Below are 72,089 nucleotides of genomic sequence, written 5' to 3' on the forward strand. Positions count from 1 at the left end.
ACTTTATAGGAATGTTGTTCAGACTCTGCGCTACAGGATTTGCGTTGTTATTAATGTTAGTGTCATGACTTCCTGTTATGCGCCGGTACTGGTGTGGCGATGTAGGTTTGAAACTCAAGCGTCAATATGCATTACACTTGCAAACAGTCAACATGGGCCTGAACAAGATGGCAGGGCTTTACTCGTAAATCCGTTTTATCAAAACAACTCACTGGTGCTGCTGCTCATCGCGAGTATCAACGCAATGCTCCTGAGGACTCTCGGTTTCTCCATAACACCTTTGAAGAAAACCGAATCATTGGCAGATCATTCCAAACTACTTGCCCATAAAGACCATCAGTTTTGAAACCGTGTGATTTCTGGCTGTTCGGTTACCTAAAGGACGGGGTTTATGAACACATGTTGGAGGTTAAAGTTGAGCACAGCGAGGAAGGTAGATAACAGCCCACCTGAGAAGTCTGAGGCAGCAGTAGAACAGCCTCTAGTGCTGTTCCAGGCTGTCGTGAATGTAGATGGTCTTCAAATTCAGCAACGTTTGCAATCTGGAACGCAAACATGGTACGTAATTAACAAACGATACCCTCCCATGTGAACATTAAAATTTCTTTCTTTGAATGGTTTATTCGTTATTAATCTTCCGCATGTTCACACAAATGTTTCCATAAAATTTCGCCGGCTGTGGTGGCCGAGCGGTTCTAGGCGCTTCAGTCTGAAACAACGTGGCTGCTGCAGCCGCAGGTTCGAATCCTGCCTCGGGCATGGTTGTGTGTGATGTCCTTAGGTTAGTTAGGTTTAAGCGGTTCTAAGTCTAGGGGACTGATGACCTCAGATGTTAAGTCGCATAGTGCTTAGAGCCGTCTGAACCATCCACAAAATTTCAGTGTCCTATGATCACTCGTTTCTCATAGGGACCCTCTCAAGTAGCTAAAGCTTAATTGTAAGATACACTACACATGGTGTAGCGTTTTGACAGTCCTTGTTGTTTGGTGTTTATTGTCCATTATACAGGTCGATCGATTTTCCCTGGTACAGTCTGACGGCGCCAAGTGGCAAAGAAAAAAATGAATGTAACTTGAAATTTCATTTTATACGGTTAGGGGCTTTTTTCGACTTTGCTTTATAGGTAACCGTACATTTAATACGACAATAAACTCAGTAGCACTGTGTCTACTTTCATGAAGCGATTTAAAGAAACAGATTAAGATGTTGTGTTCTCTGTTGAGCATATGCGACTTTAAGGCAATCAATTTCATCTCGGTAATTGAGGAACTGCAGAAAACGATCCTTGAGAGGAAAAGGAGCGAAAAATGTCATATGGACTTAAGGCCGGAAATATAGGGTGGCGCACGAAATATGTCGCCATTTGTTTCGTACGTAACTTGAGTCGTACTAGATATCCCGTACAGCATCTCAACGGAAGTATGAGTAGAGCTTGAAGAAGCGAATGATTAATGAAATGACGCGTTATTCACAATACCACCGCTAGGAAACATTGTCGACAATGTGTAGTGATCGGCAGCTGTTTTACTTCTTCCTGAGACAGAAAATCCTTTTGCAACTAGAGAACCATTCGCAGGCTTTAAAATCAGTTTGACGGGAAGGATCAATACTGGAAGCGAAGAGACCTCGGCCGAAGCCTCTTCGTTCGCCGGAGATTATTTAAGTGGTACAGGAAGCCCTGGAAAATCGTACAGAGGGGCGACAATGCAAAAGAGCATATCCAGAACGACCTTTTAACGGCTTCTTAAAAGTGATACAGCCGTAAAAGATGACCTATGCTCAGAAGCTCACCGCAGACCACAAGAAGCAGAAACTACTGTTTGCCCGCTGGGAGGAAAATAGGTAACCATCTCTCAACAACGTTTGCTTTTTAGACGAGGTGCATTTTCATTTGGATGGTGTGGCTAAGAAACAAAATGTAGGCTTTCAGGCTACTGAAAATCCGCACATACTTCATGCTTCATACTCCGGGGATTATTGTGTGGGTTGCAGTTTCCAGTCACGGACTTACTGGACCTGTGGTTCATGCAAGCTAGAGCAAGGTCTCGAACTGCATACACTGCGTTGTATTTCTGACATGAACGTTTCGACATGTTATTTCACTCAGATTTCCAGGTAGTTTCAGTGACGGACGGTTTTGACCTTATAAAAAGAAAACAACTTTCTGAAACGTCCGCATAATTTGATTGAGCTCAGACGCTTTATTCTTCAAGCTTGCACTGAAATCACGGAAGAAGGGTTACCGCTAGCATCAGTGTTCGTTTGAAGGATGTTAGTAATTAAAATGGTGGACCTATCGAGAATACGCTGAGTTAGAACAATTCTCTACCTAGTGTTTTCCGTTGTAGTGACACATTTCGTGCGCCGCCCTCTACGTTCCGAGGGAGGCATATTCTCCTGTAGCGTTGGTTGAGCCTCAGTGTAGATGCCGGGTTTATTGGGGAACGCCTCATGGGGCAGGTCATCCTTCCGCAACGCTTCACAGGCTGCACTTCCTGTGGAAGTCCTGGCCTCGCCTGATAGAACATGTTCCTTGGTGGTTTGATGGATAATGTAGCTGCTACATGATTGTCCTCCAGCTCACTTCCTCTTTTTCGTGCGGAGGTTCAAATGGCTCTGAGCACTATGCGACTTCTGAGGACATCAGTCCCCTAGAACTTAGAACTACTTAAACCTAACTAACCTAAGGACATCACACACATCCATGCCCGAGGCAGAATTCGAACCTGCGACCGTAGCGGTCACGCGGTTCCAAACTGAAGCGCTTAGAACCGCACGGCCACACCGGCCGGCCCGTGCAGAGGCATCTCGATATTACCCCGACCACAATTGAGGGTTGAGGCTGAACCGCTCCTGATGGTTCGCTGTAACTATATGACTAAAACACTACTACAGAGTGTTCCCACTTGCATGGTGTCTATATGTGCTTCCAATCACTGAAACCTACACTGTCAAAAGATCTTCCAGTGGGTGCGATCTCAAATGGAACGCATTTCCGGCCGTACTTCTTACGACGTATTTTGCTCCTTATTCTCTCAGGGATTGTTTCCTGCAGTTTAGAAAAATCTCCTTTTATATTACTAATGATGGCAGTTGAGCCATGCAGGCTGTTGTCGATTTTGATTCCCTACAGGAGTCATATCTTTCACCGAGGGCCACGCCAGGAGGACTAGAAAGTGTGTGTGGGAAGTGGGACTGGGGATAAACAGACACTTTTGGACCGTTCAGGGACAGTCCTGGACTGATCGTTTGCTCAGGCACCAAGAAGTGAACAGCAATACAGAGAGCAAGCGCGGCAAGCCAGGGCCAGTACTCGAAGCGTGGGTGTGCAAGAGGATTTTAGGTGGCTGGTTGCCCGAGATGGTATACCGAATCACCTGCATGGTTACTGGAATGTACGGGGCGGTCCTCGGGATTTCATGTACAGTATGTACATAAAGTCAGGGAACACTTTAAATTGTTTAATGCACAAGAACTAAACATTGTACAGATGTCATACATACGAGGTGCGACAATAAAGTAATGAGACTGATTTTCTTTGCAAGATGTGGCAACCCTGCACGCTTGTGTAGGCACAATATCTTCGACCTTGGTCTATAAGCTGCTTCTAGTCCAAGCAGCACATCGATGCAACAGCTCAGTCGTGAGTTGTGCTGTAATAAGTTGTCACACGTTTGTGTCTCTCGTCACGGAAATGGAACCGCATAATATTGCGCAACGATAACCATTTCTTTTTGCGTTAAATTGGTTGAAAACGTGACGACAACTTACGGTAAGCTTCAGAAGGCTTTTGGAAAGGAGGTTATGTCAAGAGCTCAAGTTTTTCATTGGCATAAAATGTTTAGCGAAGGCAGAACGAATGTTGACGATGAAGACCGCAGTGGACGACCATCAACCTCACGGACGGATGTCAACTCGGCCAGGGTGCGTGAATTCGTGCGATCTGATCGAAGATTATCTGTGAAAATGATTGCGGAAGATCTGAACATCAATCGAGAAACGTTTCGTCTAATAATAACTGAAGATCTAGGTATGAGAAAGATTTGTGCAAAAATGGTCCCCAAAAATCTCACACCACAACAGCGAGAAACACGGAAAAACGTGGCAGCTGATCTGTTAGAACAAACGGAAATACACTCCTGGAAATTGAAATAAGAACACCGTGAATTCATTGTCCCAGGAAGGGGAAACTTTATTGTCACATTCCTGGGGTTAGATACATCACATGATCACACTGACAGAACCACAGGCACATAGACACAGGCAACAGAGCATGCACAATGTCGGCACTAGTACAGTGTATATCCACGTTTCGCAGCAATGCAGGCTGCTATTCTCCCATGGAGACGATCGTAGAGATGCTGGATGTAGTCCTGTGGGTCGGCTTGCCATGCCATTTCCACCTGGCGCCTCAGTTGGACCAGCGTTCGTGCTGGACGTGCAGACCGCGTGAGACGACGCTTCATCCAGTCCCAAACATGCTCAATGGGGGACAGATCCGGAGATCTTGCTGGCCAGGGTAGTTGACTTACACCTTCTAGAGCACGTTGGGTGGCACGGGATACATGCGGACGTGCATTGTCCTGTTGGAACAGCAAGTTCCCTTGCCGGTCTAGGAATGGTAGAACGATGGGTTCGATGACGGTTTGGATGTACCGTGCACTATTCAGTGTCCCCTCGACGATCACCAGTGGTGTACGACCAGTGTAGGAGATCGCTCCCCACACCATGATGCCGGGTGTTGGCCCTGTGTGCCTCGGTCGTATGCAGTCCTGATTGTGGCGCTCACCTGCACGGCGCCAAACACGCATACGACCATCATTGGCACCAAGGCAGAAGCGACTCTCATCGCTGAAGACGACACGTCTCCATTCGTCCCTCCATTCACGCCTGTCGCGACACCACTGGAGGCGGGCTGCACGATGTTGGGGCGTGAGCGGAAGACGGCCTAACGGTGTGCGGGACCGTAGCCCAGCTTCATGGAGATGGTTGCGAATGGTCCTCGCCGATACCCCAGGAGCAAAAGTGTCCCTAATTTGCTGGGAAGTGGCGGTGCGGTCCCCTACGGCACTGCGTAGGATCCTACGGTCTTGGCGTGCATCCGTGCGTCGCTGCGGTCCGGTCCCAGGTCGACGGGCACGTGCACTTTCCGCCGACCACTGGCGACAACATCAATGTACTGTGGAGACCTCACGCCCCACGTGTTGAGCAATTCGGCGGTACGTCCACCCGGCCTCCCGCATGCCCACTATACGCCCTCGCTCAAAGTCCGTCAACTGCACATACGGTTCACATCCACGCTGTCGCGGCATGCTACCAGTGTTAAAGACTGCGATGGAGCTCCGTATGCCACGGCAAACTGGCTGACACTGACGGCGGCGGTGCACAAATGCTGCGCAGCTAGCGCCATTCGACGGTCAACACCGCGGTTCCTGGTGTGTCCGCTGTGCCGTGCGTGTGATCATTGCTTGTACAGCCCTCTCGCAGTGTCCGGAGCAAGTATGGTGGGTCTGACACACCGGTGTCAATGTGTTCTTTTTTCCATTTCCAGGAGTGTAAATACATAATTGTTGAGCCGTGTTATCACTAGTGATGAAAGTTGTTTTTTTCAGTACGAACCAGAGACAAAACGCCAAAGTTCGCAATGGCGCTCAAAGGTATCTCCCAGACCAAAGAAAGCTCTCATGTCAAAGTCAAAAGTGAAATGCATGCTTGTGTGCTTCTTTGATCCCAAGGGTATTTTCATAAAGAGTGGGTGCCTCCTGCACAAATAATTAATCAATATTACTACAAAGAAATTTTAGAAAGACTTTGCCAAAGAGTTCCTCGTGCCCGTGCCAACATTGCTGATAATTGGATTCTGCATCACGATAATGCGCCATCCCATACTGCACTGTCAGTACAGCAATTTTTAACCTCAAAACGAATTTCAGTACTACCAAAACTACCTTATTCACCAGATATCGCTCCATGCGACTTTTTTCTATTTCCAAGAGCCAAAACGGCAGTCAGGGGACACCATTTTCAAGCAGCACAAGATGTTCAAAAAGCTGTGACGAGGATCTTGGAGGATATTACAGAAAATTAGTTCCAGAAATGTTACCATCAATGGCAGAAGCGCTGGAAAAAGTGTGTGCAGTCAGAAGGGAACTACTATGAAGGAGCCAATACTAAACTTGACTAAGACGGTAAGCAACATTTTTTTTCACATTAGTCTTATTCCTTTATTGTCGCACCTCATATTGCATTTTGAAGAGAAACATTCGAATCCACAGGATGCAGGACTCACCGATTTCTTTGGACTCTTTATGAATGTCTCTCGTACATGCTCCACGTTCCCTTCACTCACACTGGAACGTCCGCTTCTCTTTTCCGGCCACAAGCAACTCGTCGTAACGAAATTTTTGTGCCAGTGGTAAATGACCTTCCTTGTTGATCGCTTCTTACCGTACTTGGTTCTAAACATCCGTTGAACAGCTGTAGTAAACTTCTTTTTGTCGAACTCCAACACGCAGAAAGCTCGCTCCGCACCTGATACCGCCATGTTTGTGACTAGCGCTGACTATCGGTAAATTACCAAACTACGCTGTGGCTGTATAAATGAAAAAAAACTTTCAGGGTTTCTCTTCAAAATGACACAAGTATGATATCTGTACAATGTTTGGTTCTTGTGCAATAAATAATTTATAGTGTTCCTGGACTTTATGTACAGCCTGTACTTTGATATCAACTGACTATACTGTGAATGTGCGTTTGTTAATCCCCTTGGCTGTTTGTCAAGACTGGTGAGCAATTATGATTTTTTTTTTTTTTTTTTTTTTTTTTTGTACAGTTGCGCTGAAGTTTTTATGTGGGTTGTCGGCCTGTGACTCTAAAACCTGCAATAACAGCTTGTTCGATTGCATTGTAGCAAGCACTATAAATCTTAATGATAACCGATTCGATTTATTTTTGCATTCTGGTGGAAGTTGTCTGGGTGAACGCAATGCTAGGGATGTCCATGGTAGCTTGCATGTGTTTGGTATTTTATAACTAACGTTGAAACGTGAACTGAGACCAAGCTGTTGAGTGAAATTTTTTTAGTGTTTGTGTTTTATTTCATTGTGATTAATAAGAGCAGTTAAAATATATTCTCTTATACCATTTTGAAGAGCAGAGCTGTTTCAAACTTTGGTAAACGTTAATCTTAAGAATATATGCTGGATTCTCCACATTGGTCAAATTTATTAGCCTAGAAAAGTATATGTATTCCTTAAGCTGTAAAGCTGTGTGCAGTCTGAATCAGATTTTGAGTCGTTATGGCGCATTTTGCTAATTGTTTAATGATTGTTCCATTAAGTAGTTTAATTCACAAACGCTACTTTGCATCTGAGGGGCTGTTGTAACCCCTTGTCATTTAATTGTGATTAACCAAATCAGTATAAATTATATTGCACAGTTGGCCGTTGCCATCCTAAATTTCTTGTAACCTTCAAGGAGTTAGGTTTTTAATTTGTAATAAATTAATTATGATCACTTCCCCCCATGAACCATGGACCTTGCCGTTGGTGGGGAGGCTTGCGTGCCTCAGCGATACAGATAGCCGTACCGTAGGTGCAACCACAACGGAAGGGTATCTGTTGAGAGGCCAGACAAACGTGTGGTTCCTGAAGAGGGGCAGCAGCCTTTTCAGTAGTTGCAAGGGCAACAGTCTGGATGATTGACTGATCTGGCCTTGTAACAATAACCAAAACGGCCTTGCTGTGCTGGTACTGCGAACGGCTGAAAGCAAGGGGAAACTACAGCCGTAATTTTTCCCGAGGGCATGCAGTTTTACTGTATGATTACATGATGATGGCGTCCTCTTGGGTAAAATATTCCGGAGGTAAAATAGTCCCCCATTCGGATCTCCGGGCGGGGACTACTCAAGAGGATGTCGTTATCAGGAGAAAGAAAACTGGCGTTCTACGGATCGGAGCGTGGAATGTCAGATCCCTTAATCGGGCAGGTAGGTTAGAAAATTTAAAAAGGGAAATGGATAGGTTGAAGTTAGATATAGTGGGAATTAGTGAAGTTCGGTGGCAGGAGGAACAAGACTTCTGGTCAGGTGACTACAGGGTTATAAACACAAAATCAAATAGGGGTAATGCAGGAGTAGGTTTAATAATGAATAGGAAAATAGGAATGCGGGTAAGCTACTACAAACAGCATAGTGAACGCATTATTGTGGCCAAGATAGATACGAAGCCCACACCTACTACAGCAGTACAAGTTTATATGCCAACTAGCTCTGCAGATGACGAAGAAATTGAAGAAATGTATGATGAAATAAAAGAAATTATACAGATTGTGAAGGGAGACGAAAATTTAATAGTCATGGGTGACTGGAATTCGAGTGTAGGAAAAGGGAGAAAAGGAAACATAGTAGGTGAATATGGATTGGGGGACAGAAATGAAAGAGGAAGCCGCCTTGTAGAATTTTGCACAGAGCACAACATAATCATAACTAACACTTGGTTTAAGAATCATGAAAGAAGGTTGTATACATGGAAGAACCCTGGAGATACTAAAAGGTATCAGATAGATTATATAATGGTAAGACAGAGATTTAGGAACCAGGTTTTAAATTGTAAGACATTTCCAGGGGCAGATGTGGACTCTGACCACAATCTATTGGTTATGACCTGTAGATTAAAACTGAAGAAACTGCAAAAAGGTGGGAATTTAAGGAGATGGGACCTGGATAAACTAAAAGAACCAGAGGTTGTACAGAGATTCAGGGAGAGAATAAGGGAGCAATTGACAGGAATGGGGGAAATAAATACAGTGGAAGAAGAATGGGTAGCTTTGAGGGATGAAGTAGTGAAGGCAGCAGAGGATCAAGTAGGTAAAAAGACGAGGGCTAGTAGAAATCCTTGGGTAACAGAAGAAATACTGAATTTAATTGATGAAAGGAGAAAATATAAAAATGCAGTAAGTGAAACAGGCAAAAAGGAATACAAACGTCTCAAAAATGAGATCGACAGGAAGTGCAAAATGGCTAAGCAGGGATGGCTAGAGGACAAATGTAAGGATGTAGAGGCCTATCTCACTAGGGGTGAGATAGATACCGCCTACAGGAAAATTAAAGAGACCTTTGGAGATAAGAGAACGACTTGTATGAATATCAAGAGCTCAGATGGAAACCCAGCTCTAAGCAAAGAAGGGAAAGCAGAAAGGTGGAAGGAGTATATAGAGGGTCTATACAAGGGCGATGTACTTGAGGACAATATTATGGAAATGGAAGAGGATGTAGATGAAGATGAAATGGGAGATATGATACTGCGTGAAGAGTTTGACAGAGCACTGAAAGACCTGAGTCGAAACAAGGCTCCCGAAGTAGACAATATTCCATTGGAACTACTGACGGCCGTGGGAGAGCCAGTCCTGACAAAACTCTACCATCTGGTGAGCAAGATGTATGAAACAGGCGAAATACCCTCAGACTTCAAGAAGAATATAATAATTCCAATCCCAAAGAAAGCAGGTGTTGACAGATGTGAAAATTACCGAACTATCAGCTTAATAAGTCACAGCTGCAAAATACTAACACGAATTCTTTACAGGCGAATGGAAAAACTAGTAGAAGCCAACCTCGGGGAAGATCAGTTTGGATTCCGTAGAAACACTGGAACACGTGAGGCAATACTGACCTTACGACTTATCTTAGAAGAAAGATTAAGGAAAGGCAAACCTACGTTTCTAGCATTTGTAGACTTAGAGAAAGCTTTTGACAATGTTGACTGGAATACTCTCTTTCAAATTCTAAAGGTGGCAGTGGTAAAATACAGGGAGCGAAAGGCTATTTACAATTTGTACAGAAACCAGATGGCAGTTATAAGAGTCGAGGGACATGAAAGCGAAGCAGTGGTTGGGAAGGGAGTAAGACAGGGTTGTAGCCTCTCCCCGATGTTGTTCAATCTGTATATTGAGCAAGCAGTAAAGGAAACAAAAGAAAAATTAGGAGTAGGTATTAAAATTCATGGAGAAGAAATAAAAACTTTGAGGTTCGCCGATGACATTGTAATTCTGTCAGAGACAGCAAAGGACTTGGAAGAGCAGTTGAATGGAATGGACAGTGTCTTGAAAGGAGGATATAAGATGAACATCAACAAAAGCAAAACGAGGATAATGGAATGTAGTCTAATTAAGTCGGGTGATGCTGAGGGAATTAGATTAGGAAATGAGGCACTTAAAGTAGTAAAGGAGTTTTGCTATTTGGGGAGCAAAATAACTGATGATGGTCGAAGTAGAGAGGATATAAAATGTAGGCTGGCAATGGCAAGGAAAGCGTTTCTGAAGAAGAGAAATTTGTTAACATCCAGTATTGATTTAAGTGTCAGGAAGTCATTTCTGAAAGTGTTCGTATGGAGTGTAGCCATGTATGGAAGTGAAACATGGACGATAAATAGTTTGGACAAGAAGAGAATAGAAGCTTTCGAAATGTGGTGCTACAGAAGAATGCTGAAGATTAGATGGGTAGATCACATAACTAATGAGGAAGTATTGAATAGGATTGGGGAGAAGAGAAGTTTGTGGCACAACTTGACCAGAAGAAGGGATCTGTTGGTAGGACATGTTCTGAGGCATCAAGGGATCACCAATTTAGTATTGGAGGGAAGCGTGGAGGGTAAAAATCGTAGAGAGAGACCAAGAGATGAATACACTAAGCAGATTCAGAAGGATGTAGGTTGCAGTAGGTACTGGGAGATGAAAAAGCTTGCACAGGATAGAGTAGCATGGAGAGCTGCATCAAACCAGTCTCAGGACTGAAGACCACAACAACAACTCAATTATGATCAATGCCGTTTAAACTAGAGGCCTTCTGGAAGCATACTGGAGTTTTATTAAAGAGGCTGATTTTTTTTAAATTCAAGGTTTAAATTATTTCTGTCTCTTTATATATAGCAATGCTCAGTATCCAATTTTTTTCATGTTTACCGAAATATTACGACTGTGCCATGGCTTAAGATTTTAAAGCGGTTTAGCCTTCTGGTATAAAAAAAGGGGAAAATTTGTTGAGGCTTTGTTTCTATCTGAAACGTAATCTTAATTTTTAGTCTCTTGTAACCCGTCTACCCGTGCCTGTGGGTCCTGTTGCGTGACCCTGTTACTGCGGCTGGGGTAACACCTGTTTAAATATTCTTGTTGCGAATTTCATTATGTATTATTTTGGAAAAGGTTTTCAATCAAGATCCAGATAATTTCATTATAAGTAATGTGTAAAGCAACTTTTTAAAATAAATGTTTATTGAACTTTGTTATTTAATTGTGAGTGGTGTCTGAAATATTGTTTCCGTTTACTTGTAGCCTGACCCCCCACAAAACAGCTAACTACGTTGGCGTCAAGATGGCGTACCATTCCAGCAACGATGAGGAAGTACGACTTTATTTGGAGTGTGAGATCGTATCCTGCGGCAGAACTAACGTCACCTACAACGTACCTGGTTGTACAACTGCACGCCCCGCAGAAAAGCGGTCTCGCAGCGTAGGTGGGACACGATAACACTATCGCCGTTTCCAGAAGCGGCGAGGGTTCCCACGAAGAAGGCATATTAGAAGCGCAGTGCTGTTGAAGCGGTCACACCACCATGGCCAACGTCTTCTACTTGCTGAGCCTACTGGGTAAGATTTCAGTTGCACGTTAAATAAATTATCGTCATACACCTAGTAGTTACATGTAAATCTTAAAGGATTCATGTTAGATAAGTAGAATAAAATGTATTATGTGTGTAACCCGTACAGGGACGTGATGGCTCGAGACTTATCAAGCCACACATTAACCCGAGAGCTACTCATATAACAGAATACAACTATACGTAGGGACAACATTTTCGGGAAATGAACGGATGGCTAAAGTGCGTTTTTTTTTTTCTATTCGGGGCAGGCCAAAGTCGCAGACATGTCGAGGTAGCCGCAAACCGTTGGCATCGAGAGAAATCCACAAGATAAGCAACTTAATGCGTTCTCATTTGTTTTTCGTTTAATTACATATTGTCATTTCATATTCCTTCTAATTACAATGAATGAAAGTAGAATGAACAGTAAAGCAACTATAACTGAGAAGTTCCGTGATTTCCATGGTGATCCCATGTAATACATATGATAATACTATAAGAATCTTTTAAAAATTAAATAAAGTTAATTTTCCCTAGAATTTTTAAGAAAAACTTTCTTTTTTAGACTTTCGTAAAGTATTTAAACAAGCAGAAAAACTCAAAATTTAAAATGTACTTACAACAGTGTCACATCAGACAACCAACACGCCCCCCGTATTCTAGTCAAAAATCAAATCCCTGAAGAGGAACTTTCGTCAAAATAAATAAAACGGGACACCGAGGGGAATAGCGTGGTGGCGCACTACGAGAAAAAACCACATATAAGCACAATGAATGAAAAGAAAAGTCTGATTTGGCAACAGCCGATAAGCGCGTCTTTGTGGAAACTGTGAAATGAAATACAGTAAATTGAATTTGCAACGTACTGACACAGTTATTGTCACGTTAAAATTTTTTTTGGCAGGCTGACTATATCAAGTGAACGACGTCTAACAATGTCAAACATTTAAGATAGTAAGATATCAGTTTTAATGATTCTTCTGGTATTTTAATCCTATATATTACACTGTATCGTTTGCTTCTTGCGTAGTTCATCTGAGAATGCTGTTTTAATGCACCAAAACCGATTGTGAGACTAAAGAAATCACCAATGACATCTATTATGCTATCATTTTTCTTCTATTCACTTTGAAGTTCAATGGCTGTGGCTGCCCGTATTAAAGAGTTCTGTGTCTTTCTAAGTAATTGTGACCCTTAAACGTATACACATTGTTAAGCGATACTGTACAAATAAATATCTCCATTATTGGCATTATTAGATATAACAATAAGGAAACTGTTATACATACAATTCACAATGAACTGAAAGATTTGTACCACAGTTAGGAGGGTAGGTTTTCAAAAAGCAAAAAATAATCTCAGAAATCCAGACACTCTAGGTTAGATTCATGGCAGGCGACGGTAGTTTTTGTAGCAAGTAAGGAGGATCTCAACTCTGCCAACACGACCATGACGTGGGAAATATTGTGACGCAAAGTTACTCGGATTCCACATGACGCTCGAAACGCTTCCTCTCTTCCCCCCTCCCCCCCCCCCCCTCCATCCCTCCCTTCTACCCGTGCCAGCTAGTTTAATTTTTCAAGTCATACGGACAGCGACATTCAAACCATCATTTGCGTTCTTAGTAAACTTATCCCGGCCACATCGGAATCTGTGTTTTGCCTTCAATAAACGTTCACCGAAAATACGATTATCGGGTTATGTGATTGTGTTGCCGATGGAAAGATTCCCCTTCTTGGACCCCTTAACACGAAACAGATTCTGGTACCGGGACAATTGGAGGAGGTAGGTACACGAACAAAAGCAACTGTCTCATGAAAAATTCCGTGTCATAGGAGCCATTTGACATTGTCAAATCGGAGCGCTTTTATAAATGAACAAAAATATGAAGACATTTGTACAAGCAATCCCTACGAGAGATCTTCAAGTGTCACAATGCTCGTAGTTAAGGACTATTTTATCTTTCTGTAAGCAAGTGTCATGTTTGCGATGCGACTGTACCTAAAGGTTCCTTCTAGTGTAATTGCACTTCAAACCAGCGACCGATACGGCCAAACCAGCGAAATCTTTACTTGTGGTTTCCCTTACTTTAGCTGCTGGAGCTATGCACGGCTCTGTTTAAAAAGAACAGCTCGGTGTAGTCATAGGGTCGAGCTGGGCACGTTTGCTTTCATGCCCCGCAACTAATTCGCTGCAGATAATGACCTGTAGCTGTGAACCTGCAGTCAAATAGTCTATGCATTGGTTAGAATAGTGAGTTAATAAAATACACAGTAATATAAAATAAAAGATAAAAGAATTATTTAATAATAAGGGTTCAAATGGCTATGAGCACTATGGGACTTAACATCTGATGTCATCAGTCCCCTAGAACTTAGAACTTCTTGAATCTAACTAACCTAAGGACATCACACACGTCCATGCCCGAGGCAGGATTCGAACCTGAGACCGAAGAGGTCGCGCGGTTCCAGGCTGTAGCGTCTAGAACCGCTCGGCCACTCCGGCCGGCTTCGGAAACAACTTCACCCTACCTTACACTAATTTCAGGCTAACGAACAGCGCACCTACATACGCGTAAAATTACAGCGAAAAACTGGAAACACTTAATAAAGTACCACATTTAGTAGATTTTTCTTATCCAAGAGTGAATCCAAAGCAGCCACCCAGTTGCAACAAAAGGTGGTTTTATTCAACCTTTGACCACGGTTTCGACGGATGTAAACTCTAATTCTTCAGAAATACATGTAATAGCAACGTAATAGCAATAGCTCCAAACCCGGAGACATGCACAATGTGATCAAAAGCATCCGAACACCTGGCTGAAAGTGACTTACAAGTTCGTGGTGGCCCCCCGTCGGTAATGCTGGTATTCAATATGGTGCTGCCACACCCTAAGCCTTGATGACAGCTTTCACTCTGGCAGGCAATCGTTCAATCAAGTGCTGAAGGTTTCTTGGGGAATGGTAGCCCATTCTTCACGAAGTGCTGCACTGAGGAGAGGTATCGATGTCGGTCGGTGAGTCCTGGCATTAAGTAGGCGTTCCAAAACATCCCAAAGGTTTTCTACACGATTCAGGTCAGGACTCTGTGCAGGCAAGTCCATTAAAGGGATGTTATTGTCGTGTAACAACTCCGCTAGGCGCTTCAGTTCGGAATCGCGCTGCTGCTACGATGGCAGATTCGAATCCTGCCTCGGGCATGGATGTGCGTGATGTCCTTAGGTTAGTTAGGTTTAAGTACTTCTAAGTCTAGGGGACTGCTGACCTCAGATGTTAAGTCCCACAGTGCTTAGAGCCATTTGAACCAACTCCGCTACAGTGGAAAGCGAGAAGGTGCTTAAAACATCAATGTAGGGTTGTGCTGTCACAGTACCAAGCAAAACAACAAGAGGTGCACGCCCCCTCGATGAAAAACACGGCCACACCATAACACCAGCACCTCCGAATTTTACTGTTGGCACTACACGTCCTGGCAGATGACGTTCACCGGGCAATCGTCATACCCACACTCTGCCACCGGATTGTCACATTGTGCACCGTGATTCGTCACTCCACACAACGCTTTTCCACTGTTCAATAGTCCAATGCTTACACTCCTTACACCAAGGGAGGCGTCATTTGGCATTTACCGGCGTGATGTGTAACTTATGAGCAGCCGCTCGACCATGAAATTCAAGTTTTCTCACCTCCCGTCTAACTGTCATAGTACTTGCAGTGGATGCTGATGAAGTTTGGAATTCCTGTGTGATGGTCTGGATAGATGTCTGCCTATTCAACATTACGACCACCTTCAACTATCGGCGGTCTCTGTCAGTCTATAGACAAGGTCGGTCTGTACGCTTTTGTGTTGTACGTGTCTCTTCACGTTTGCAGTTGACTATCACATCGGAAACAGTGGAGCTAGGTATCTGTAGTACAGCGTAAATCTGGCGTACAGACATATGACACAAGTGACACCCAATCATCTGACCGCTTCCGAAGTCCGTGAGTTCCCCGGAGCGCCCCATTCTGCTCTATCACTATTTCTAATGATTTCTGAGATCGCTGATATGGAGTACCTGGCAGTAGGTGGCAGCACAATGCACCTAATATGAAAAACTTATATTTTTGGGGCTGGCCGGGTACTTTTTATCACATAGTGTATGTGTCAAAACTACCCGTTATACAGAGACTAGATCCACACAAGGGGGATGTCACATATACCATGAAACATAATCAAAGGAATAAAACTAGTACCTAGTAAAATTTCTCATTAGAAAAACAACAAATAATGAAGCGATCTGATATATGTGAAATGGAAATATCCTGTCAGCGCACAAGATTTAACACCCTATTAAATAAGCTGGCCCCTATGATCGGGGCTTGTCAAGTAAGAATAGTTAAAATCGAGAATTAAAACCCGTCAAATTAAATGTCAGATCATGTAACGAGCTGCACGCCGACAGACAGACAACGGAGAGCGTGAAGACCAGGAAAACCAGGCAGGTGGCGCATGCTCCGAGATTGAAGTACGCTTACAGCATAAATGGGCAATAAGACGAAATGCATCGGGAGAGGAGGAGGGTGGGGGCTGAGGAGGGAATTGAGAGAACAGTGAGAAATTTAGAATGCCAAAGGACACTACTGTAAAGTAAAACATGCTAACTGAAATTAAAATCCTTATTATATGACAAATACACAATCGTACGAGCAGGAATAAAGTTAAGGCGTAAACACTCTGTGATAAACGTACGTGACTATAAAAGAGATTAGTGCATGTGTCATCGTGCAGCGCAAAATATATAGTAACGAGAGTGGGTAAAATCAATGTTTTCACAAAACATAAAACGGGGAGAAACGATCACGTATGCACAAATAATGTACACCGATGACCCAAAACGTTATGATCACCTGCTTAATAGTTTGTTTGTGCTTCTTCACAACGATACACGTCACTGATTCTGCGTATCACGGATGCAACAGTTTGTTGGTAGGTTTGTGCAGGCTCAAAATGGCTCTGAGCACTATGGGACTCAACTGCTGAGGTCATCAGTCCCCTAGAACTTAGAACTAATTAAACCTAGCGGTCGCTCGGTTCCAGACTGTAGTGCCCAGAACCGCACGGCCACTCCGGCCAGCGTTTGTGCAGGTTTGTGGCATTAAATGTCTACGCACAGGTCATATAATTTGCATAAATAACAGCCCAGTGACATCACTGTCGGAGAAGACATCAGGCATGAAGGGATGTAGGCGGATCGCAGCTGTCAGCGTTTCTTCGATTACTACCACACATCCCATGCAGATGCAGGAGAAAATCTCCCACAGCATAATACTGCCCCCACTGATCTGCGGCAGTCAAGCGCTGCGCGTTTCGACTTTCGAGCCGCCGTTTACCTCGATGGCGGCCTCTGTGGGGACGACCACTGAGCTAGTGTAGCCAAAGTGTGATTCACCCGAAGAGCTGACACGTTTCCACTGATCGACGGCCGAATCCCGATGGTCCCGTGCCCGCTGCAATCGTAACTGACGATGTCGTTGGGTCAACATGCGGACTCGAAGAGGTGGTCTGCTGCGGAGCTTCACGTTCAACAACGTAAGATGAACGGTGTGCTCCTAAACGTGCGTGCACCGGCATTGCGCTTTTCAGCACAGAGGCCACAGATCACCATCTATCCCACTTTACAGAGCAGAAAAGCCTTCGAACCCACGTTCTACGAAAGTGGTGGACGTCCTACCATTTAGCGCCTAATGTTAGTTTCACTGTCCTTCTACCAGTTTGCGTAGATGCTCATGATAGTAGCGAGTGGACATTCGATCAGCTTCTCCATTTTCGAGATATTCTTTCATAGGCTCTGCGTAAAAATAACCAGCCCTTTGTCAGAATCGCTTATCTCAGCGGGTTGCTCCATTTGCAGACCATCTCTTTGCGGGATGATCCCTCGTCCGTGTCTGCTCCACTTACCTCATCACGTGTCTGCAACGCCACCAGGTGGCGTCCAACGTCGCGTTGGGCAGTGGTCGTAATGTTTTGGCTGTTCGGTGTGTATTAGAACTTTGAGGAACGGACGACTGGCAAAGGCTACCAACAACCGTACGAAGATTTTAAGCACGGTATAGGTTTGAAGCCGATAAAATATTGCCTGCAAACAAGATGCAGCTCGTCACTCAGTACATTTCCGTCCCTGAGCTGTAGATGATTAAAGATCTCTACTTCTTCCCGGAGATACTACTTGCGCTTTTTGACTTCTCTGTACAAAATAACTGTTTTCCAAATTTTTCTGGGTATGGTTAGCAATCAGTAAGTGTTCAGAAAACGTAGATTTTTGTACATTCATGCCTTTCTTTCCTAACAGATACTCTTTATATCTTGTCCACATAGATTTGCCTGTTTGACCGATATAATATCATGGGAAGTCATTAGAGACCAATTCAGAGACACCTGAGTTTGAAAACCAATCGCCAGTATTTTCTCCTGTATCTAGTTTTTCTTTAAACTGTTGTCTGTAGAAAAGGAAACATTACAGTTGTAATTTTTCAATAGAAGATGGTAAATAATGTAAGAAGACACAGTCATTTTGTCCAGAGAAGTCAAAGAGCGCAAGTTGGATGTTCGGGAAGAACTGGATCTATGTACATCTACAGCTGAGGGACCGAAATTTACTGAATAACCAGCTGCATCTTGCTTGCAGACAATTTTCAGAAGGCTTCAAACCTATGCTGTACATAAAATCTTCATACAGCTGCCGGTAGCCTTTGCGATTGTTCATTCCTCAGAATTCTAATGTACGTTATTTGTCATACGTGTACGTTTCCCCCTTTTACATTTTGTGAAGACTTTTATTTTACCAACTCTCGTTACTGTATGTTTTTCACTATGCGATGACCCCTACACTAACCGCTTCCGTCGTCAAGTACGTTTCTCACAGCGTTTTCACGCATCAAATTCATTACTGTTCGTACGATAATGTACTTGTGATCTTATAAGGGTTTTAATGTGGAGTCTGTGTCTGACCATGATGTAATCCAATTGGAATCTTTCAGTATTCCCGGGTCTTCTCCAAGTGTACGTCCTCATCTTGTGATTCCTGAAAAGAGTATTCACTATTACTAACTGAAATTTATTGCAGAACACAATTAGCCTTTCTCTTCTCTCACTCCTACTATCAAGCCCATATTTCCCAGTAAACCTTTCTTCTGTCCCTTCCCTTACACCCGCGTTCGATCCTCTACGACTATTAAATTTTCATCTTCCTTTTACATCACGAATTACAATATCTTAGTATACTGTCTCCATCTCCTCATCTTATGTTTCCAACGTCGGTATTTGTATCTGAATTATAGCTGTCGGCTTTGGTTTGCTGTAGAATCCGATGAGAACAACCGTATAACTGAACTTTTGACAGTAACTCACTTTCTGCGCTACTTCCCTATTTATAACGAATCCTGCTCCCATTACAGTGTTTTCTGCTACTGTTAATATTACACCGTATTCTTATAATCAGAAACCGTTATCATCTTGCCAGTTCACTTTACTCTCCCCCCCACTATATCTTGTTTCAGCCTTAGCATTTCCCTCTTCAGATTTTCTAGCTTCCCTACAATTCTCAAACTTCTGACATCCCACGTTCCGAAATAGAATGTTACCGTTTCGTTCTTTATTCAATGTTTCAGAGCAGCTCTAGCGATAAGGACATTCCTGGCAAATTCAAGTCTACTAGTGTCAAACATAGGCCTTACGAGGGGGAAGAAATTTCTGAGAATGTGCGTTTAGAGTACAGAACCGTATGGTAGTGAGACATGAACTGTGGGAAAAACGGAGCAGAAGAGAATCGAAGCATTTGAAATGTGGTGCTACAAAATAATCTTGAACATTAAGTCTGCTGATAAGGTAAGGATCGAGATGGTTCTACGCAGAATCGACGAGGAAACAAACATACATGGAAAACACTGACAAGAAAATGGACAGGATGATAGGACATCAGGGAATAACTTCCATGGTGCTAAAGGCTGCTGTAGATGGTAAAAACTGTAGAGGAGTACAGAGCCTGGAATGACTAGAATACATGCAGCAAATAATTGAGGACTTCAGTTGCAAGTGTTGCTCTAAGATGGAAGGTTGGCACTGTAGAGGAATTCTTGTGGGGCGGCACCAAAGTGAGAAGACTGCTCTATCGATAGACACTGTGTGTTCTTAATGCAGTGGTTTCCATTGCCTTCCGCAGCCTAATTCCGTTGATCATTGCTTGTTCTTCCACCTTTTAGGATCAGTTTCCCATCACAAGGGCAAGAATTGCCGCAATCCTCTGTCCGCTCCTCCTCCCTCTTTGTCAAGGCCGTTGGCAGAGCGATGAAGAGTTTGTATGGCGGAAGTCTTCGGCCGCCAGTGCTGATGATTTGTATTCAGATTCAATCAGTAGCTGGACTCAAACTCAGGACTCATTTTGTTCTGAATACTAGTCAATGACCCTACCCCTAGACTACAGGTTCTGCTAATTTTTAAAAAAGTATCATACCAATGCAACTATTAATGTGCGGAACAGCTAAGCCTTGACACTTCATGTACATAGCTAGCAGCAGCTGTTCGTCAAATATTTCAGTTTTTCTTAAAATGAAAAGTCAATTTTTCTTACTTACTCTCATTACTTTCAAGCAATTAAATCTTTTTTTGAAAACTATGTCTCATGCTGATAAATGCGATGCTCCATTTGTCGCTGTACAACTCTTTGTTTGGCTATGAAAATTCGGGCAAAAATTTTTCTATGAATCGCTAATTACGTCTTATTACCCCGACTACTTTCAGCCAACTAAAACTGTCTTTGCAAATCTAGATCTCACGCTGGTCAATTTGATACCCCTTTGCCCATTGTGCACTCTTCGTTTAGCTACAAAAATTCGGACAGAACTCTGCTGTATAATTTCTAGGGAATGTTGTTTCCGCTCCTCTCAAACGTTTGACAAAATATGGGGAGCGCATATTCAAGAGCTTTATAATGACTTTGTTGCCAATTACCGGGCAGTAAATAAAAAACCGCATCTCGTGGTCTTGCTGTAGCGTTCTCGCTTCCCGCGCACGGGGTCCCGGGTACGATTCCCGGCGGGGTCAGAGATTTTCCCTGCCTCCCTCGAGATGACTGAGTGGTGTCGTCGTGTCGTATTCATCATCATCATTCATCCTCATTACGGTCGGAGGAAGGCAATGGCAAACGACCTCCGCTAGGACCTTGCCTAGTACGGCGCTGCGGCTTTCCCGCATCGTCCACTACGCTCCTCGGAGTGTGGGACCTAATCATCATCATCATCAAATAAAAAGCGAAGAAGGAAGATTGGAATTTATGGTTCTGCCAACGACTGGGTAATTGTACGTGGAGAACAGGCTTGGGAGTGGGGAATTATGGGGAAATATCAGATTTGTGCTCTTCACCTTTGCCTTCTTTGCACTGATCGATTTAGCAAAAACATGGGATACGTAAATCTCGATGATCGCCCTTACTAACGAAACTGTAATAACTGCTGCGCTATTTATCTCGATGAGATAAGGAAATTTTAAATTAATGATCCAATAGATGCGCGTGTAGAACATTATAATCTTTAGGATTACACTTCCAGAACAACTTTATTCTTAAGAACATTTTTTTAATGGAGAGATTTTTCTTGACGTGCCTTTTACACGCACCGTAAGGTGGCGTGCGTAGCGTATCTGAAGAACTACGGTTCTATATTAACTGGGGGGGTGAATAAAAATATCGTAACACGAAGAAGGCAACACATTAGCATGCCTAAAACAGGGTAGCAAAAGAAAACCGTTGACATGCAAGACTACTTCCCCTCATCTCGGAATGGATAAATACGGACCCTGTTTGATGTTTAAGGTAGTCTTATACCATTCTTCCTGCAAAATAGTGACAAGTTCAGGCAACGATTATGGAAGTCGATAGCGATCACCCACCGTTCTCTCCAAATTAGACCACAAAGGCTCAATAGTATCGAGATTTGGAGACTGTGATGGCCAGAAGAGATTGGACAATTCATCCTTGTGTTCATGAAACCGGTTCTCTACGATGCGAGCTGTGTGAATAAGGAAGAACAAACAACGTGCCACTGGACGACCTGACCAACCGAAGTGGTTACATAATCCTTGACAGTAGTGGGATCTTGCAGGGGGCCCATGGAATACCGTGATACGCCTGGCCAAATCGCCACTGAATCCCCACTATGTTTCACTCTTCGCAGCAAGAAGTAAACTCCGGCAGAGGTTGGAAACACCATAAAACAAGACTCATCCGATCAAATGGCTTTCTACTAATGCTCCATAGTCCACATTTTATGACTTCAATATCACGTTTTACTGTTACCGCCATTTGCATCACTGATGAGTATACGCTACGGTCGCAGGTTCGAATCCTGCCTCGGGCATGGATGTGTGTGATGTCCTTAGGTTAGTTAGGTTTAAGAAGTTCTAAGTTCTAGGGGACTGATGACCTCAGAAGTTAAGTCGTATAGTGCTCAGACCCATTTGAACCACTTTGAACTGATGAGTATAGTCGCGCTCTACCGAAAGCACAGTTCGGTAGTTTTGGTAAAGTACATAAACGACATGGTAAATGGTAGGATTTCCGGTAGTATTGGTAGCATTGGTTGGAAAACAAACATAAATGAATTGGTGTTAGAGAAACTGGAAGCCGTCGATTTCTCTTTGTTTTTTACTTGTTTGCTTGTTTTGCACACGATTAGAACCCCGTACTGTTCAGTGTTAGACCACTGTGTATTTTATATCCTTAAAAAATATAAACTGCATTTTGTAAGTAATAAAAATTTGTTGCTTGCGTTACTTCTGGTCTTTTATGTAACCAAAGCAATTAATTTTGATGCAAGTATAGTTAATATGCACAAAGAAAAAATTCGATATAATTTTTTGTTGTTATTTTGTACTCAGTGCAACGTTCTTCATCATTATCAAAGGCAATAGTTTCCTGTTATTATTGGAAAGTGTGGAAGTTGTTTAAGAACAACAGAACACGTTTTATATGATCTCAATCAAGTACTGAATTGTTGTTTGATGTGTTTTTGTTTTGTGTCTCCTTTTATTTTACCTTTTTTTAGTAAATTGCATGTTCTGTCACTATATGATAAATCTGTATTTTTTTATTACTACAACGCCCCTCTCTTTCAAGTTCCAAATCAACAGCTTCCAAATAAAACCACAATTAGACAATTTTAATTTTGTTATAAATACTGTTTATTTTTAAGTAACAGATAGGAGGATAACTATGTAGAGCAGAAATGTTCCGTAGGTTACAAGGCCAGCCCTTTATATATGCTATTTCAGTTTCCTGACGGTTGACAGCTTCCAATTTCTGGGGAAACCTAGACTGATAGCATACGCAAACAAAGCAATCGAAAAGGGGCAACGCCTATTAGGTATGCAACACAGATAACACACAGATACGGTAGTTATGTTCTTAACTGACCAGAGGTACAAGAAAAACTACCTAGTCTACACTTACTTATGTCCGTCTACAGTAGCCTACGATACTTTTGCAACTCTACTGACGCGTGGTTTTGGAATTCTAGCTCACTCCAGCCGCTTGCGGATCTCCTTTCGTGTTGTTCGGGTGCTGACACTGCTCGAGAGTGCGACATGGAGTTCTCCAGCAATTTTTGCAGCTGTTGTCCTCTTATTTTTCGTCACGGTCCTCTTCAGTGACCGACCGTCACGATCACTCAACACACACTTTCGTCCACGTTGTGACTCAGCGGATGATCCGCTATCCCTGGACGCAGTATAAGGCGTCGATAGGTGCGTCTTGAAGCGCCAGTCGGCTACCTTGTATACTAAGCACGCGCCAGCAGAAACAGATTCGTCGGGCTATGGAGTTTTGACCATCTCTGGAGGTGCATGAAGAGGAGCATAGATCAGTGGCCTTTCTTCCTTATGCTAGAGGCATATCGTTTAAGATTGGAAGAATTTTAAGGAATTTTAACACTAAGAGTGTGTTCCGTCCACCTTCTAAGATTAGGACATTACTCGGCTCTGTGAAAGATGATTTGGGGCTTAGAAAACTCGGTGTGTACAAAATTCCGTGTCAGTGTGGGAAAGCTTACGTTGGCCATTCGATTCGCACAGTGCATGACAGATGTGTGGAACATCGCCGTCATACGAGGCTACAACAGCCAGAAAAATAGGCAGTAGCAGAACACTGCTTAAATGAGGGACACAGTATAAAATTTGATGAAACTGTGGTAGTTGCTAACATTTCCGGTTTTTGGAACAGTGTCTATAAAGAGGCGACTGAAATTAGGTTGGCGGATAATTTAGTCAACAGAGACAATGGGTTTCCTCTTAGCAAGACATGGAATCCTCTATTACCTCGCATCAAAACTGAACGTTCTTCGGTGCTGCCCTGAGTGCGATATATCGTTGCCAGCAGTGTTCCACTAAGGGCGGCGCCACCTCCCTGTCTTGGAGGGCAGCAACCGTGATGTGTGGCGCATGCGCCGTGTACTGACAAGTGCCTTATATAGGACGTTGATTTGCAGCCTGGCGTCAGTTCTCAGCGGGACTCACCAACAGAAACAGCATTTTCCTGAAGGTGTCGACTAGCTGGATCGCCGAAATATTGAGTCAAGTTGATTTTAGAATCCGGCAGCAAACCCGAAGAGACTTTCAAGAATATGCCACTGCTTTTGTAGATTAACTGGATTTTCTTAAAATTCTCCCAGTGAAACTCAGCCGCCTTCTGCTCTTCCTGCAATTAATTTAGTGTGTTCGTTCCGCTTTAGATTGCTCCAGGAGGTAGCTCCAAGAAATTTTCCGGTTGTTACTGCTGGCAGTGATTTTTCACCAATAGCGTAATCAAACGTTAATGGATCTCTTAGAGTATTTGCGCGCGAGATTTTACATTTATTGATCTGCAAAGTCGTAGTTATGCCTTGGCCAAACCTGTAAAGGTCGCTTTTTTCACAGTATGATATTCGGCGTATCTACTTTCTCATTAAACCAATCGTACAAATTCAAACCGCATTAATTTCTACGTGTACATAGCTGCAGGCATTGCAATGCAGCTGTCGTCGCCAACGTTGCCTTCCTTGTTGCCTGACAATGCCGGCTATCAGCACGCAGTACTGCTTGCTTAGTAGGCCTTCAGTTGTCTTTGCCATTGTGACAACCCATTTTTATCAGGCGCTGTCCTCCACGTCTACTCAGAACGCCAGAAATGCGCCTGTTTTACTGCGCACCTCCACTTCCCCTTTAGCGTGTTTCCAAGGCGCCTGTTTGCGAACCTGTCCGTGCTGTCCCTTATCGACGTAATTATTCTTCCGCTTTCGTAAGTGTTCTGTACGTCTAGAAATTTCGAGCTTATCACGTGAGACGACGTTGGCTGTTCGCTGCAGTACAAGTATTTCAAAAAGTATTTCTATCTTTCAGCTGAGACTTTAAAATAAATTCACTTTTTTAATTATGCACTGCTACTTATTGCAGCCGGCCAAAGTGGCCGTGCGGTTAAAGGCGCTGCAGTCTGGAACCGCAAGACCGCTACGGTCGCAGGTTCGAATCCTGCCTCGGGCATGGATGTTTGTGATGTCCTTAGGTTAGTTAGGTTTAACTAGTTCTAAGTTCTAGGGGACTAATGACCTCAGCAGTTGAGTCCCATAGTGCTCAGAGCCATTTGAGCCATAACCTTACTTCTTTGTGAGTATGTAACTAAACAAAACTCTGACGAATGATGCAACTTTTCTGTGAATTTTTTTGTCTCTCGCATTAAAGAAACACAATAAGGCTCTCAGACTTACAAAAAATATTCAAGTATTAGTCGAAGATATATTGCTACCGAAATGCATGTATGTAACATTAACAAAAAATGTTCAAATGTGTGTGAAATCTTATGGGACTTAACTGCTAAGGTCATCAGTCCCTAAGCTTACACACTATTTAACCTAAATTATCCTAAGGGCAAACAAACACACACCCATGCCCGAGGGAGGACTCAAACCTCCGCCGGGATCAGCCGTACAGTCCGTGACTGCAGCACCCTAGACCGTTCGGCTAATCCCGCGCGGCTGATGTTGTACGATACGACACGCAAACGGGCGGATTCTCAAATACGTTATCTGGCGGCACTTTTCTCTGAATCCGTATCTCATTACTTCACTGTAATAGCACTTGTAGCAACACTTGAACTTCCATAGTAATGTCTTTCCAATGTAGAGCTATCCACAACACAACATAGCAACACCGTGTCCCGCGCTCGACTCTGCAAAAGCAGCCACTCGCTAAGATACTCCGCAACCAAGCCAGTGCCCTTCGAGATCGATAGGGCGAAGTCCGCTCACTGCATTTAAATCCTTTACACTCCTAACTTCGCAGTACTGACGAGAATACAATCTACGCCACAAAACCACAAATACTGTTTATCTTCCATGGAAAACTGGGCAAGTCTGCGTTGCTATTCTATTACAAGCAATACACTTGGTACGTCGTTCTGTTCTTAGTCATTGTCGACGATGGACTACGGTGGAATGTGGTCTTTTTGAGCGTATACTACGTTACGTTACATTTTAATGTATCTGACATCCAAAACTTTTCATTTACATAAGCTTTAATTAACCTTAGAACGCTAAAGGGGGGGGGGGGGGATGTTACATTCCTACTAAACCATCGTAAAGTTTACTACTCGATATTTTATTCAAAGGAAGTCATAATTTATAAGTTATGCAGTGGTTAATTACCATCATTAGATTTCCAGTGGTAATTTACATACAAAATTAAGTACAAACTGTCCTGTTTTATGCCCCACTACAATCGTAAACTTTACGCTTCAGAGTGAAAGATATATTCGTTTCCAAAGAGTGTATGCACTATTTTAGGGCAATTGTATCGGTTGTTGGCTGTTGTAAACGATGGTGTGGATACTAGTGAAGGTGAAGTTGCAGAGATGTGGTAAAATAGTTACTTGTGGGACGATTTCTTTGTTTCCCTGCAAGTGATGAGGTTTGTCATTCACCTACCTGTCGGCTGCTGTCCTGACTGTTGCTGTCATCGAACTAACTCTCTTATAGCAGCGATTCAGTTGATGGGTAATTAACATATTCGGTAGGACAATAGATTGAGGCCTCGAACAAAGGAAAATGTGACTGTTCTGGTACAATCTACTTTATTGTTCCTCCAATAAACATAAATTGGTGCGATAGCCTGATAGCACAATTGTACATTTATGAAACCAGATCCTATTTCTTCCTGGTGCAGGACAAGAATATAAAATGCAAACATTCACTAAAGTCAAAAGTACTAAATTAAAACGGTCCAGACCTTGAGCTAAGATGGAGTGTGAGGAGAGAAAGCATCGAGAAAATTGTTCATTAATATGAACGGTAAAATAAGCTCGCACGGGGCAATTCAACCACTTGAAACTACTAGCCCGGAATCATCTTAAATAGCGCCCAGTCTGCTGTGTACTGAATGATTAGCAACACAACTACGAACGCTGCTGAATGTGAACTCTGAGATGAATTTAACTGTCTGCAAGCTCAAGAGCGGAGCTGCCCGTGGCGGCAAACTGTGCACAAAGCCTGCTCACTGACGCAAAGATGGTGGCTGGTCCCGAACTCACAACCGCCGCAATTGACCATCTCCGTTCAAGGCGGTCAGCTAGTCGCAACTGGGCGATCATGGCGTCCCTCGTCACTTCTGTGGACGAGGAGCCCTCGACGCAGCTCGCTTCCCCCGACAAGCAGAGCATCGTATAGCCAACCTAACCAACGCTGTGGTTACGTTAGCTCCCTTACGCAGTTGCAGAGCCCTCGGCGCTGGTGTTGGGAATGCTGAAATGGCGGCAAATTCCGCGGAAACGATGGACCCCTTTCGTGCTTCCGAGGCAAGTAGCTGTGGCCTGAATTTGAAACTGTCGGCTGCCTATCCCCTGCGAATATTCTCCATCTTGCGACACTGTAGAATTAATCAAATTAGAACCCAGAAAATTCGTCCACCCCCACGAGCCCATAGTCCGCTGGTTAGGCAAGGCGACGGTGATCCCATATCATCGGGTGAAAATTAGTCTGATAGCGAATAACTGAAGAATAATTATGACAACTTTTGAAATAACAATTTAATCAACTCGAGACGCATATCAAACGAAAGGTAATTTTCTGAATCCCCGAATCTGATGTTAAAAGTATTGATTTAATTTACTTACTGTACTGACCTCGGCCATGCATTAGTAGAGACTGGTGGCAACCCTTTTGTCCACTCTGGACTCTACACATTCTGTAGATTAGGGACGAGTAACCATTGTGTGTGTGTGTGTGTGTGTGTGTGTGTGTGTGTGTGTGTGTGTGTGTGGAGGGGTGTGGGGGGGGGGGGGGGGAGCAGCAGAAATACTGTTGTTTGACGCGATACTTCGTAATGTTTGTTGCAGCGTCGCTGAGCGTTTGGCAGTCTGCTGCGGATGACCAGTGCGACTCGGTGGAGTGCCTGCCCGTCGCTGGACCGCTGTGTGCGCTGAACGAGGAGACCGGCAACATGGCGCTGTTCGCCGACGAGTGCGTTCTGCGATGTATCAACTGCAGGATGACTACAGGTGAGAGCAACTACCTCTCGCTGTCCAGCAGCATGTGAATGAATTACCCGGTGGCCTGCAGAGTCAGATTTTTAACGCAACCCACTAGTTTCCCTACGGTTTGATACTTATTTGCATGTGTTTCTTAATTTCCAATGCGGCTAAAACTGAGGAACGTTATCCTGTTTTTGATACAAACTAATTTTTTTTCTTTTTTTTCCTTTGTTATTATCTCATTCCCCATCAGGGGTGGGCTGGCAGGAACATAAGCGCTGCTCTTCAGCCGAGAGACAAAAATAGACAGGAAGACATTTAAAACAATGTACAGAAGAAAACATGGCGGAATATAGAAAACAAAAAAGGCAGAACAGAAGAAAAGAAAGCATTCAAAGTGGTGACTGTTAATTAGAGATTAAAATCTAAAAAAAAGTCATTCACACCAAAAAAACACACACTTGATTAAAAGGCACCGGGCAAAGTACAGCCATAGCAGAAAAGTCATGAAACGAAATAAAACAGCCACGTGACGGTCGGCGTAGCACAGAACACTCATGGACGATAAACAGGTCGAGGACAAAATTAAAACCACAGGTCTTGATGCACAGGACAACAGCACCAAACACAACACTGACGTAGCACACTGATGACGATGAGCAAAACACGGGATCTGCACAGGGCACGGAGATGAGGGAGAAGGGAAGAAGGGAGGGAGGGGTGGTAGAGGGGGGAGACAGGTAGGGGCACGTCAAAGAGGGCTGAGGAGGGAAGGATGTGGGAGGGACATAGTTGAGGAGGGGGTGCAGGGACACAGAGGGGAAAAGGAGGAAACAAGGACAGGTTACAGTTGGAAGGAAGGTAGCCGTCGTGGCGAAGTTCAACATCCAGGATGGGGAGGTGCTGTAAATTGCCCTGATGAAGGAGATGGAGTGTGTGGAGGTGGAGAGAGGGTGGGATACAGCGATAGAGGCATCGCAATGGGTGGGGGTGGAGAGGAAGAAGGAAACCAGGGGGTGGGGGAATCAAGCCTATGGGCAGTGTAAAGGATGCAGACATATTGGAGGAAAAGGAGGAAGTCGGGGAAAGGGATGAGGTCATATAGGAGCCATGTGGGGGATGAAAGGTGGTTGCAGAAGGCAAGGCGGAGCACATGGTGTTTGAGGATTTGGAGGGTCTTGTAAAAGCAGGTGGGTGTGGAGATGCAGGCAATGCTGACATAACAGAGGATAGGACAGATGAGAGATTTATACGTGTGGAGGATGGTGGAAGGATGTAATCCCCATGACCGGCCAGACAAGAGTTTCAGGAGGCGGAGGTGGGAATGGGCTATCTACTGGATGATCAGGAGGTGAGGGGTCCAGGTGAGGTGATGGTCGAGGGTGAGGCCAAGGTACCTCAGGGTGGGGGTGAGCTGGATGGGAGAACCATAAAGAGTGAGGTAGAAGTCATGGAGACAGAAGGATGAGTGGTGCAGTCTATGATGATTGCCTGGTCTTTGGAGGGGTTGAGACGAAGGAACCACTTGTTACACTAAGTGGTGAACTGGTGAAGGTGGGTTTGGAGGGTGCATTGGGACCATTGAAGGGTAGGATAGAGAGCCAGGAAGGTGGTGTCATCAGCATATTGGAGAAGGATGACAGATAGGGGTGGCTTGGGCATATCAGCGGTGTACAGGAGATAGAGGAGAGGGGAGAAGACGGAGCCCTGGGGGATCCCAGCATTGGGATAAGAGATACAGGAGTTGGTGTTGTGGAGGGTGACATACTAAGGACGGCCTGAGAGGAAGGAAGCGACCAGACAGACAAAACTGATAGGCAGGGCGTAGGTTTGCAGTTTAAAGGAGACCGGGATGCCATACATGGTCATAGGCATTTTGGAGGTCGAGGAAAACAAAAATGGCAGAGCGATGGGAGTTAAGCTGGAAGGAGAGAAGGTGACTGAGGTTAAGGAGTTCGTCTTCGGCAGAGAAGGAGGGTTGGAAGCCACACTGGGTAAGGGGGAGGAGATGGTGCTGGTTAAGGTGCTGATGAATATGATGGTAGAGGATGGATTCGAAGACCTTACTGAAGATGGAGGTGAGGCAGATGGAATGATAGGAAGAGGCGACGGAAGGGTATTTGTTGGTTTTGAAGAAGAAGAGGAAGTCTTCCACAGGTCGGAGTAGATGCCGTTAGTGAAAATTATGGTACATACTGATGCTTAAAGGCTGTACCCTACCGCCTACGATTGAGATAAATTCTTTCTAGGTGTTCTTGCCACGCTGCTGTAATATTACATGAATTTTTGGCGTGTTATAAGTAACCATGGCGGGTGTTATTGCACAGGGTGTATCAAAAAGGATCATCCTTTAAAAACATCATAACTATTATGTTATTTGAGATATGTCTGAACAACGTACTGTTGGAAAGGGCAAACTCTCGAGTCTTACATAGTTGCCGCAGGGTGGCAGCATTGTGTGCCCACTACACTTCTGACAAAAATGGTGTTGGGAGAAGTGAAAGTGTTTTGTGTTCTACGTTTTCTTTGCCGAGAACACTTTTATAGAAAGCACATATCTCGATACGCTTGAGAACTTTCTTTTCCCTCAGTTGGGGACTGACTCGAATAGCTTTGTTTACTAACAGGATGGGGCACCGCCTCACTGGCATCTGTAAGTGCGGGAATTTTTAAACCAAAGGATTACTGCACGATGGATCACTCCATCCTTCACACCTACAAATCCTTGATCCGCCCCATCCTCTGTTATGCCAGCCTAGCTTGGATTTCCGCCCCTCCCCGGTTCTATAAAGCCCTCCAAATCCTCGAACGCCATGCACTCCACCTCGCCTTCCGCATCCGCCTTCCGTCCCCCATGCGCATCCTCTACGACCTCATCCCCTTCCCCCACCTTCTCCTTTTCCTTGAACACATCCGCACACTATATATTGTCTGCCAACTTGATCCCACTCACCCCCTGGTGTCTCCCTTCCTCTCCACCCCCACCCAGTTGCTGCGCCTTTACCGTTGTGTCCCGTCCTCTCTCCATCTCCACACCCTTCATCTCATTTCCCAACGCAAATTCCACCATCTACCCCTCCCGGATGATGAGCTTTGCCCTGACATCTACCCTTCCTACCAACTCTAACCCCATCTTCCTGCCTCCTCCTCAGGGCTCCCTCTCCTCCCCCTCCCTCCTCCTTAGCGGCTTCCCCCTCCTATTCCCCCTCCATCTCTTGTGCCTCCTTTCAGTGTCTCTGAACTCCATCCTGCCCTGTCTTCCCTCTTCACCTCCCGCCCCACGTGTCTCACGCCTCTTCGTGTACCCACTGATTCCCCTCCTCTCTTCATCCCGCCTCTTCCCCTGCTGCCCCTTTTTCCATCCTCTCTGCCCTTTCCCTCGGCAGGTCACGCCTGGCAGGTTTATCCTTCGTCGTGTGTGCTCCAAGTGGGTTTTAAGTGTGTTGTTCCGGAGTGTTTTTACTACTGTGGCCGACTTTTAACGTGTGCATGTCCATTCAGTTTTGGAGAATCGCCAACTGTGTTTTTTAACTTTCCGGTGACTTTTTTTTAAACTGTCCTCCATGAACGTCTCCGTGTTGGTCTATATTTTTTACCTCCATTTTCTCCCGTTATTCTGTTTTAAGTTCCCCTTTATCGCCTTATGTATGTAACATTTTATTCTTATTTTAAGTTGTCATGCCACTCGGCTGAAGAGCGGCGGATTGTGCAGCTGACAGCCCTCCCCTGCCCATATGGGGCAGGGGAATGAAATCACAATAAAGAAAAAAAATGGATCGGTCGTCGCACTGGACCAAATGATTAATCCTTACATTACTGGCCTCCAAAATCAGCAGACCTGACTATGTGATTATTGTTTGTGGGGGTTTATAAAAGACTCCGTTTATGTACCTCGTCACCACAGCAATGGATGAACTGAGACATCGCGTAACAGCAGTTGTGCAAGCTGTAACTCAAGGCATGCTCGCCGCAGTGTTAGTCAATGTACTCAAAAGATACGGCCATGTATCTCGAGTATTTCGATACTCGCAAACTTACTAAGCAAAACCTGTAGATGAAGTGTTTATACACATGTAGGATCTGGTCGTTTAGGGGTTAAGCGCGTGCTTGGAATCCAAGAGGACGCGGGATCGAATCTTGTTCGAATCACGGGTTCGTCAGTCTTCGTCTTAACCCTGCCTTCACTTCTCAAGAATGTGAGGAGTCGCCAAAAGCAATAAGTTGTTCGGATTCCACATTAAACTGTAGGCCTCCTTTCCCCAGTTGGAAACTAGGGTAGGTTATATTTTCGACTATGTTGGCAAATCGCCAAAGTGGTGTCCAGTTCGAAGACTTACACCAGGCCACTGAGCCATACTAAATTATTATTATTATTATTATCTGTATTCGTAATTAAGTTTGAACTGAACCATCAGTGCCTGAGTCCTACTCGCACCTGCCCGGCTTTTATTTGTTATTATTATTCTTCTTATTATTATTATTTCTACTCCAAGTTCATCACATTACAACTTTCATTCTTACCACTAGGCAGGTTCATAACGTTCAAAAATGTGAAATTAAGTAATCATTAATAATGAAACATTGCGTTTATTTCCAGTTTAAGAGAAAGACAGACTGCCGGGCTCTGTCGAGACAGTAGGAACGCTCGTTCATCTACTACGCAGTTGCACCGAGAGAGGTTGCGCAGTGGTCAGCACGCTGGACTCACATTCAGGAGTACGACGGCTCAAACCAGCGTCCGGCCATCCTGATTTCTCTAAATCGCTTCAGACAAATGTCGGGATGGTTCCTTTGAGACTTTGAAAGGGCACGGCCTTCTCTATCCTTTCCTAATCCAATGGGTGCGATGACTTCGCTGTTTGGTCCCCTCCCCAAAATCAACCAACCAACATGCAGTTGTCACACTCTGCAACCCATTCCACGCCATATACAGACACGTGAAGGTGTCACTAGTATTGAAACGAAAAGGGAATACCTTTTTCTATTATCTTACTTCAAATGTCTACAATACATGAAATGGTCAAGTCTGTGACACAGGGATCTCTATTTTGAATATTAAATTTTTTATTGATCTAGATCCCAAGTTATTACAATGACAAATTTGCGACGTACACGAATTAAGAATCTTTCCTCAAAGCCGTGACCGATCTCTTCTCCAACTCCCCCATTCCCCAGAAGTGGTCATTATTCATGCACTGATAAAATCTGAGTGTGCGTTTGTGCTAAGCAAGATCACAGGATCATACCACATGGGTTAATTTTCGTGGAGTTGGCGACACACCGAATACCCATACGACTATCAGCTGTCACTTATCTAATCCTATGAAAGGCAGTTGCCTTACAGGTACAGTTTTTATTTTGTTTTGATGTACATCTCATGACCCGTCTTCGTGGTCGAGATCACTGTCGCAGGCTGGTGGCGCTCGACTGGAGGTAAGCAGATTCGAATGCGGGTGATGGATTTTTGGTTGCATTTGGCCGGCAAGAGGAGGAGAAGTGGTGGCGTGAAGTCCCTGATCACCAGTCTTTGCACCAATGGTTCAAATGGCTCTGAGCACTATGGGACTTAACTTCTGAGGTCATCAGTCCCCTAGAACTTAGAACTACTTAAACCTAACTAACCTAAGGACATCACACACATCCATGCCCGAGGCAGGATTCGAAACTGCGACCGTAGCGGTCACGCGGTTCCAGAATTTGCACCAATGTCCTAGGTTCAGTTCAGGATCTCTCCGCAGTGTCTCTTGAAGTGAGGGCATGCGACACTGTTGATGATGAGCCGTCCGTCGGATATGGACCATAATCTCGGCTGCCCCCTAGTTGTTACTCGAGTCGGGCATGTGCCGGCTCTGAACTTCATTCTCTCCCTTCTCGCATCATGATCATCACCATACAACACAAAGAAGAAGCCACGCTATACAAATATCTATTACAGTCACTTACACCCCTACTGAAGTGGTGCTACCAAACCTACGAATCTCAATAAACAAATTTATTGTCATCATTATGTGCTGTTTCAAATTACAAAATATTTTGTACTCTCACTATCAATTAAAAACTACAGTTGCGTTAAGATACGGTTCAACTTTTGTTAGTGTGGGACCTAAGTAATCATTATTCGTTTCCATTTGTTTTCGCAGATTTCAAGAAGGTGAACAGTTCTCTCTGTGGCACTGGAACAACGTACATAACTGTTTGTCCAGACTTTGCCCACAACCACGGTGAGTGTCCGATAGAGGAATAATAACATGAATTCTGTCTTACTGATTGATTATTTCAACTGTACATGCATACTCCCCGCTAGGCAATGAAGATACAAAGGGAGAGGATCCCCAAGATGGAGTCGCTGTGATACGGATAGACCTCGGACAAGGAGACGGTGATGTTTACAACGAGGTCCCGCCTGTCTTCGGGGAGTCTCTTCCGGTCCCACTGCCTCTGCTGTCCATGGGAAGCGACCTGCTGCGCCGCCTTGTGATGTCTGGCCCGCCGGAGCCGCCTCCTCCACCGCCGGAGGGCCTCACGCTCATCGCAGCGGACGTCAAGGTAGCGCACTACTTGCTCTGCTGTCAGAGTACCTTCGTGCATCTTTGATAAGAAATTATGCAGTTATTAAAAAAATATATATATGAAAAAAGTAACACGAGTAGCACTTAGGCAGGGAAACATAAGCAAACTCACATGAAATTTGAATGTATTGTAACATAGTAAGTTACGTAAGTTATTGAACTGTTTTAAGTAAGTTATGGGTAAGTTATTAAACTGACTGTTACTGACATAGTACGCCCATATTCTACATTCCATATATCAAAGGAGAAAATACAAAAATGCAGTAAATGAAGCAGGTAAAAATGAATGCAAACGTCTCAAAAATGAGATCCATAGGAAGTGCAAAATGGCTAAGCAGGGATGGCTAGAGGACAAATGTAAGGATGTAGAGGCGCATATCACTAGGAGTAAGATAGATAGCGCCTACAGGAAAATTAAAGAGACCTTTGGAGAAAAGAGAACCACTTGCATGAATATCAAGAGCTCAGATGGAAACCCAGTTCTAAGCAAAGAAGGGAAAGCAGGAAGTTGGAAGGAGTGTATAGAGAGTCTATAAAGGGCGATGTTCTTGAGGACAATATTATAGAAATGGAAGAGAATGTAGATGAAGATGAAATAAGAGATATGATGCTGCGTAAAGAGTTTGACAGAGCACTGAAAGACCTAAGCCGAAACAAGGCGCCGAGAGTAGACAACATTCCATTGGAACTACTGATAGCCTTGGGAGAGCCAGCCCTGACAAAACTCTACCATTTGGTGAACAAGATGTATGAGACAGGCAAAATACCCTCAGACTTCAAGAAGAATATAATAATTCCAATCCCAAAGACAGCAGGTGTTGACAGGTGTGAAAATTAGCGAACAGTCAGTTTAATAAGCCACGGCTGCAAAATACTAACACGAATTCTTCACAGACGAATGGAGAAACTGGTAGAAGCCGACGTCGGGGAAGATCGGTTTGGATTCCGTAGAAATGTTGGAACACTGTGAGGCAATACTGACCCTACGACTTACCTTAGAAAGTAGATTAAGGAAAGGCAAACCTACGTCACTTCCATTTGTAGACTTAGAGAACGCTTTTGACAATGTTAACTGGAATACTGTCTTTCAAATTCTGAAGGTGGCAGAGGTAAAATACAGGGAGGGAAAGGCTATTTACAGTTTGTGCAGAAAGCAGATGGCAGTTATAAGAGTCGAGGGGCATGAGAGGGAAGCAGTGGTTGGGAAGGGAGTGAGACAGGGCTGTAGCATATCCCTGATGTTATTCAATCTGTATATTGAGCAAGCAGTAAAGGAAACAAAAGAAAAATTCGGAGTGGGAGAAGAAATAAAAACTTTGAGGTTCGCCGATGACATTGTAATTCTGTCAGAGACAGCAAAGGACCTGGAAGAGCAGCTGAACGGAATGGACAGTGTCTTGAAAGGAGGATATAATGTGAACATCAACAAAAGTAAACCGAGGATAATGGAATGCAGTCGAATTAAATCGGGTGATGCAGCGGGAATTAGATTAGGAAATGAGACGCTTAAAGTAGTAAATGAGTTTTGCTATTTGGGGAGCGAAATAACTGATGATGGTCGAAGTAGAGAGGATATATCATGTAGACTGGCAATGGCAAGTAAAGCGCTTCTGAAGAAGAGAAATTTGTTAACATCGAGTATAGATTTAAGTGTCAGGAAGTCGTTTCTGAAAGTATTTGTATTGAGTGTAGCTATGTATGGAAGTGAAACGTGACGATATATAGTTTAGACCAGAAGAGAATAGAAGATTTCGAAATGTGATGCTACAGAAGAATGCTGAAGATTAGATGGGTAGATCACATAACTAATGAGGAGGTATTGAATAGAATTGGGGAGAAGAGGAGTTTGTGGCACAACTTGTCAAGAAGAAGGGACCGGTTGGTAGGACATGTTCTGAGGCATCAAGGGATCGCAAATTTGGCATTGGAGGGCAGCGTGGAGGATAAAAGTCATAGAGGGAGACCAAGAGATGAATACACTAAACAGATTCAGTAGAATTTAGGTTGCGGTGGATACTTGGAGATGAAGAAGCTTGCACAGGATAGAGTAGCATGGAGAGCTGTATCAAACCAGTCTCTGAACTGAAGACCACAGCAACAACATATTTTCATTGGTACACTATTAGTTAATTCGATATTCCATACGTATTTGATCAAAGGTATCCGGACAGCACTATAACGTGGAATTGACCACTAGATATCAGGAGAGGCGGGCCCGCCAGTATAAAATCAATCGGGGAGTACTGTAGTGTCAATGTAGAAGTAGTGACAGCAGAATGGGTTAGTCACAACAGCTCAGTAACTTCGGATGTGCTTATTGGATTTCACCTGACTCACACATCCATCAGGAACATTTCAGCCCTTCTGAATGTGCCCATCTTGACTGTTCTTGATGTGACTGAAGTGTAAATGCGAAGTAACCACCACAGTTAACCCAGTACCAGGCAGACCACTTGTACTGACGGACAGGAACAGTCGAAGGTGAGTGAACGAGGGTTACCTAGAAAGCAATGCACAGCGCAAAGCATTTTTTTCCAACAATTCTTTATCGAACATAATGAGAATTACATACACGAAAGAATGGTGTTATATCTACACACCCTATTTTTCCATGTACACTCCATCCCGTTCTATGGTCTTACTCCAGCGCGAAACAATGGCAATTATGCCCTGTCGGTAACAATCCTTGCCCTGGCGGCGGAGTCACTGTTTCAATTGTGAATCACCTCCTCATCGTCCTCAAAATGTCTTCCACGAATGGCATCCTTTAATGGCCCAAACAAGTACTCGCTGCAACATGCCAGATGTGACAGTCGTGGATAGTCTCCCCGACCGCTGCAAATCGTAGAGCTCCGCCGAACCGCTTTCTGATGACCAGGTGATGCACGTTACAAGCAACGTGCCGTTGTTGAATTTCTCACTGCACAGAAAGAAACTGTGGGGAATATTCACAAACGCTATCTGTCGGAAGTGACGGAAACTAAGCGCGCTCACTCAGGAGACTACAGATAATACATACGTACCGTTTCTCATTCGTAGCATTGTTTTCGGGTGAGAAAAAAAATGCGGTGCATTACTTTCTGGGCAAAAAAAAAAAAAGGCATGGAATTAGCGAAAGGAATCACTCGTCTGTTCCAAAGCTCTATCAGATATCTGTCCAACGCAATGACTGTGGGTACAGAGTTAAAAATAATGGGGTACAATGGTCCAGCAGCTCCTCATAAGCAACACATTTATGTAGTCATTGCTAAGGGACGCTTGAGTTGGTTCAAAAGAGAGTCGCTACTGAACAGTGTATGACTGGAAACGTGTCATTGGAGCAATAAATTGCGATATACCCCATGGAAAACCCATGGAACGATTTGGGTTTGGCGAATTCCTGGAGAACATTACCTGTCATAATGTGTAGTGCCACCAACGTAGTACGCAGGACGTGGTGTTACGGTACGGGAGTGTTTTTCGTGGTTAGGAGAAGATCCTCTTATTGAGCTTAGGAGAACACTTAATGAGGAAGATAAACAGATTAGTTATTCCTCTTCAGAAACACTTCTCCTTCTGTTAGACAACGTTGAAACAATTATTCTTCTGCGATTCTCTTGCGACCTGTTTTCTGCTCTTCACTCAGATCATGGGGTAACCATCTGATAGCAACCTGTTTTGTCTTTAACTTATGAGTCTGTAAATATTCTGGCCTCACAAGCAATTTCCTCGGATATTTTTCTTCGATCCTCTCTCGAAATGTCTTTAACAATAACCTGAGAGGTGTAGTCTGTTGCTGTTGATGGTCTTCCTCTTCTTGGGTTCTCATCAATGCTTAAATGATTACCTCACATTCACGGCATCGAGTGGATCATCGTGATACTGTGCTACAGTCCATTACACTACGTCCACGCATCTCTGTCAAAGCATTGTAAATTTCCTTTCGGTTGTTTCCACGTTGGGATCCGATTTTGATGTAGGAATGCTGGTCACTACATGTGACACGACCTGACTCGATTTAAGTTTCCTTTTCGAAACTGAGTCACTCACGATGCATCAACACCAACCAACAAACATATGTACACCGTCACTCTTGAAGTCTCGTTCACAACTGACATGAACTACAACTTGATCACGCCACCGTAACGGCCACATATGCGCAGTGTGCAGAACTTTTGAAATAACCCTCGTAAATATATGTAACATATATTACTTTTCGGAGCCACCGAATTCCACATAATCGTTAATTATGCTATGCCAAACGTATAATTCATTTTTGGAAAAATTTATTTATCTATATTCGCATTTCCTTATTTTATTTATGCTGTATCAATTATTCCATATCGCTGCTACGCTTTATCACACATGATTTGTCAAAATATCCTCATTTTTGTGACTTTTCTCTTTATTTACATCAAAATAGTGAGGATCTTGATCAAAAGATGCTAATTGAAAGAATCTGTTATCATCTTAACACGGAAGATACGATTTGAAAGGCGTGGTGATAAACGTCGATTGAGTGATTACTACCTGATCATCAGCTTCACTGAAGCGAAGTGGCGTAGATTTTAAGTGACAGAAGTAGAGTTTGGAATGAGTAAAGTTCAAAGCCCCGCCAACCTATCCAGGGAAAAAATGAAAAACAGCAGAAATATTCTCACACAGAAACAAAAAGTAGGAAGGTTAACTGCTTAGTCTGATTTGTGTATTTTTTAATTTCATTATGTCTAGCTTCTGCATAGTATTTAATACCGTATGGGCTCAATGATCCTAAATGACATTTTAATTTATTTCTGAATGATTATATCCTCTGGATGCTTTTTAAGCTGTTTATGAGCTTTTTGTGGTAAAAGTGACCATCATTTGCAGGAATTTTGTCACTTAGATGAAGCTGTGTTCCTCGTATGTGATAATCTTACCCATTAATTGTTACAGTGTCTGTTCCTTCGAACATACATGCATGTCTGAAGCAACAGACGTTGGTGATGATCTGTAGCTGTAGTATTCTTCTTCTCCTTTTTCTTCTTCTTCTTCTGCTTTCACGGCCCCATTGGACCACTTCAGTCAATCATTTTCTGGTCATTTGCTTCAGTAGGTTTTGCAAACCGTCCAAGGTTCATTCTAGTTCTTTGACATCCTCCCTGATTTCCTTTGTCCATCCCATTTGTTGCTTCATGTTCCAAAGTTTCTCTATAGTCTTCCTTGGTAATTTGGTTTCTTTTTCCTCAGTGTACCAAAACAAGAGATCCATTTTTCTGCATATTATCTGTAATGGGCATCAGTTGACTGTACACCACTTTATTTGCCACTGTTCGCCATAGACCATCTTCTTGATATTTATGCCTGTTCCAGCTATTCCTCTCTCTACTTTTAGGATTTTGTCGATTCTGTCTTTCAGGGCGACTTCGAAAAGTTTCACTTCCGCATGTCACCTCCAGTTGGATCACCTTCTTTTAATGTTTTAATTTAGTTTTGAACGATAGACTTTTTTATTGCATGTAAACCATGTTCATTTTCAGGTTTTATCATTTAGTTATTCGTTTCTTACCAATCAGGCTTCTCATCCAAGCTGCATGTTATAAATTCACCTAGGTATTTAAACTGTTTCACTACTTTCATTCCCCTGTTATTTGCTGTTATGTGGTTGATTACTACTGGATCTGCTGTCATTACATCACTATTTTCGAATGATGTTTGGAGTCCTACTTTTGGTGCTACATTTTGCAGACTTTTTGTTTAATTTCTGGGTTCTTGAACTGGAGAGTAACGCTAAGTCACCTGCAAATTCCCAGCAATCTCAATTTATTTGTTCTGTCCTGGTTCCAGTTCTTACGTTTTTAGCATTTTAGTTACAGCAGTCCCTCATCAGGCACTCCAGAGTACAACTGAAAAGTAAGACGATATCCCTTTCTTAACCTTGTTTTAAAAATAAATCGCTCACATATTTCTCCCTTGAATTGTATTTTAGATTTGGTCTTGATAGAGTTAAGGTTATCATTTTTATTAATTTGGAATGGAGAGTGAATTTCCGTAGCATCTTCATCGTTGAAGGTTTGTGGATACAGTCCTAAGTTTTTTTTGTAGTCTACAATGTTTGACTTGTTGTTTTTGTCTTTCTTTATAGAAATCCATTACCGATTTCAAAGCGATTATCTGTTCTGGGCAGCTTCTCCAGTGTCTAAATCTTCTGTGGTATTCTCCTAGTTCCAATGCAAGTTGATCTTTCAACGACTGTATAGAAATCTTGACATGGCTTTATATGTGATATCTAAAAGGGAAATTGCTCTGTGCTTGTCTGGATTAGATTTTTGTCCTCTTTTTTGTAATAGGTTGAGTACAGTTGCAGTCCATTGTTCTAGTACTACTTCTTTGATCCAGATTTTCGCTATGCGTTAGTGTAATGATATCTTCACTGGTTCTGCTGCATATTTCCAAAGTTCCGCATATGTCTGATCTTCTCGCACTTGCTTTGTAGTGTTTGAAGTCTTTCAAAGCTTTATAGATTTTATGGATATCGGGTGGGTTTATAATTTCTGCTTGTGTCTCAACAGGGGTATCTGTGTTTCTTTGAATTGACTCTGAGTGGTTTTCGCAATTTAACAGTTTGTAAATGTTTCTACTGAAATTCCTATGTTTTTGTTACTGCTATGGGCCATCTTATTATTTTTGTCCTTTAAGAGTAATGTTGGAGGCACTCCTCTTTCATACGGAGCAAATAGACAACACATATGGCATACGCACGACACAGAATGCCTACGCCTTGCTGCCTGTCTGGGGGCATAACCGATACAAATGGACGCCTAGCATCACAGAGAAGCTTCGCTACACATTTTGTCTCTAACAAAAGTTGTTCCCCACGGTGTAGTTTTTCACCCCTAGGCATTTGGTGCAAGGACATTGAAACACCCTGTACACATTGCCGAAGCTGTCAACACCTTTCGATTTCTGCATGAATTTTTGCGATATTATTTTTTTAGAAAATTAGCTACGCACTTAATTGCTTTCCTCTGTAATTTTACCAGTCTTTGGAAGTGTGTGTTTGAAAAATGTGTGTATTTAGAAAGACTATTGCTGATTGCCTAATCTATCAATTTTCAATCCACTTTTATGATTGTTTCCTTGTATATTTCGTGGTCAGCGGGACATTGCCTTAACTTTCATTTTTCACTTTGTTGAAACTCTTGTTTCATAGCCCAGTGTCGAAGTAGCTGCTCATAGTCACACTAACTTAAACTGTTACATAAGTATTGGGATACCTCAAATATCATGTCAGACCTCCTTTTGGCCGCCGTTGTACAGCAGCTCGACGTGACATGGACTGCACACTGGCGGGGTCAGGGATTTTCTCTGCCTCGTGATGACTGGGTGTTGTGTGATGTCCTTAGGTTAGTTAGGTTTAACTAGTTCTAAGTTCTAGGGGACTGATGAGCATAGGTGTTAAGTCCCATAGTGCTCAGAGCCATTTTTGGACTGCACAAGTCCGCTGCAGAAATACTGAGCCACGTTGACTCTATAGCCGTCCATAATTGCGAAAGCGTTGCCGGTGAAGGATCTTGTGTCAAAACTGACCTCTTGATTATGTCCTATAAATGTTCGATAGGATTCGTGTCGGACTATTTGGGAGACCAAATTATTTGCTCAAATTGTCCAGAATATTCTGACATGCACAATGTCATACATAAAAATTTCCACCGGCCGTGGTGGCCGAGCGGTTCTAGGCGCTTCAGTCCAGAACCGCGCGACTGCTACGGTCGCAGGCTCGAATCCTGCCTCTGGCATGTATGTGTGTGATGTCCTTAGGTTAGTTAGGTTTAAGTAGTTCTAAGTTCTAGGGGACTGATGACCTCTGATGTTAAGTCCCATAGTGCTCAGAGCCATTTGAACCATAAAAATTCTATCGTTGTTTGTTTGGCAACATGAAGGCCATGAACGCCTGCAAATGGACTCCAAGCAGCCGAACATAACCATTTCTAATCAATGATCGGTTCAGATGAGCCAGAAGACCCCGTCCATTCCATATGAACACAGCCCACATCACTATGGGGCCACTATGAGCTTGCACAGTGCCTTGTTGACAACTTGGAGCTGAGGCTTCGTTAAGTCTGCACCACACTCGAACCCTACCATTAGTTCTTCCCAACTGAAATCGGGACTCATCTGACCGGGTCACAGTTTTCCAGTGGTGCAGGGTCCAACCGATATGGTCACGTGCCTTGGAGAGGCGCTGCAGGCTATTTCGTGCTGTTAGCAAAGGCCCTCGCGTCAATCGTCTACTGCCAAAGCCCAGTAACACCATGTTTCGCCGCAATTTCCTAACAGATTCATTGGTCGTATTGATTTCTGCGGTTATTACATGCAATGTTGTTTGTCTGCTAGCACTATCAACTCCAAGCAGAAGCCGCTGCATTCAGTCGTTAAGTGAAGGCCATCGGCGATTGCGTTGCCCGTTTTGAGAGGTAATGCCTGAAATTTAGTACTCTCAGCACACTCTTGATATGTGGATTTCTGAATATTGAATTTCCTAACGGTTTCTGAAATGGAATGTCCCATGCGTCTAGCTCCTACTACCATTCCTCGTTTAAAGTGTGTTATTTCCCGTCGTGTGACCCTATCACATGAATCACCTGAGTACGGATGAAGCTCCTCCAATCCATTGCCATTTTATACCTTGTGTACGTGATACTACCGCCATCTGCATATGTGGATATCGCCATCCCATGAGTCTATGTCGTTTCTGGAAACCCAGAATCTACTCTGTAGGAATCAACATGGGTCCGGAAACAGTGATCTTGTGAGACCCAACTCGCTTTATTTGTTCATGAGACCCAGAAAATATTACAAACAGGCTCCCAGGTAGATGCAATTTTCCTTGTCTTCCGGAAGGCATTCGATACAGTTCCTCACTGTCGCCTGATAAACAAAGTAAGAGCCTACGGAATATCAGACGAGCTGTGTGGCTGGATTGAAGAGTTTTTAGCAAACAGAACACAGCAGGTTGTTCTCAATGGAGAGACGTCTACAGACGTTAAAGTAACCTCTGGCGTGCCACAGGGGAGTGTTATGGGACCATTGCTTTTCACAATATATATAAATGATCTAGTAGATAGTGTCGGAAGTTCCATGTGGCTTTTCGCGGATGATGCTGTAGTATACAGAGAAGTTGCAGCATCAGGAAATTGTAGCGAAATGCAGGAAGATCTGCAGCGGATAGACACTTGGTGCAGGGAATGCCAACTGACCCTTAACATAGACAAATGTAATGTATTGCGAATACATAGAAAGAAGGATCCTCTATTGTATGATTATATGATAGCGTAACAAACACTGGTAGCAGTTACTGCTATAAAACATCTGGGAGTATGCGTGCGGAACGATTTGAAGTGGAATGATCATATAAAACTAATTGTTGGTAAGGCGGGTACTAGGTTGAGATTCATTGGGAGAGTCCTTAGAAAATGTAGTCCATCAACAAAGGAGGTGGCTTACAAAACACTCGTTCGACCTATACTTGAGTATTGCTCATCAGTGTGGGATCCGTACCAGGTTGGGTTGACGGAGGAGATAGAGAAGATCCAAAGAAGAGGGCCGCGTTTCGTCACAGGGTTATTTGGTAAGCGTGGTAGTGTTACGGAGATGCTTAGCAAACTCAAGTGGCAGACTCTGCAAAAGAGGCGCTCTGCATCGCGGTGTAGCTTGCTGTCCAGGTTTCGAGAGGGTGCGTTTCTGGATGAGGTATCGAATATATTGCTTCCCCCTACTTATACCTCCTGAGGAGATCACGAATGTAAAATTAGAGAGATTCGAGCGCGCACGGAGGCTTTCCGGCAGTAGTTCTTCCCGCGAACCATAGGCGACTGGAACAGAAAAGGGAGGTAATGACAGTGGGACGTAAAGTGCCCTCCGCCACACACTTTTGGGTGGCTTGTGGAGTATAAATGTAGATAAATGTAGATGTAGATGTAGATCTCAAGTGTATTTTACTTGTGCCGCAGGTGGGCGTGACCATCAACATGCACGGCCCGCCTCCGCCGCCACCGCCGCCGCACCCGGCAACACGCCTCGTCCTCCCGCCCCCACTGGCGCTGCCCCGCATGCCGCTGCTGGCGCCGCCACCCCCGCCACCGCCGCAGCGGCAGGTTCTTGACCAGCGCTACCAGCCCCAGGAGTCGGACGTCAGCTCCGCGGCGCCGCAGACAGCTCGGCCCTCCACTACAGCCACTGCCGTCGCCGCTCTCGCCGCTATGGTTGTGGCCGCGCGCCATGTCTAGGCGTGACCTACTCTGTGAGGAACGGCCCGAACCGTCCACAATTTGGGATACAAGTCGGATGCTCCTTAGGTGTAGGATTCTCCCAATTTCTAACATCACTGTTGTATATGCAAGTCCTGACTGACTCAGAACTGTTACTTACCTTAACCAAACGTGTTAATTTCCGATAATATGAAAAAAATACAGGAGATTAGTAAACGTAACTAGAATAGACAGCTACTTTTATGACTGCTGGATGATTTACAGCTTCTAGGTATTACTAAAAAATAATTTTTTTGGTACAATAGTTCTATGTCACTATATTAAAACTGTTAGTTTCCGTCAAATGACAAACCATCCTGAAGCATTAAAGACTTTAATTACAGTACATGTCTCCTATCATGATCATTTGTATCTAGATCAATGAACTGCATCTGCTTTATGGAATACAGGAAAGTACCCAATTTATTCAAACGGTTGTATGTTAACAGGACATATCACAGAATTAGTCTGTGCTTTTTCCTGAAAACGTATTGCCTTATGTATAAATTGGGTACCTTCCTACATTTTTTGATCTAAATATAAATGATCATGATGTAGTTCCTGTTATTAACGTACTTTTTGTACCCGAGTGTAGCCTGTTATTTGAGCTAGAATGGTAGATTTAATAAACCGATTTATAGCTATTGTGCCCAATCTTAATTTTCTGACTCTTTGACCCCATAAATTTAATTTTTCCAATATTTTTCGGAGTATAGATCCATCGAGAACACCAAAATGCAGTCGTAACATATTTCGGTAACTCAAAACTTGCTTTGTATTCAGCGAATCGACATATCCCAACAGACACGGACAAATCACGATAATAACTCAGATTGCGTAACAAAGTTTTTGTGCTATTTGTCACCCATACATTTCCATTCATCAGCTTTTAAAAATATTTCGTTCAAATTTCTGCTAGAGGAAAATAGGCAAGTGTAGCTGCAACTGAACATTCTCAGTGCTGTGTCATTATTCTCCAACGATTATAAAGATTACTAATTGCTAGTAAAATTAGGAATAAATAAATCAAAAATGATAATGTACCTCAACGTGCTTATTTCTCTCCATGCCTTTTTCCTCTATGTCGTTTCCTGCTTCACTACCACTCAGAATGAATGTCGTGCTAAACACACACTGTGAAAAGATGAAATTGCGTTCCTAGCTGCGAGACTTGGAAGTAAGCACCCACTACCAACTCCTTACCCTGCCCGTGCCTAAAGTATTCTATTCGTTCCTGCTACAGGCGTGATTCGACGTTGTCTCCACGATCACAGGACGGAAAGGGGTAGCAGAAATCTGCTTAAATAAGATTGCAGACTCAGTTAGATATGTACATTTTCATAAAGACCAGAAAAAAATTAAAAATCACACAGATTGATCAAGGTAAACAGGCTTTCAAATAGGTGAAAGAATGGCCAGGATACCAGAAAGTTATTGCTGGAATGCTAGACAGCACTCAGTTAAAAGTTGCGCCCCAGTGATGGATCAGAGGTGAGGAGCGTTAATTCAACCTTCGATCATACCAGACGAGCGAGTGCAGCACTCTTTCTTTTCACTGATTTCTTAAGATAACCATTCGTTGAGTTTGGCCACTATTCACAACGATAACGGTGCCACAGTGAGAACAACAAACTTAGGTGCTCATCAGGTTATACTTATTATGATTGGGTTGGTTGGTTGTTTTGGGGAAGGAGACCAGACAGCGTGGTCATCGGTCTCATCGGATTAGGGAAGGATGGGGAAGGAAGTCGGCCGTGCCCTTTCAGAAGAACCATCCCGGCATTTGCCTGGAAAGATTTAGGGAAATCACGGAAAACCTAAATCAGGACGGCCGGACGCGGGATTGAACCGTCGTCCTCCCGAATGCGAGTCCAGTGTCTAACCACTGCGCCACCTCGCTCAGTATTATGATTGGGTCGCCTAACAATGGAAAAGTTGTAGGACAATGCAAAGGATCGTGGAATCTAGGTCAAGGCTCCGATTAACAAATATTCATTTGCTCTGAAGACTGTCAAAAATCACAGTAGAAATTAACAGTGAACGAAGTTCTCCAAAACTCAAATACAATTACAAAATGACGCCTGACTCCGATGGAGGTACCAAAAAGTGTGGACGACTGTTAAGATAAAGCACAGCGAGATCTGCTCTTCAGGGCATCCCCCGAAATCAAAGTTCGCGGTACAACGAGATGCCACAAATTCTAACCAATCGTCTTGAGCTCTTCTGTCTGTGTTGGGTTACAAATAAATTTTTTTTGGAAGAGGTCCGCCTTGAGCAAAACACATTTTTCTTTCTTCTATAACCCATACATGTTCCTCTGAAGTTTCATCATCATCAGTGGGGTTTTTTCTTATTTCTATTAAACAACAGGAAAATGATCTTTAGTACCTCTACACATAATCAGTTTGAGTTTTTTTAATAAAATATTTACAAATTTGAAAAACAAATTTTGTACTTATACCTTGTTACTACGTGCGGTGATTTTCCTGTGTTTTATGTTTTGCGTTAAAGTTATTTTCCTTTTACGGTCTGTCATCTGCAGTCATGTTGAACTTGCTGTAGAACACTAATTTACCTCGAAATTTTACGACTGGGAATATTTTGGTTAGGCCCAACATTAATTAATTGTATGTGTAAAAGAGAGTGAGAGAGAGAGAGAGAGAGAGAAAGAGAAAGAAAGAAAGAGCGTACGTGTTTGTGTTTATGTGTGGTTCATTGTTGTGTGATAGTTCCTTGAGGACAGAGAACAGAGTTCCATTGAAGAGAGTGAGAGTTCCGTTGCAGAGGGTGAGTTCCGTTGCAGAGAGCTCTGTATTCGTTTATTTTTTGTTTTCCTTTGACTATACCTTTTTGTATTGGGTAGCTTTCTACAATTATTAGTTTTTGTGGAGGCTATTGCTGCGCATGAGAATTTTCATATCAGTGTTGATGTCTGTCTGGTTGAATTTCATGTCCATAACATGCTCAGCAAACGTAGAATAATAGCTGTTGTTGTTTTTTTTTTGCTCTTCTGTGTTGTGAATATCTAGTATTAAACTTTCTACTTTCCTGTCCAATGTAAGCTGTTTTGCAGTCCTGGCATGTCAGTTGTTAAATACCAGATGTGTTACGATTGTATTGGTTGTATGTGTATATTGGTTCTTGAGCAGTTTTACACCGCACAGGAAAAAGTCTCTTATCTAATGTTATCTTGTTGTACCCTTTCAACTGTTTTAATTTTACTTCGTAATGTTTAATTCTGAGACCGTATGCCCTTCCTGTCCTACAGTCATCAGTTAAAAAAAAAAGTTCAAATGTGTGTGAATTCTTATGGGACTTTACTGCTAAGGTCATCAGTCCCTAGGCTTACACACTACTTAACCTAAATTATCCTAAGGACAAACACACACACATCCATGCCCGAGGGAGGACTCGACCCTCCGCCGGGACCAGCCGCACTGTCCATGACTGCAGCGCCTTAAACCGCTCGGCTAATCCCGCGCGGCAGTCACCAGTTAAGAGGGAAAGGAGTGGGTAGTCGTGTACGTCATCTGTCTGAATATTTCAAACTTTATTCCGTGTGTTATCGTATTTTAACTGTATACTTACCGTATTTTCTGAGACCCTGTTTGGGGACCAGACCAGCTTTATTCCAAACTCGCGTGGACTACGGTCTTAAAACACAGCCTGTCTGGCTGGTATAACGCAGTATTGATCGATTTACGCCACACATTCGATCCTGCTGTAGCTCAACTCCTTGTCTCACAGGCCAGCTCGCAGCGCATTGTCATACGAGCACGTTGCTGCAGGAACAGTAACCACTCGTCTTGAGGTTAAGGCTCACCTTTTATATCTTCGTTTGCTTTCAAGTAAATACGTTTTGGAAAAAGATTCTGCACTGAGCAAACACAGCAGGACGGACACAGGTGAGTAAAATGCACTTCATTCCACTTCTAACCGCTGATGCATGACAATTCACGTGGGAGTATGATCGCGGAGGTTTAGATGTCATCTGACTTTGAGAATTTAGTACGAACTTAACCCACCATCTGCTGCAATCAAAGCTTCTAAGCATCCTCTCATGAAATCATAAAGGGCCTTTGTTCCTGTGGAATTCCTCACCTAGTTCGTTTGCAAGTCCCTAAAACACCGACATCGCTTGCCGGATGACCTTCACAAACAAGTTGCCGACCAAAACGCTACCCACACATGTCGATGAGCGAACGTAGTTATGCAGTCCTAAAACGCAATGGTAAGTATCAGTAAGAATGTTTTTCATATTTCTCTATTCTTTTGACTAGTCATTTCCCGAGGACAATGCATGTGGAGTTTCTCGAGAAAGACTTGGTCTATAAACTCTCTCTACTGTAGTGGTTGCTGTTCATGTTCTTGTGTCGAATGGACGCCTCGGACTACAGTATCACTATTGATGCTTACACGTTAAGCAGCTCAGCAACGCGTTGTGCTAGATTACAATAATAAAAGTGGTGCCTAACACGTACGCAGCCACAATTGTAGGATAGTTTAAGTTTTATTTGTCAGAAACGCTATATTTTATCAATCGAAGTGGGAGGTCATCCACATGAGTGCTAAATGGAATCCGTTAAACTTCGGTTACACGATAAATCCCTCAAATCTAATGGTCGTAAATTCGACTAAACACCTAGCAACTACAATTACGAACAGTTTAAATTGGAAAGAACACACAGGAAACTTTATGGGGAAGGCAAACCAAAGACTGCCTTTTATTGGCAGAACACTTAGAAAATGTAAGACATCCACTAAAGAGACTGCCTACACTACGCTTGTTCGTCCTCTTCTGGAGTACTGCTGCGCAGACTGGGGTCCTTACAAAATAGTATTAACGGAGCACATCGAGAAAGTTCAGAGAAGAGCATCACGTTTTGTACTATCACCAAATAGGCGAGAAAGTGTCACTGACATGATACAGGATTTGGAGTGGACACCACTAAAACAAAGGTGTTTTTCTTTGGGGCGGAATATTCTCACCAAATTTCAATCACCAACTTTCTCCTCCGAATGCGAAAATATTTTGTTGACTTCGACCTACATAGGGAGAAAAGATCATCATAATAAAATAAGGGAAATCAGAGCTCGCACGGAAAGATAAAGGTGTTCGTTTTTTCCGCGCGCTGTTCAAATGGTTCAAATGGCTCTGAGCACTATGGGACTTAACTGTGTGGTCAACAGTCCCCTAGAACTTAGAACTACTTAAACCTAACTAACCTATGGACACCACACACATCCATGCCCGAGGCAGGATTCGAACCTGCGACCGTAGCGGTCACGCGGCTCCAGACTGTAGCGCCTAGAACCGCACGGCCACTCCGGCCGGCCCACGCGCTGTAGGAGATTGAAATAATAGAGAATGATTGTGAAGGTGGTTCGACGAACCCTCTGCCAGGGACTTAAGTGTGGTTTGCAGAGTATCCATGTAGATGTAAATGTAGATGTAGATGGCGTTCACGAGCCCATTGAAATCTGAGATGGTTGTGATTTCTGGATAGTTGCTCTCGACACACGAGATTTGTACTAGCAGTCCAACCCCCAGCAGACGATGTGAACAGATGGTGCGATTTCACCACCCTCTGTCGCTGATTAACCCCTGGCGAGATCAACCAACTGCGACCATATCTGGGATACTGTTTTGCGCCCAATCCAATACATTATTAATATGCACGGCTGTATTTGGAACTGTGACTCGATATGGTCCATAAGTCGAGTCGCACACGTCTATTTTTATGCCAAATAACTAATTTAGGTGAAGAAACGTTTTTAATCTCTGATTGTTTGGTCAAACGATCTAAGCATTGTTAACTTTGCGAATTTTAAATAAAAAGAAGTTGCAATGGATTATATAATAATAATAAGGTTATTATCTACTGATAAGATGATGTAGATGACACCACAAGATTTATTTTGAACAAACTGATAATTTATTTAGTTAGTCGCATCAAAGGAAAACATAGAAATGTTATTGCTACAATAACTAAATTTAACAAGAAGTAAAGCTTGTGTGAATGTGTCATTATAATGGCAGCAGATTCCCCACGTATCACTGAATCATCACTAGTCACTGAAAAGAACAGTCTCACACATTTGAAATAGATACAAAATAATCGCCAGCTCATAACTGTATAGGCCACTACGGTGATCAACATATTAAAGTTTGCCAAAGTATGAGTAGATTCACGTTATCTGTTCAATATTAATTTCAACCTGGCAAATAAATAAATTTCAAGTTCCATAATGCACGTCCCTTGATGCTAACGAACTGTCAAAGTTTCAGATAACTCCCAGAATCAAACTCCCACCTACATCAGAATTTAGCTAAGTATGAGTAAATTTTACAGCATTCGTGCGGCAGCTTGCTGTCCGAAAACGAATACTTTACCAGTCTCAAACAGCACTGTCAGCTCCCTGATGACTGTTCTGCACCGATACCCACTCCTGAATGTCCTTCCCATCCACAATGCCTGAGCGACTGTCTGGTTGCGGCCAGTGAGATCTCGCGTTCCCCCACCAAACTGCACAACAACTTACTTACAAATAGAGAAAATGGACCCCAACTGAATAATAATAATAAAGCTACAAATTCTACATGTGACTTAAATAAAGGTCCTTTCTTTTCCCGTTCCATTGAGACCAAACACAATATATATATAAATTTAGACATATATTATTAAAAACGTGGGTCTAGTGCATTTGCGCTCATGACATAACAAATAAATATATGTTAAAATATATAAAATAGTAAACTTAGCTCGCTCACGTGATGTGTCTTTTCACAATCAATCTGATGAAGTTATCAAATCTAACGGACCATTTATCATCTTTAAATTACAGGCCATCTAAATACTGGACGAATTAACTTTTACTTACATAAATCAGTAAAGAATAATCTAGACAAATATGGTTATGTGTGGAGTGCTATGATAAATGCCATACTGCATTCATTTGTTGTGTTACTGGAGAATACGGTGATCTGTCACATTCACATAACTAAAAATACTTAAAATACGTAATAGTGGAATAAATAAAGTGAATACAATGTCTGACTTTCAGCGATGATAGCAGTAGTGCTAGGTAATCATTCAAACCCTTATTTGTCACGATCGTGTGAATTGTTCACAAGTTAATAATTTTCGATGATATTCTCGTAAGAGCATTCATTTGCTGTGATCACATAACTTCTGTAGTTTCTGTGATAACCGTAATATTAATGTCTTAATACACGCATCTCATTGCCCTGAATAATTTGATATGTTGCATTTGCTCCAAGATGAAAGATAAAATTACTATTGAATTGTAAATTGAGCGACCACTGCGGTCGCAGGTTCGAATCCTGCCTCGGGCATGGATGTGTGTGATGTCCTTAGGTTAGTTAGGTTTAATTAGTTCTAAGTTCTAGGCGACTGATGACCTGAGAAGTTAAGTCGCATAGTGCTCAGAGCCATTTTTTTTTTAACTATTTCAAGGCAGCCATATTTCACCACGTTGCAAATGCCGCCGTTATACAGTTCACTCACACATCACACCAGACCAGGACAGCTGCTGCCCATCCGCTGTCCCCAATTCCTGCTTCCTGGGTAATCGCTGATTAGCTGCCGCTGGGTTCTCACTTATCGGCGATCACGTAGTTCGCCGTGTGCGTCTTTTTATCAACCTTCGCCTCGGCCACTTCAGCCGAACTAACACTTAAAATCTGTAACTCAAAGCTTCCACCTGTCTGACAGCTCATCAGCATATGCGTTCTGTTTCCGTGTACACCTGTTGCGCTGCTCCAGCGTTGGACGAACACTGAAGCAAGCTGTGCATTTCGTTACAGCAGTGCTTGGAAGTTGCTGGCCATCTAGTGCTATAATGATATTGTCGTGTCCAGTTCTTGCATGTCACAATGTGCGACTCTCTTTTCTCACGCATTACTCTAGTAATAACATATCTTGTTTATATTGACTCAGTATAACAAATTAATTTTGCAGTGACTGATCAGTCTGTTTTGCTTGTTCTAATGCTGATATTATGCAATTTGACGTCGGCAGAGCACAATTTTACTTCCTTTCATTTCCCCAATTCGTTAGACGGCTATTTCTTTGCTAACTTCCTGGTGCACTTGAAATGGGGCCACCTACTTTTAAGAGAGTTTAACTGCGACTGTAAGCCTTATCTAAGCAACGGAAACGAAAAGTCAGTTACATGGGAAATGATATTGCTCTTGTTCACTGATCATATTTCTGCAACGATGCTGCTACCACGTGAATTGTTTTACGTCGTGTTGCTAAGAACGTGCTAAATATTTTGGAAATAACGGAGCTCAAAAATCGAAGATGTTCTGAAAGGAGGGAAATATATGTCATAGTCGCCCATTTGATTCAGTGTGGCACCATAAATTTAATTTTTTAATCATCATTTCATAACAACGCCGAACTTTACGAATATTTCTGACCCCTGATTCAGACCTATTAGATTGGTCCAGACGTTCGTAGCGATTTTGTTTCGCATGTTGGTATTCCGGTTCCCGCAGGTTTGTTTAGCGATCATCATTTTTTTATTTGTAGCTCACTGTTGCTACTTGAGTTTACATACTGTCATTTGGAGACAGTGACTAGAGCTGTAGGCGCTAGAAAATGGAGTGCGAAGTGGAAAACTCTGAATATTTCCTACATATTCTTCTCTATGAGACCCACAGAGGAGTGACAGCAGCGGCAGCTGCCAGAAACATTTGGGCCGTGTATGGGGATAATGCCATGGACACAGAACGGCAAGAAAAAGGTTTTCTCGTTTTAAGGAGGGTCATTTTGACACTGGCGACTCTCCACGTTCACGAAAACCTTCGGAGTTTTATGTAGATATTTTAAACGCATTAATCCGGAATGATCTACCTCTGCATACTCGAGAACTAGCAAATGTGATCAACTGTGATCATTCCACCATCGTGTGGCATTCGTGTGCAATGGGGAAGGTTCAGAAATCGGATGTATGGGTACCGCATGCTCTAAACGAAAATCACAAAAATCATCGGGTGGCCATATGTGGATATCTGCTTGGTCGTCATCAACTGGCTCGTGAAAAACACCGGGCATTCGTATCCCGTATCTTTAATGGTGACAAGAAATGGTGTTTTTATGCTAAAATAAGGAAAAGAATTGATCAGTCCAAAGAAAGCAACAACTCTCCGCACAAAAACTGCGCCCATCCACAAAACATAATGTTATGCGTTTGGTTGAACAGCGACGGTGTGGTGTGGTATGAATTGCTTCAGTGAGATGTAACTATCACTGTTGATATTTATTGCCAACAACTGAGACGTCTTACAGCTGCAGTCCACGAACAACGACCGGAACGACTGCGTGAAGTGATGCTGTTCCACGATTACGCCCGCCCGCCTTCTGCTAGACTGACAGAAAATACCATACGGGACGTAGGCTGGCAACTCATCCTGCACCCACCTTATTCACATGATATTGCGCCCTTACATTTTCACATTTTCCGCTCTCTATCCAACAACCTTCAAGGAACTTCATTTCCGGATGAAAATGAGCTCCGAATATGGCTCTTCGTTTCAAAACCACATGATTTCTGCAGGGCGGAATCGAAAAGTCATCCAAGCGTTGGCAGACAGTTGTAAATAGTGAAAGAGAATATATTACTGATGACTAAAGTCTTCGTTATGTGACCATGATGTGATTATTAAACTTATAGAAAAATGCTACGAACCAACCCAATACATAGTATGAAAAGGCCTGATAAATCAGGATCTGAATGCTTACACTATCCTATAACATGGGCAATAGCCTATGTATAAATGTGTTTAAATATCCTATGGTACGGTAGCAAGGACCTCTCAGCCGGTGTGGAACAGTCCATCTACTCGCGCCTAGATAACCAGGCCAGACTGCAGACAGAAAAGACAAAATACTGAAAGACAGAGACAGCACGATTGATAAAATCAAACTACGAGATAGACGTCTGTAAATTCTGACCTAATACACTGGCCCTACACGCAGCGCCAGATAAACCAAGCAATGAAAGTAAATCACGTGACCATCAGGAATTAAGAAGCAGCACCAATCTATTTCAAGGAAAAGGAAAATTGAGATGTCTTTATTGCCCAAATACGGAGCGACCAGCAAAAAATACTGAATTGGTGTAGAATACACACTGTAGATGGATACCGGATTCACATAAAACACTGCTACCAGAAGTTATTTATTCCTCACATACAGATCTTCTTGCCGCTGTGTTCCAAAAAAAAAAAAAAAAAAGCTCATTCTTATGGGAACGGTGACTCTCTCTCTCTCTCTCTCTCTATCTCTGACGGAAACAGTCACGACACTTCACATAGACATGGATCAACGAAAACTGTTCAAAGCACGTACTACACGCATCAGTCATACACATCGATATGCCTGTTAGTGACTTTGTTGTAAGCCTAACTGTGCCGGTGAACTTAAGTTAAAATACTGCTAAGGCCAGTAAGAAAGAACACAGTTAGCAAGCTATATAAACACGTTGTTTGCTGCTCAAACATGTATCTATATACATTTCTGTCACACTGTTCTACACGATCTTCTAGTTTGAATTGATTCAGAACAGTTGTTCTGCACATTGAAGTTTTCACAATTTTCGATGTATGTATTGTCTCATTTTCTCAAACGCTACCGAAATTTGCAAGCCTTTTGTGAGCAAAAGGCGGTACACAAAAACTTACTCTAATTAACTTTTGTGCACTACAATTCTGTATTGAATTAGATGAGAAAATGGACAACGTATTACAAAGATACGATAATAGTTAATTCTGTCCATGAGCGTATTGATCAGTACCTCGTATTCAGCATGAAATAGATATCGGTGGTATGTTGGGTATAAGCGAAGAACTGGAAGACCATGTAGTCCAGCTGTTTTAGTAACGGTGATGCATTCTCGTTAAGTTCAAATTGTTCAAATGGCTCTGAGCACTATGGGACTTAACATCTGAGGTCATCAGTCCCCTAGACTTAGAACTACTTAAACCTAACCAACCTAAGGAAATCACACACATCCTTGCCCGAGGCAGGATTCGAACCTGCGACCGTACCAGTAGCGCGGTTCTGGGCTGAAGCGCCTAGAACCGCTCGGCCACAACGGCTGGCATTCTAGTTAAGTGATCATCACAAAAAATCTGTAAATAAACTGGCACACAAAGCCGATCAGTCAACGGACTGCGAAAGCTAAAATGGGGAAACGTAAATCCCAAGACTATTGCGCGCTATGCGTGTGTACTACCATGTTGTTTGGATGAAAGGTTTGCGAGACTGTGATGTTCACAGGGAAGTTATCCAAACGTACGAGATGCAATTCAAGCTGAACTCTGCTGTAAACAGTAAGTTTTGAGTTACGGTTCTTGTAAATTAACACGTTCTATAAAAAAAAAATAAAGAAAATAAAAAAAAGCCTAACTAACTAACTAACTGCCTTCAATATTAAGTTTCACCCGTCATGCTATGGTCTGATCAATCTGGATATTCTTCAGTAGATAAGTTGAAGAGATACTATAAATAGCATCCACTCTATACCCACCACCTCGGGACTTTTCGATAGAGGAGAATAAGGATAAGATTGATCAGCCTCTTCCGCATATATGGTGCTTATATGGTCAGTTTGAGACAGGGTCACAACTGTTTACTGAGCTTGTGCTTTGCTGAATGTTCAGTCTTCCACCCCTCGTGTTATTATAATTCGCTGCCCTACTTTGTTACATTCAAATATCTACACTAAAGTTCCAATTCGTGCAAAATGGTAAAGAAAACAGTTCCACTGGCACATGGTGTCCGCTACTGTCAATGCAGTTCAGAGGTCTGTTGCCTCCCCACAATCTTGAATTCAGACAGAGGTATGACCTCGTGTACAAGAAGCTGATCAAACATATCCGGACTCCTCTCTGTAATGCGGAATTGGCCACCAGATGTCGAGAGAGGTGGAGCCGCTAATGTGAGAGGAGGCGGGAAGTACTGTGTTGTTAATAGAGAAGCAGTAGAAGCAGAATGGGCCAGTCAGGGGACCTCAATGACTACGAACATGGACTTGTCGCTGGATGTCATCTACTAACAAATTCGTCAGTGTTATTTAAAGCCTTATAAAGCTTCCCACGTCGACTGTTAATGATGTTACTGTGAAGTGGAGATGCTAAGCAACGACGGCATCTATCTCGAGACGTCGTGTGCTGATGGACAGGGACCGTCGAGTATTGTGGAGGGTGGTTGTAAATAATTGTACTAAAACAGCGAAAGGAACCTCTTGTGGGTTTCAGAGTGCTGCCAGAAGTCCAGCTAGCACAAAGACAGCGATACGGGAGTTTAAAAGACTGTGTACAATGATCGAACTACTCTTCACAAGCCAGACATGTCTAAAGCCAGTGTTAAGCGACACTCGAGTTGGTGTAAAGAGTGATTTGGAGCGATGAATCACGCTACAGCCTGTGGCTGTCCGATGGAAGTGTTTGGGTTTTGGGGTATGCTTGGAGAACGTTACCGACCATAGTGTGTAGCACCAACAGTGAAGCACAAAGGAGGTGCAGTTACAGTATGGGGGATTTGTCGTAACTTTGGTGTGAATCCCGTATTGTACTTAAGAAAACACTAAATGCATATGGATATGGGCACATTTTATAAATGGTTCAAATGGCTCTAAGCACTATGGGACTCAACATCTGAGGTCATCAGTCCCCTAGAACTTAGAACTACTTAAACCTAACTAACCTAAGGACATCACACACATACATGCCCGAGGCAGGATTCGAACCTGCGACGGTAGCAGCAGCGCGGTTCCGGACTGAAACGCATAGAACCGCTCGGTCATAGCGGCCGGCCACATTTTACAGCATTGTGTACTGTGTAAAGTATACAGACAGTTCGGAGACGATGATAGTATCAACATGACAATTCACCCCCTACAAAGCAGCACATGGAGGCAATGGTCCGTGAGCAACAGTATTCCTGAACTGAACTGACCTGCCCAGAGCCCCGAACTGAACCCAATGGAACACTTTTGGGATGAGTTAGAGCCTCCGACTTTATTCCAGACCCCAGTGTCCAACGTCACTACCTTCTCTGGTTTCAGTTCCTGACGTAGAATGAGCTGCCTTTCCTCCGTGGAGCATTCACATATACAACCGAAAGTGATTCCAGCAGAGTTCAAACTGGCGCAAAAGCGAAAGAATTACACATGCGATATTAATGTCCTCTAACAGGTTTCCGGATGTTTTTGATCAGATAGTGTGCAACAAAAACTTAAAAAGATAATGCCACGATCTTCTCGCCACACGGTACAAAGCAAAATGATAAAGAAGTGTTTCCGAAGTAGCCGTCGAAGCTATTTCAGACAAAATCGAGAAAGTAAAATGAATAGAAAATTTAATAATAATGTCCGTCTACGTCTTTTCAACAGCGTGTTTTATTTTCCAATGTGTATTTCAAAGCAAAATTTCACACTCAGTGCTTCACGTGGACCTTCATTGTGATGCTAACTCGACGAAAACTCTTATCTGCAGCAAGTAGAGTAAGTTTTTACAAAATTGTGTTAGAGCATACATACACTGAGGTGGCAAAATTCATGGAGTACCTCCTAACACCGTTTCGGACCTCCTTTTCCCGGCGTAGTGCATCTGCTTGATGTGCTATGGAGTCAACATGTCGTTGGAAGTTCCATGCACAAATATTGACGTCCATAATTGCCAACATTAATGTCCCATAAATGTTAGATGCAATTAAAGTCGAGCGATATCTGTACGTCCAAATTATTCTTTCGAATTGTCCAGGATGTTCTTGAAATGAGTAATGAACAACTGTGGGCAACTGACATGGCACATTGTCATCCATATAAATTCCATCGTTGTTTGGGAACATGAAGTCCATGATGGCTACAACTTGTCTACAGGCAGCCGAAAATAACCATTTCCAATCAATGATAGTTTCATTTGGACCAGAAAACCCATTCCATTCCAAGTAAACACAGTCCACACCATTATGGAGCTATCACAAGCTTGCACAGTATCTTGTTGTAAACTTGGGTCGCTGGATTTGTGGTGTCTGCAACACACTCGAGCCTAACATCAGCTCTTACCAACTGGAATCGTGACTCATCTGTCCGGCCACAGTTTTCCAGTCGTCTAGGGTGCAGCCGACATTGTCACGAACCTAGAGGCGTTGCAAGCGATGTTGTGCAGTTAACAAAGGCATCGCATCAGTCGTCTGCTACCATAGCGCTTTAACGCCATATATCGCCGCACAGTCGTAACAGATACACTCCTGGAAATGGAAAACAGAACACATTGACACCGGTGTGTCAGACCCACCATACTTGCTCCGGACACTGCGAGAGGGCTGTACAAGCAATGATCACACGCACGGCACAGCGGACACACCAGGAACCGCGGTGTTGGCCGTCAAATGGCGCTAGCTGCGCAGCATTTGTGCACCGCCGCCGTCAGTGTCAGCCAGTTTGCCGTGGCATACGGAGCTCCATCGCAGTCTTTAACACTGGTAGCATGCCGCGACAGCGTGGACGTGAACCGTATGTGCAGTTGACGGACTTTGAGCGAGGGCGTATAGTGGGCATGCGGGAGGCCGGGTGGACGTACCGCCGAATTGCTCAACACGTGGGGCGTGAGGTCTCCACAGTACATCGATGTTGTCGCCAGTGGTGGGCGGAAGGTGCACGTGCCCGTTGACCTGGGACCGGACCGCAGCGACGCACGGATGCACGCCAAGACCGTAGGATCCTACGCAGTGCCGTAGGGGACCGCACCGCCACTTCCCAGCAAATTAGGGACACTGTTGCTCCTGGGGTATCGGCGAGGACCATTCGCAACCGTCTCCATGAAGCTGGGCTACGGTCCCGCACACCGTTAGGCCGTCTTCCGCTCACGCCCCAACATCGTGCAGCCCGCCTCCAGTGGTGTCGCGACAGGCGTGAATGGAGGGACGAATGGAGACGTGTCGTCTTCAGCGATGAGAATCGCTTCTGCCTTGGTGCCAATGATGGTCGTATGCGTGTTTGGCGCCGTGCAGGTGAGCGCCACAATCAGGACTGCATACGACCGAGGCACACAGGGCCAACACCCGGCATCATGGTGTAGGGAGCGATCTCCTACACTGGCCGTACACCACTGGTGATCGTCGAGGGGACACTGAATAGTTGCACGGTACATCCAAACCGTCATCGAACCCATCGTTCTACCATTCCTAGACCGGCAAGGGAACTTGCTGTTCCAACAGGACAATGCACGTCCGCATGTATCCCGTGCCACCCAACGTGTTCTAGAAGGTGTAAGTCAACTACCCTGGCCAGCAAGATCTCCGGATCTGTCCCCCATTGAGCATGTTTGGGACCGGATGAAGCGTCGTCTCACGCGGTCTGCACGTCCAGCACGAACGCTGGTCCAACTGAGGCGCCAGGTGGAAATGGCATGGCAAGCCGTTCCACAGGACTACATCCAGCATCTCTACGATCGTCTCCATGGGAGAATAGCAGCCTGCATTGCTGCGAAAGGTGGATATACACTGTACTAGTGCCGACATTGCGCATGCTCTGTTGCCTGTGTCTATGTGCCTGTGGTTCTGTCAGTGTGATCATGTGATGTATCTGACCCCAGGAATGTGTCAATAAAGTTTCCCCTTCCTGGGACAATGAATTCACGGTGTTCTTATTTCAATTTCCTGGAGTGTACATTCGTCGTACGTCCCACACTTAGTTCTGCGGTTATTTCACGCAATGTTGCTTGTGTATTACCACTGACAGTTGTGCGCAAACATCACTGCTCTCGGTCATTAAGTGAAGGTAGTCGGCCACTGTGTTATCCGAGCTGTGTTATCAGGTGATGTCTGAGATCAGATATTCTACATCTACATCTACATCTACGTGATTGTTCTGCTATTGACAGTAAAGTGCCTGGCAGAAGGTTCAATGAACCACCTTCAAGCTGTCTCTCTACCGCTCCACTCTCGGACGGCATGCGGGAAGAACGAGAACTTAAGTTTTTTGTGCGAGCCCTGATTTCTCTTATTTTATCGTGATGATCATTTCTCCCTATGTAGGTGGGTGCCAACAGAATGTTCTCGCAATCGGAGGAGGAAACTGGCGATTGAAATTTCATAAGATCCCGTCGCAACGAAAAACGCCTTCGTTTTAATGATTGCCACTCCAATTGACGTATCATGTCTGTGACACTATCTCCCCTATTTCGCCATAATACAAAAAGAGCTGCCCTTTTTTGTATTTTTTCAATGTCATCCGTTATCCGATCTGATGCGGATCCCACACCGCACAGCAATACTCCAGAATAGGGCATACTCTTAACATCTTAACACTGTGGATCGTGGAATATTGAATTTCCTAACGATTTCCGATGTGTAATATCCTATGCGTCTAGCTCCAACTACAAGTCCGCGTTGAAGGTTTGTTAATTCCCAGCGTGCGGACATAATTACGTCGGAAGACTTTTTACGGGAATCATCTGGGTGCAAAAGACAGTTCCGCCAAAGCACTGCCCTTTTATACCTTGTGTACGCGATACTACCGCCAACCGTATATGCGCATATGGCTATCCCATGTCTTCTGTCACTTCATTGTAAAATTGTTGTGTGATTTATGCAGATCTTTATAAGACCTATCAGTGAAATCTGTTGCTTTTTGTTGTGTATTATATGGCGATGAAGCATCTTCGTTGTGTTATTTATACTCGTACATATGTGTGTACAGTTTCTGAAGGCGACAGTACAAGTTTCAAAGAACATGGCAAATTCAATGGATAATTTAGTTATTCAAAGAGGAGAAACAACTTACAAGTTAGACAACACCAGTAAAATTTTCAAACCGCTCTCGCTTAAACGTTCCGTTGGAAAAATGAATGATGTTATCATACTTCCCGCATAGCGTGCGTGCGTGGTCAGCAACTGGTAGTACACTACCAGCGAAAGACAGGGTTTCGGGTTCGGCTCTTGGTCCAGCACACAAAATGTCAGAAATGTTTATTGCAATGAAAGCTTTATTCGTAGGACATCAGTTCAGTCTCATTTCTTTGACCACATTCCACCACATGATAAGTACTTCTTATAGACACTGTATGTCCCCAATATTTAAAGATCTAAACTTCGAAATTGCAACACACAAAATTGTTCAACATTGTACCCTATTAAAATGCGTCTTAATAGATTACTGACTTTTAAATTGCTTATAAAATCTGTTTTCACGTTTAGCTTAAAATCTTTATCTGTGACTGGTACCAGAATTGTTCGAAGCTTAATTTAAATTGTTTTCTTTCACATTCCGTCCATCATTCCCACAGTTCGGAACAGTTGATTCTATACTCTTCTACCTATTTCGGAATGTCTGTCAGACATGAGACTTTGTGATGTAATAATTACTCAAAACTAACGATGGGACTTCTCTTATTTACATAAATTTGAAAGCTACTTACACTTTTAATTAATAAAACATTTACGTATTATTTTACGCAACGATAAAGGTAGAAATCAATTTTGTATCATTTAGGATGAGAAAACATGGAAAAATACAAAGGTGTGCTACACGCTATGTTAGTGTGGGCAGCAATAGCTGATTACAAACGAAATAAGGAAGATTAGGGTTAAGTGTTCCGTCGAGGACGGGATTATTAGAGACGGAGCACAATTTCGGATTGAAAAAGGATGCACTAAGTAGTCCACTGTCGCCTAAAACTGTATTGTTTTACCACCCCACTCGTGTTAAGTTAAAGACGACACGCAGAGGAGATGCACCAGTTTTTTCTAACTGCAGAAACAGTGGTAACTGACATGCTGAACAATTACTCACTCGGGACGAGTTCGCCGGACAGCCGATACCGATTTTCTTCATAGGATTTATGGTATCTGAATCACTGTTATTGTACACTTTTCTCAAACAATATGGTTTCCATTTAGTCATAAAACTGATTTCTTGACAGATAATGCGCAGTTACATGATCATGTTACCACTACGATCGAAATCGAGAGGGTACAATTCTCTTACACCCGCCTCTGTAGGCATGTCATTAATGAGAGGTCCCGACACTGATTTCATTGGTTCGAGTCCTGTTTGTTCGAGAAATTGCCATTATCGACGACAGGGTTAGTGTGTTTGACTGACAAGGGAGGTGAAATGGAAATGGGGTCGTTAAGTTCTCTATCATAGTCCTGGGTTAAAACGAAATCCTCCCCTAATGACTCATGGAGTCACAGAATGTTGACGGTAACTCGTGTGTCGCTGGGAGACGGTAAGTTAAACCCTCGTCGTTGCTATTATTCGAGAAGAAGGAAGACCATTGTTTTACTTCTCGTCCGCGACATGTCCTGCTAGTCACAACAAGTAGGTTAGCTATTGGCACTACGACTCATCCTTATCTCTCCTGTCACATATAACAGAAAACACTATATCGCACAACATCACTGTCACCTATATGTGCTGCTTCACATTTTGGGACAGTAATTGGTCGTAGCAAACATATCTAAGGCCGTACTTAAGTTCAATGGCTACTGCAGAGCACACTGCATATCTCCGAGACACACTCTGGAGAATCAAACATCTGGCTCGTCCCGCTTCGTTTTCTGCGATTATTACTATTCTGTAATACCCAATGAATGAATTACTTTAACAATATTAAATACGAAACACTTTCGCAGTGTTTCGTAAAATATTATTTATTTGGTTACGAACCGTCTTTCGGCTTCATCGGTCTCCAGGTTGTCACCTTATGATGGCCTAAGAAGCCGAAAGACGTTTCGTAACGAAATAACACTACGAAATTATTCCTAACTTAATATTACTGTCACCTTCTGTCAAACATCGACGGAAAGTTCACTAAATGATACTTCATTTCATGCAAGTAAAATTGGCGTAAGTTTACGTATCATATTTATATCCATTTCCAATAGTTAATCTTTTTTTGTTCGTGTTTATTTATTTATTTATTGCTGACTTAAAGAGTGCGTTTGAACTTGGTAATTGGTTTAATGGTTTTTTACCTTCACATCCACCAAAATTCTCTTCATGAATTCATGAATTTTTTCTTCCTTTCTTTACACTTTTCTTGTTACTCTTTAAGTTTCTCCATTACTAGTGTTCCCAAAGCTACACAATTTGTCATTATTTTTTTCTGTGATGTTCATGTCTTGTAAAACGTTCCTAGTTTCTTTTAACCACCTGATTTTGATCTTCTTTGAAACAATAATGTTCATTCTTTTGCTTCGTGAATTGTTGTCCATTCTACAAATATGGTCATCAAAATACAAGTGTCTCTTGCACACGGTGTTTGTGTACTTACGTATTGCCGTGTAGATATCAGATGTTCTGCTCTTCATCCAAACTCCAATGTCGTGTTTGGGCTCATATATTTTCCTAAGAATTTTCTGCTATTATTTTACGGTTTCTGCATCTTTATAGTGTCCTCCAAGAGTTATGAACTTTAATGCATACATGCCACCAGGCCATTAAAACAGAATTTGAGTCCGGTTAATTGAAAATTTAAGCGAAAAGTTTACATTTCAAATACATGTGTACTAACTAGGGCAATCCTTCATAGTACAGTTAGTGGTCGCTGGTAATCACAAAGTCTAAATTATCTCGGAAACGGCTGGAACGCTATTGCTTCTACGAGGGGACTTTTAAAAGTAATTTGCGGACTATTACGACAGCCCAAGTAACTTTTATTGAATGCTGCATTAAACTTCAAAGTGATACAGAATCTGACACCATTTTTCAACAGTGTCACCAAGTGTCTGTAACTAACGGTTGGAATGTTCTACCAATCGTTCACTCCCATGATGACAGAAATTCATTCCTTGGTCACGGAGCCATTTGAGAACTTCTGTGCCAACGTCCTCATCGTCTTCAACTTCCCTTCCTCCTTAGATGTTCTTTCAGCTTTTCGAAAAAATGTAAATCGCTAGGAGCAGCATCTGGAATTTCCGGCCACCGTTGTCCACGTCTTTGCACAATTTGATTGATTATTGCAGAAAGGTAATGAATGAACTTTTCTTACAAAAATGAGTTCTCTATAGGAAATGTGTGACGAAGGGAAGCCAGATTAGTACATGCAAGAAGGGCAGTAGTCAAACATCAAATGGCGTCACTATCGGAGCTTGAAATCTTCACTCCACGTAGAAAGATCGCCAATCACTCACCCTCCCCCTTTTTACAATGGCTGTATGGAAGAGTGTTTAACTGAAAGAAAATGACGGTGATGGCCTCTTGCTACCTTCATGCCTATTTTTTCTTCTTAAGTTTGATGAACTGCAACAATCCGGCTAGTGTTTCATCATGGAAGATCCAAAAAAATTTACAGTAAAATTAATGAAGTTTGTAAAGACAGTGAAAAAAAAAAACAATGACTGTAGGCTGAAGTCTGACTGCATGCAAAATTTAACATTACTAAATAATCCTGTTCAGAATATCTTTTATTTGGAAAAATATAGGTCATTGTTTTTCACATACATAATATGAAAAGTAAGCACTCACACTTTTACGGGTTCCGTGAAGACGAAGCCAAGAAAGGTGAAAATGAAGTATACTCATTTGTGTACGATTGTATCCAGAAACATATCCCAAAGGATGTGAGTGAGCTTCAGCTGTTCTCAAACTAGTGTGCCGATTAGAATAAGAACAACACAACGATTCACTTTTTTTAACACATCTGTCAACTGGGAGGATGGAACATTGCTTCCCTATAAACGAGCATAATTTTCTCCTAAATGATAGAGATGGGCCTATGAAGATGTTAGTGAGCCATAATGACAGGACCTGTATACTTGAAGAATATACCGCAATGATCAAAAAGGTATCACTAAAATATCAGCGGAAGCTGTTGACGATGTTGAAATATTAGCATTTAAAAATTGGTGCCTGTATATTATAAAAAGTCTTGCCTCTCTGGATCACGTGGAGGGAAATTTCCTAAGGAACATAAAATTCCTTTTTCCCCTTTCTAAATGGATGAATTATGAGTATGATGCATGTTATCATGGGCAAGTGGAAACCAAGCAGTTTATTGATGGTACTGTCACAGAGATATTTCAGCTCCTTTGCAGCTTCATTAAGGATCCCAATGAGATAGCATGTCACGAAAAGTGAGTACCAATCAACGACAGAAAAATACAAGATATATTGAAAGTGAAAAGATATATTCCAACTGCGTGTGCGAAATTTTACGAGTAAGTGCAAAAACAGCCAATATCGGAGGCAACAAACTATGATATGATGATCAAGTAAATTAACTTGTTTCATTATGTTTTGCTACTACGTTGTTATAAGAAGTGCGGCCACAGCTTAAAGTGTGAATAAAGTAGTAATAATCGCATATGAGTTTGTAGTTCACTGTATTTACTGTTCTTGTAATCAACCTGCTTTTGGAAGTATAGATTTCATTTATTTTGACGAATAGTTCATTGCAAAGAAAGATCATGAGTTAGCAACTTCTACACATACTTTTACATGAAACTATAAAATACAAAACAAAAATACACATCGCTACACAGTCCTTGACATTGAAATAACAATACATACAAAGCTGGTTTATGCTGTAGGAAGTTTTTGCCTTCTCCTGTAAAATTTTACTTTTGTGATTCATGGTCTCTTTGAAATGACCGATTTAGCTGGTGATACTGTTGTTTCCATTTTACTACGGCTCGACACGAAATTGTATTTGGTACATAAACTGCCAGAACTTCGTAGTTAATCTGTGAGCAGTTTGAACATTTTGCCCACAAGAAAAGTAGTGTACGTCAACTTTGGAGTACGTTTCGAGATGCTCTCTGTGATGCAAGTGTTGTAACGCAGCCGAACTGTGTCTGCAGAAAACACTTCTGAAAACCCAGCACCCTTGTTCCACAACGGTGATAGCGTGGCACGACATGTGTAACTTACTTTCTTGAAGTCACTACCTACCTTCGTATACTTTCACCCGTATCAGTTTTCACTATTAATTATGGTACTCTATATATTGGGCCTCCCCCCATGAAACATGTACCTTGCCGTTGGTGGGGAGGCTTGCTTGCCTCAGCGATACAGATGGCCGTACCGTAGGTGCAACCACAACGGAGGGGTATCTGTTGAGAGGCCAGACAAACGTGTGGTCCCTGAAGAGGGGCAGCAGCCTTTTCAATAGTTGCTGGGACAACAGTCTGGATGATTGACTGATCTGGCCTTGCAGCACTAACCAAAACGGCCTTGCTCTGCTTGTACTGCGAACAACTACGGCCGTAATTTTTCCCGAGGGCATGCAGCTTTACTGTATGGTTGAATGATGATGGTGTCCTCTTGGGTAAAATATTCCGGAGGTAAAATAGTCCCTCATTCGGACCTCCGGGCGGGGACTACTCAAGAGGACGTCGTTATCAGGAGACAGAAAACTGGCGTTCTACGGATCGGAGCGTGGAATGTCAGATCCCTTAATCGGGCAGGTAGGTTAGAAAATTTAAAAAGGGAAATGGATAGGTTGAAGTTAGATGTAGTGGGAATTAGTGAAGTTCGGTGGCAGGAGGAACAAGACTTTTGGTCAGATGAATACAGGGTTATAAATACAAAATCAAATAGGCGTAATGCAGGAGTAGGTTCAATAATGAATAAAAAAATAGGAGTGCGGGTAAGCTACTACAAACATCATAGTGAACGCATAATTGTGGCCAAGATAGACATGAAGCCCATGCCTACTACAGTAGTACAAGTTTATATGCCAACTAGCTCTGCAGATGGTGAAGGAATTGATGAAATGTATGATGAGATAAAAGAAATTATTCAGGTAGTGAAGGGAGACGAAAATTTAATAGTCATGGGTGACTGGAATTCGAGAGTAGGAAAAGGGAGAGAAGGAAACATAGTGGGTGAATATGGATTGGGGGAGAGAAATGAAAGAGGAAGCCGCCTGGTAGAATTTTGCATAGAGCATAACTTAATCATAGCTAACACTTGGTTCAAGAATCATAAAAGAAGGTTGTATACATGGAAGAATCCTGGAGATACTAGAAGGTATCAGATAGATTATATAATGGTAAGACAGAGATTTAGGAACCAGGTTTTAAATTGTAAGACATTTCCAGGGGCAGATGTGGACTCTGACCACAATATATTGGCTGTGAACTGTAGATTAAAACTGAAGAAACTGCAAAACAGTGGGAATTTAAGGAAATGGGACCTGGATAAACTGAAAGAACCAGAAGTTGTAGAGAGTTTCAGAGTTTCAGGGAGAGCATAAGGGAACAATTGACAGGAATGGGGGAAAGAAATACAGTAGAAGAAGAATGGGTAGCTCTGAGGGATGAAGTAGTGAAGGCAGCAGACGATCAAGTAGGTAAAAAGACGAAGGCTGGTAGAAATCCTTGGGTAACAGAAGAAATATTGAATTTAATTGATGAAAGGAGAAAATATAAAAACGCAGTAAATGAAGCAGGCAAAAATGAATACAAACGTCTCGAAAATGAGCTCGACAGGCAGTGCAAAATGGCTAAGCAGGGATGGCTAGAGGACAAATGTAAGGATGTAGAGGCTTATCTCACTAGATTGGTTCAAATGGCTCTGAGCACTATGGGACTTAACATCTGTGGTCATCAGTCCCCTAGAACTTAGAACTACTTAAACCTTAACTAACCTAAGGACATCACACACATCCATGCCCGAAGCAGGATTCGAACCTGCGACCGTAGCGGTCACGCGGTTCCAAACTGAAGCGCCTAGAACCGCACGGCCACAACGGCCGGCTTATCTCACTAGGGGTAAGACAGATACTACCTACAGAAAAATTAAAGAGACCTTTGGAGAAAAGAGAACCACTTGTATGAATATCAAGAGCTCAGATGGAAACCCAGTTCTAAGCAAAGAAGGGAAAGCAGAAAGGTGGAAGGAGTATATTGAGGGTCTATACAAGGGCGATGTACTTGAGGACAATATTATGGAAACGGAAGAGGATGTAGATGAAGATGAAATGGGAGATACGATACTACGTGAAGAGTATGACAGAGCACTGAAAGACCTGAGTCGAAACAAGGCCCCGGGAGTAGACAGCATTCCATTGGAACTACTGACGGCCTTGGGAGAGCCAGTCCTGACAAAACTCTACCATCTAGTGAGCAAGATGTATGAGACAGGCGAAATAGCCTCAGACTTCAAGAAGAATATAATAATTCCAATCCCAAAGAAATCAGGTGTTGACAGATGTGAAAATTACCGAACTATCAGTTTAATAAGTCACAGCTGCAATATACTAACGCGAATTCTTTACAGGCGGATGGAAAAACTGGAAGAAGCCGACCTCGGCGAAGATCAGTTTGGATTACGCAGAAATGTTGGAACATGTTAGGCACTACTGACTCTACTACTTATCTTAGAAAATAGATGAAGGAAAGGCAAACCTACATTTCTAGCATTTGTAGACTTAGAGAAAGCTTTTGACAATGTTGACTGGAATACTCTCTTTAAAATTCTAAAGGTGGCAAGGGTAAAATACAAGGAGCGGAAGGCTATTTACAATTTGTACAGAAAAGAGATGGCAGTTATAAGAGTCGAGGGGCATGAAAGGGAAGCAGCGGTTGGGAAGGGAGTGAGACAGGGTTGTACCCTCTCCCCGATGTTGTTCAATCTGTATATTGAGCAAGCAGTAAAGGAAACAAAAGAAAAATTCGGAGTAGCTATTAAAGTCCATGGAGAAGAAATAAAAACGTTGAGGTTCGCAGATGACATTGTAATTCTGTCAGAGACAGCAAAGGACTTGGAAGAGCAGTTGAACGGAATGGACAGTGTCTTGAAAGGAGGATATAAGATGAACATCAACATAAGCAAAACGAGGATTATGGAATGTAGTCGAATTAAGTCGCGTGATGCTGAGGGAATTAGATTAGGAAATGAGATACTTAAAATAGTAAAGGAGTTTTGATATTTGGGGAGCAAAATAACTGATGATGGTCGAAGTAGAGATGATATAAAATGTAGACTGGCAATGGCAAGGAAAGCGTTTCTGAAGAAGAGAAATTTGTTAACATCAAGTATAGATTTAAGTGTCAGGAAGTCGTTTCTGAAAGTATTTGTAAGGAGTGTAGCCATGTATGGAAATGAAACATGGACGATAAATAGTTTGGACAAGAAGAGACTAGAAGCTTTCGAAATGTGGTGCTACAGAAGAATGCTGAAGATTAGATGGGTAGATCACATAACTAATGAGGAGGTATTGAATAGAATTGGGGAAAGAGGCGTTTGTGGCATAACTTGTCAAGAAGAAGGGACCGGTTGGTAGGACATGTTCTGAGGCATCAAGGGATCACAAATTTAGCATTGGAGGGCAGCGTGGAGGGTAAAAATCGTAGAGGGAGACCAAGAGATGAATACACTAAGCAGATTCAGAAGGATGTAGGTTGCAGTAAGTACTGGGAGATGAAGAAGCTTGCACAGGATAGAGTAGCATGGAGAGCTGCATCAAACCAGTCTCAGGACTGAAGACAACAACAACTTATATTGGTGTGTTGCCGACAATTATAAAATGAAAGAAAAGAATGCCGAGCCACAGGACTGCCCACGTAAGCTGAAACGTCCCCTTAGAAAACTTGATGAATTACTGTGCCCATAAACCTCTTACATGATTTGTTTTTCAAACAGCTGAGCACAACTGAACGTACTCAGACATTTTGCTCTTTACCTATTCTGATCAACACTAAACTGACACACAACATTTTTAGCGCAACGCAATCTGACTTTCAAAAATCCCTACAAAGAGTGGCTCTGACTAACATTAACCTATACCTTTCACAAATCACTTACCTCACAAAAATCTTCGTTACTCGAACTACTGCAATACAGCGAACGCCACTACTGCAAGCTAAATAAAAGATTCTAACTACTGAAGGCACTAACTACTGATAGGCTTAGTTAGCAAATGAAAGATTTTGATAGAGAACAAACAATGTATTTACCTTAATAGTGTTCAAAAGTCATAATATATATAGCAGTTCATGACATCCAGTCTTACAAATTTACTCTCTCTGATGGACACACGTCCAGATCATCCGCTCTCAAAAGTTCACCATTTCTCTCCCCACATCCACCACTGCTGGCGGCTCACCTCCAACTGCGCAACGCTACAAGCTGTTAACAGCCAACTGCCCAACACTACAATAGTATATACTCCAACATTGCAAACCAACCACAGCCTTATCACAGCACAATCAGTGATTTTCATATAGAGCGCTACATGGTTTTACCAACATAAAAACCTAAACAGCCTACTTACAAAGCGACAACAAATATGACCCCAGGTGACGTAAGGATCTCAGTGTCACCGGCCATCACCCCAGAAGAAAACGGTGTAAACGATCACACTTTAATCTGTGAAGTTGGCGCACTGACTGATGATCAATGCTCGTCCCATTGCTCGTCTTATTCTGACGACGGAATTTTTTTACTCCTTGTGGGTTTTCGATACTTCTACGAGCCGATGATAAACGCCAGTCACACTTCTTTCCTCTGCTAATTATTGCTTCTTCGCAGCAGGGAGCTTGCTTGGCTCATCCATGTCAAGTTTTGAAATATCTTTCTTTCGTCCTTGCTCTCTACAGCCCAGCATTCCAGCTGCGGCATGGTTTCCGGTGACTAACCTAGCTCGGTGCCCCTTTCCTTAGAAACCGTCAAATAGAAGAGATCTATGGCTTTAGAACAGTGCCCGCTTGCGTCCTCTGTAGCAGCTGTCTGTGATCGCGTCGTCCGGACCTTCGGGCGACATAAAACTTGCACTTTATCTGCTGTCGCTCGCGGTGCCTTTGAGCTTGGTGCCGGCGGGTGACAAAGAAGGCCTGGGGGACCTTATTTATAAGCGCGGCCAGTCGTAGACGGCGGCCGATCGTAGCAGCTGCAAACTTCTCTAATCGGCGCCGCCATTACTTTCATACTCTGTGTTCCCTTTGTGCAAAAAGCCTGGGAGGATGTCTCAAACCGGCTACCACATCCCGCTCTTCAAACGCCGTATTTTTAATAACTAGAGACTGCGGAAAAGCTAAAGACGGCGACGCAGACGGCGTGTGCGATGGAAATCTCAAAGCGGTACCGACTCAGCCAGCCTCTGAAG

At 43.0% G+C, this 72,089-nt stretch overlaps 1 protein-coding gene across 1 annotated transcript; it reads left to right on the plus strand.

The window, feature by feature from the left end:
* The first annotated feature begins 11,499 nt into the window (after positions 1 to 11,499).
* Positions 11,500 to 46,041, plus strand: LOC124795318 (nematocyst expressed protein 4-like). The gene is made up of 5 exons (XM_047259293.1): positions 11,500 to 11,643; positions 28,027 to 28,188; positions 34,302 to 34,382; positions 34,466 to 34,707; positions 44,702 to 46,041. Exons 1-5 carry the CDS (start codon positions 11,610 to 11,612, stop codon positions 44,975 to 44,977), a joined length of 795 nt encoding a protein of 264 aa, XP_047115249.1. The 5' UTR covers positions 11,500 to 11,609; the 3' UTR covers positions 44,978 to 46,041.
* The last annotated feature ends 26,048 nt before the right edge of the window (positions 46,042 to 72,089 follow it).

Source organism: Schistocerca piceifrons, chromosome 1 (genome assembly GCF_021461385.2).
Source record: "Schistocerca piceifrons isolate TAMUIC-IGC-003096 chromosome 1, iqSchPice1.1, whole genome shotgun sequence".
In the NCBI taxonomy this organism is placed as follows: Eukaryota; Metazoa; Arthropoda; class Insecta; order Orthoptera; family Acrididae; genus Schistocerca; species Schistocerca piceifrons.

What these genes read in the sequence shown, in the direction of transcription:
- LOC124795318 (XM_047259293.1), top strand. Translation starts at nt 11,610, where the DNA reads ATGGCCAACGTCTTCTACTTGCTGAGCCTACTGG. An exon ending in CTACTTGCTGAGCCTACTGG is followed by an intron (nt 11,644 to 28,026) that starts GTAAGATTTCAG and finishes TGTTTGTTGCAG; the next exon opens with CGTCGCTGAGCGTTTGGCAG. An exon ending in CAACTGCAGGATGACTACAG is followed by an intron (nt 28,189 to 34,301) that starts GTGAGAGCAACT and finishes TTGTTTTCGCAG; the next exon opens with ATTTCAAGAAGGTGAACAGT.